Source organism: Camellia sinensis, chromosome 2 (assembly GCF_055761805.1).
Source record: "Camellia sinensis isolate YWXY chromosome 2, ASM5576180v1, whole genome shotgun sequence".
NCBI lineage: Eukaryota > Viridiplantae > Streptophyta > Magnoliopsida > Ericales > Theaceae > Camellia > Camellia sinensis.
In genome coordinates this window covers 152,307,707-152,379,795 of record NC_138962.1, presented here as the reverse complement: position 1 = coordinate 152,379,795, position 72,089 = coordinate 152,307,707, and the positions used below count along the sequence as shown (strand labels likewise).

General features: G+C 35.1%; 1 protein-coding gene and 1 long non-coding RNA gene across 10 annotated transcripts; one reads left to right on the top strand and one right to left on the bottom strand.

Moving 5' to 3' along the window:
* Nucleotides 1-19,388: 19,388 nt before the first annotated feature.
* LOC145820389 (uncharacterized) lies at nt 19,389-26,138 on the top strand. Its single transcript, XR_014361814.1, has 2 exons — nt 19,389-24,392; nt 25,885-26,138. It is a non-coding gene; the product is annotated as an uncharacterized LOC145820389 (long non-coding RNA).
* An 8,283-nt stretch (nt 26,139-34,421) lies between these two features.
* LOC114281294 (E3 ubiquitin protein ligase DRIP2) lies at nt 34,422-41,829 on the bottom strand. Of its 9 annotated transcripts, none has more exons than XR_014361812.1 (6): nt 40,805-41,412; nt 40,659-40,715; nt 40,184-40,453; nt 39,178-39,503; nt 38,548-38,754; nt 34,430-34,692 (listed from the first exon to the last, which is right to left on the bottom strand). XR_014361812.1 is itself a non-coding variant. In XM_082915816.1 (5 exons), exons 3-5 carry the CDS (start codon nt 40,205-40,207, stop codon nt 38,709-38,711), a joined length of 396 nt encoding a protein of 131 aa, XP_082771942.1. In that variant the 5' UTR covers nt 40,208-40,453; nt 40,659-40,715; nt 41,635-41,829; the 3' UTR covers nt 38,558-38,708. The 9 variants fall into 9 exon arrangements, 6 of the variants coding, with proteins under 6 accessions (XP_082771942.1, XP_082771943.1, XP_082771940.1 ...); XR_014361811.1 differs by lacking the exon at nt 34,430-34,692 and adding an exon at nt 35,476-36,641; XM_082915816.1 differs by lacking the exons at nt 34,430-34,692; nt 40,805-41,412 and adding an exon at nt 41,635-41,829 and having other exon boundaries at nt 38,558-38,754.
* Nucleotides 41,830-72,089: the final 30,260 nt, after the last annotated feature.

The following is a 72,089-nucleotide window of genomic DNA, read 5'->3' as shown; positions in this document are numbered from 1 at the left end:
AAATACCTAAATTAACTCTAAGACGCCGATTTATCTCTACAATGCCCATTATGATGCGGAAGAAGTTCACATTGGGCTGGGAAGGAATGAGACCCTAGTACCAAAGAATGGCCCTCAAAAGTGGGTAAAGAGGAAAACGGACACCGCCCTCAGTAATTGATAGGAGAGGAAAGACGATCGTGTTCTCGTCTTCCCTCACCATGTTAGTAGTGCTGTCTGCCAAAAGTGACAGATGGACGTCGTCAGGGATAGAGAAGTGGCGTCGAAAGCCGGAGATTCGATCCGCAGAAAGGAGCTCCTTCAAATGTTTCGCCATTCCTGCTGACTCAAGGATTACGGAAAACTAAAAGCAGATAAAGAGGGGGGATCAAAAGATGTAGGAGAAGAAAACTTACAGGATGCGAAGGAAAGATCGAGAAACAAGGGATTGTAGAAGCCACGGAATGTAGGAGTCCCACTGGAAGAGGAGCCAGATATCTTCGAGTATTCAAAGCATACATTCGAAGAGACAAATTCAAATCGCATTAAATGGAGGCAGCATACGAAGGGGTGGGAAAGCGCTTTAATGACCAAGAAGCATGTACGCATTCTGACACGCATCGGGAAGAGAAATAACCGCCGGATTTCTAACCTCCAGACTAGAAGCCAAACACGCCGACTAACTGGTGCTGGTGGGGTGTTTGGGGGGCAATTGTGGGAGCCAAATAAATTTGGATCAGCAGTAGCGGACCAATCCGGTCCAGAACATAACTTCTATTCGGCATTGACCCTACCCAATTGAGGGGCCAAATAAAAGAGCTAGCATTCCTGCCAGTGAAACAAGGGCCGTGTAGAAGTACATGGCAAGGATTAGGAGTGGGCCAGGCCCCAAGAGAATACTATAAATACAAGATCTTCAGTCCTAAAGAGGTATGTGAGAATTACTGTGCTTAACTTAGAATACAAGCTTCCTCGAGTGTAGATACTAACTTGCCCATCGGAGTGCTAATTCCGGCACCCCCGACCGGAGTGTTTATTCTTTTTCAGGTGACCAGAAGAGGATCACGAGCGTTCCCCAGGATTAGAAGAGTATTTCCAAACCATATCCCCACAGCCAACATAAAAGCCTTTGAATTCGGAGTGCCCTTCGAGAATCACACGTTCGGGTCGAATAAGCCTCCAAATTCGGAGTGCCCATCGTGAATGACACGTTTGGGCCAAATAAGCCTCCGAATTTGGAGCGTCCCTCATGGAAATCATAATTTGGCTGACATAAAAGCCTCCAAATTTGGAGCGCCCATCGTAAATGACACATTTGGGCCAAATAAGCCTCCGAATTCGGAGCGCTCCTCGTGAAAATCATGATTGGCTGACATAAAAGCCTCCGAATTCGGAGCGCCCTTCATGGAAATCACAATTGGCCAACATAAAAGCCTCCAAATTCGGAGCACCCATCATGAATGACATGTTTGGACCGAATATGCCTCTGAATTCGGAGCGCCCATCGTGGAAATCACGATTGGCCAACACAAAAGGCCTCTGAATTTGGAGACCCATCTGCGAATAACATGTTTGGGCCGATTAATCCTCCGAATTCGGAGCTCCTTTTGTGGATATTGTGATTGACGTAAAGTAATAGACATAACCTAATCTATAAGAATTAATTGAAATAACATATAGACATTCAGAATAATAAGTTTTATTCAATAGATCATGAGTACATGCTTTACATAAAAAAAGGAACAATGTACATCAAGATTATTCGGCTCCACCCTTGTTATCAGCCTTCTCGGCATCAAAAGCCTCGAACGGAAAAGTATAATTCTGATATAAGTGTGACGCCAGATCAACACCCGCGGCCTAAAGAGCCTTGATCCATCCATGCTTAAATCTGCGATTTTTGCATCGACAGACTTCCTCGGCTAGTTTTTCCTTCGTCTTCTCTATTGCAATTTTTCAGCCGTCATGGAAGCCTTTTTCATAGGACCTAGCCTTCACAGATTCTATTGCAAACCTACTGGCCGTGTCTCGGTTGGCAATCGCATGATCCAGAATTCGGCGATTTACTCGCTCTGCGACAATTGGATTCACTTGACTTGCCGAATGAGTCTCAGAGGTGCTAGCATTCTTCAACTCATTTTTGGCCTTCTTCGCATGGGCTTGCAAGCTCTGAATGCGAGCATCTCTTTGCTCTATCTCTCTTCACACGGCACGAAGACGCATGCTGATTTCATATGAGGTATACAAGCCCTTTACTGCTCCATGAACACCCTCTCAAAAACCTTCATAATTAGCCCGGCCGACCATGGGCTGCTGAACTTCTGGTGAAAAAATCTGTCGAGCGAACTCGACTAATACATTTGGGTCGCGGATGATGGAATTCGCTTCCGTCATCGGTTTGTTCCCAACAAAAACCAAAAAACTCAACGGCTGCGGTGTTGCACTTGTTTCACCTCTCGAGCGAGAGGAGTTACCTCGTTGCTATTTTTCCTTTCTGGGTGACTTACTTCGGTGACGTGGGGAATGGCGCTTCTCATGCTCCCTCAAAGTCCTACTCCTCGTGCACGTAGGCTCGCCACTTCGATTCATCTCTGCATCCAATTCCGCCAGTGTCCTACGTTCCCCTCTACTATTGAAGAATAGTCTTCTTGCCATTCACTGTCGTCCACACTGTTTTTTTCCTCTCCCAATTTGTTGGATTTGAACTCAATAATGGCACCTCTGCGTGCGCAGCCCCTGCTCCATTTATTGATTACGGAGGCAACGCTCCCCGAGGCTATCTCATTAATGCTCGCATTCAAGGCCTTACACTGATAAGTTCATGTGCCCCAGCCAATCCATGAACCACCGATATTCGACGTTCCAGTTCTTTCATTAACTGGGGCAAGGGCAGATTCATTAATCTTACCGGCTAAAGATTCGCTAATCTAATCGGCCAAATTTCAAGGCCATGCGCCGATAAGTCCATGTGTCCCAACCAAACCATGAATCACCGATATTCGGCGTTCCAGTTCGTTCATTAACTGGGGCAAGGGTAGATTTGTTAATCTTACCGGCTAAAGATTCACTAATCTAATTAGTCAAATTTCAAGGCCTTGCGCCGATAAGTCCATGTGCCCCAGCCATTCCATGAACCACCGATATTCGGCGTTCCAGTTCATTCATTAACCAGGGCAAGGGCAGATTCATTAATCTTACCGGTTAAAGATTCACTAATCTAATCGGCCAAATCTCAAGGCCTTGCGATGATAAGTTCATGTGCCCCAGCCATTCCATGAACCACCGATATTCGGTGTTCCAGTTCATTCATTAACTGGGGCAAGAGCATATTCATTAATTTATTTGGCTAATTTGAAAAGATACGCAGCTATCTAATTGGCAGCTATTTAATCGGATGTTTAATTTACTCATGATCTTACATCCTACTAGATTGTTAACTAGAACATGCAACCGACAGAAAACCAAAGGAAATTTTCATTAATAAATTGAGTACAGATAGTAGTCATTTTACACATGAAAATTACACTACATTCAACTTCTAACCGAAGTAAATAAACAAAAATTCTTCTAACAAAAATCTACAAAAACTATGCATGGAAGATGCCTAACAAAGATCAAAATGTCACCCTAGTCAATCTTCAAGGTCAGACACCAGCGGCGCAACATCCACCTACTTGTATGGAATCGGTTGTGCCAATGTCACATTAGCGGCAGTGAGGGCTTTGAGCCAGCCGCGTTTGAAGCCCCGATTCTCGAACTTGGGTACTTCTTCCACATAGTTCTCCAAGGCTGTGTCCTTCCTAGCTTGGAACGCTTTGGAAATCTCGGAGTCAGCTACTTCCTTTGCCTTTTTCGACTCTTCTAAATCGGTTTCCAGTTTGGCAATCACCTCCTTGGCTAACTTGAGAGTGTCTTCGCTTGCATTTTCCCTCTCTTCAGCGACCAACCTAAGCTGGTCAGAACTCTTCGCCTTTTCTGCCTTAACGTCAGCTCTTGCACACTCCTCCTCCGCTCTCGCCGACTCAGACTCGGCTCTTTAAGATGCCTCCACGGCCTTGCTCTTCTCATTTTCAATTTCGGTCTTCAGAAAGCCGATCTATTCAATTACATCATGTTGACGGCGGCCAATCTCAGCTATCCTGCTCGCCGTCTGCAAAAAAGGGAATTAGAGTTAAACAAAATAATAATAATAATAATATAGTTGGAAGACTGCAGATAAGTCTCAAGTCACGTACAAATATGGCCGATTGGGCAGCTAATGTTATTGACAGCAAATCTGGCTCCGCCCGAAAAGTCTCTCTGTCAACCGGCAGGGAAATTGAGGAAGCCATGCTCAAGGCCACAGCCAGATCTTTCAGAGCCAACGCATCGGATGCAATCGGCACATTTTTTATCCTCGATTGGACGATGAACGGTACGACTGAGTCTGACTCCTCCAAGCACGACCGTTTATCTATAAGTATTTCCTTAGGATCAGCTTCGCACTCAGCGGGACGTTTCTCTCCCCTCTGCTCGGCCTCCTGATCCAACTCAATTATTCGCTCAGTCTCGGCCGTTTCAACCTGCTCCATTTCGGTATCCAGCAGAGAAGACTCAGCCACGGCAACAGGGGGAGGTTCAAATTGGGTGGTCTCAGCCCTCCTCCAGGCGGCCATCCGTTCAACATTTTTCCTCCTTGCCAGTTGCGTGAGCATCTCCCCAACCATGTTCTCAGGGTACGCGCCAGGAAGGTCCCCTAAGTCGGTAAAAATATCTTCAAAGGAGACGTCCTCCCGGCCTGAAATGGATGGAGGGTTGGGTTGATTAAGGCCGACTTCTTCAAAAGCCAAGTTCAGAGCCTCATCAACTTCTTCGGCTTCCAAAGTGGACTGATTCGGTAGTTCGGTGACTTCTTCAGCTACTTGTTCTTCTGCCTGCTCCGAATCAGAAGCTTCCAAACCAATCTGCCTGAGGTTTTTAAAGTTGGGGAAGATAAGAGCCGTGAGCTGCTATTCGTCCCTCGGAATCGGAATGTTGTCTGAGGCTGAAAAGGTTGCGTAAGTCGGCTCGTATCTGAGAAGTATGGGCTACCCTCCCTTGCTTCTGAAAGTTTGGACGGCCAAAGAACTGGAGTGCAGTTTTGATTTCCGCAAGCACAGCGTCGTTGGCCGAAACCAGAGTTTTCATCAAATCGTTGCCTGCATAAATAAAACGGTAAGTGCATGAAAGGAAAGCCAAGTAAATATATAGAAAATACATGTGAGAAACTATACGGCCACCTGGTTTACCTTTTCGTCTAGGCACAGGATCTAGGCGATCTTCGCTCTCACCGAATTCCCAGTTGCCTCAGACAACGACCATGACATCATAAACTAGCTTGCCAGAGCTGGCAAGTATAGTCAGCAAATGATGGTCGGTGTCCTTAGCCCTGAGGAAGTAGCGCCCCTGCCGGCCAAAAGATTTGGCCAAGGCATAGCAATGCTGAATAACAGGGATACCAAGATTGATCCTAAGGCGTCAGTTCAACTCTACAATTCCCATTACGATTCGATAAAAATTTACATTAGGTTGGGAAGAGATTAGACCCCAGTGGCGAATGACGACCCTTAAAAATAGGTGAAGGAGGAAACGGACTCCGCCCTCAGCAATTGATAGGAGAGGAAAGATAATTGTACTCTCATCAGTCCTCTCCATATCAAGTGTGCTCTCTACTACGAGTGACAGGTGGACGTCGTCAGGAATGGCAAAATGGCGTCGAAAACCAAAAACTCGATCCACAGAAAGAAGGGCTTTCAAATGTTTGGCCATCCTAGCTAGTTCAGGGAGTATGCTAAACTAAAAACAAACAAGGAAACAGGATTCGAAATGGGGGAGAAGAGAACTTATAAGAAGCGGAAAAGACAATGAGAAACAGGAGGAAGTTACAGAGGTCGCAAAATAAAGATGTTATACTAAAAGGCAAATTAGAAATCTTGAGTATTCAAAAAACATGCATTCGAAGGGACAAAGTTTTAAATCGCATTAAATAAAGGAAGCGTACGAAGGGGCGGGAAATTGTAATGATGACCAAAAGCGTGTACGTTCTGACACTTACATTGGAATGAGGTTAACTGCCGAATTTTTGTTTTGACTTTTCAAGTTTGAAACCAAACACACCGACTAACTGGTGTTAGTAAGATGTTTAGGGGGCAATTGTGGAAGCCGAATATCGGTAGATGCAGAGAAGCAGAATATCACACTTAGAAAATCAAGATATATATTATATTCAGCTCTGTCCTGTACGATCCCGAAGCCGAATAAACTAATCGGCCATAGAACCAGTTGAACAAAAAGCCGAGTAAGAATTGGCATACGACAGAAGGGGCCGAATGAACAATCACACGATGGATTAAGAGTAGGCCCGACCCTGGGGCCCAAATGCGAATATAAATAGAGGAACATCAACCAAAGAAAGGTATGTGAGAACAGACCTAAGAAACTTAATACTCAAGCAAACGAGAGACCTATACTACCTTGTCCGTCGGAGTGCTAATTCCGGCACCCCCGACCGGAGTTTTAATCCCTTTTTCAGGTGGCGATCAGAGGATCAGAGACGACTTTCAGGATCCAATAGTGTCATGACCCACTCCCCGTACCCAAGGGTTAAGCATCGTGATGGCCAGTAACTGAAGTTACCTACGGCCAATTCTTAAACAAATCAATAAACGCAAGCGGAAGAAATATTTGAGTAAGGGTACCCAAAATAATCACTGGAGCTTCTATTTTTATTACAAAATGTATTGACCAAAAAGGCTGATATTTACATAGAAAAATATCAGAAAAGTGTTGTGTGTGTCGATTCCGCAACCCGACTTTCCAAAAAGCTATTTCTGAAGTGCATTGATTCCTGAAAATTGGTAAACAACTATAAGCACATGGCAGAGTGAGAAATATTATACCAAGAGTATAAGGGACACGAAATAACCATGGATAGTTATGTAGCCAAAACATTTGTATAACTCAATTTGGTACATAAATCATTAGTAACCAAATCATTTAAGTAGCAGAAGCTGGAATACAAATATTATGTAAATATATAACCATAACCACGGCACAGAACAGAACAGAACAGAGCAGAGGTCACAGAAGTGGCAGTCAGAGCAGAGGTACGGATTCAAGAGGTGGCTCGTACGGATTCTAGAGGTGGCTCCCACAATAGTATAGCACTTAGTTCCACACAGCACTTTGGTCCGCACAGAACAGAGGTACGGATTCAAGAGGTGGCTCGTACGGATTGTAGAGGTGGCTTCCATGATAGTGTAGCACTTAGCTTCGTACAGAACAGAGGTCAATGGATCAGAGGGCCACAAAGTAACCAAACAGAGACTAATGGTTATTTAAGTCCCCCAAGACGTGAGACTCCTGTGGTGGTACTTATAAAACATAATTGTTTATAAAGTTATAGTCAAATATTCTTTAAAATATAAACAAACGTATCCATGGGTTTCCTTTTAAACAAATAGGGTTCAGAAATAAAACCACGTAACTAAAATGTTAATATAGTTTATAATAGTTTATAAAACATAACTTGTATAAAATAGATTTTGGTAAGACAAAACATAAGTAAAATATATTTTGGTAACTCAAGGTATAATATAACTCACCTTAACTTTAATACCTCACTCTTCCTTCCCACTATCAAAGACCCTTTCACCTTCCACTATTTCTCCCTTCTTTTCCTCTCTTTCCTTTCTTTTCTTTCTTCTTTCTTTTTCTTTCTTCTTTCCTCTTTCTTTCTTCTTTCCTCTTTCTTTTCCTTTTCTTCTATCCCAGTGAAATGCCTACTCCCTATTTATAGGGAGGTCAGGCCATTGATCAGCCAACGCATGGCTTACGCGTCCCTTTCTCTTAGATATAATTCATAATTATATAGATTTAATCTTATCCTTAATAGATATTTAAGATAATTACCTTTTGACCCAACTTTTTAATATAATTATATAAATAAAATAATTCCTAATTAAATTATACTTTATCGTATACTAACAGATATTAATTATTTATTTTACTGCCACACCCATTATTCTTTTTATTATTTATATTATCTATATTATTATTATTTATATTTTGACCCCTAAACTTTTAATAATTATAATATTTTACAAAGTTACACATAATAATATACAATAAATTATATATTTTCCGAACTGAGATTAAATAATATTAGTATAAATTCTACAGAATAATTAAAAATCTCGGTTGTTACAAATAGTATTTCCAAACCTACTCCTCCACACTTATTATACCACCAAATTCATCACTGGCACCGCACGATCAACTCATAACTAGTATATTATAATAGGAAATTATAAAATACTCTCGAAGCATTACATGGCCATACTCCAAGCCAATCACCAATTACTTAGGGTCCCGTTTGTTTTCCTATTTCACAGTCTGGAATGGATTGTGAATGATGAACAGTGACCATACCTTCTGTTTGTTTGCAGATTTGGGAAATGGATTCAAAAGCTAGAGGGCTTCAGATGAGCCTTGGATGTTGGGATTGTTAGTCTGCCCCAACACTTGGTATTGAATATTAGTCCGTTGGTATTAGAGGAGTAATTTACTTGTTTACCCTCTTCTCTTCTCTCTCTCTCTCTCTCTCTCTCTCTCTCTCTCTCTTATCATATATATATATGTATATTTCATTTGATTTCTCACCAACCAAACAAAAGTGTAGACAGATTACAAATTAGAATAGTGAAATTGAAGAGTGATGCTCCAATCTTCGATTAAATCTGACAAAAGAGATACAAATCAAAAGACATACACGATATACATATATATATATATATATGAGCAAATAGTATATATACCTATGATCTCCTCGATGGAGGGACTGATTACGGGGATACGTTTCTTCTTCACAGGCTCTCTCCATTCACGTTTCTTCTTTTTCGCCATTGACTCTCTCCCTCTCTCTCTCTCTCTCTCTCTCTATGTCAGCGAACTCACAGAGTGAAAGGCAACATTATATAAGCAGATAATGTTTTGAACACTTTTTTCAAAACCATGGGCTGGTTTGGACAAAAGTTGGTTTCTTTAATAATAATAGATTAATAGTTGAATTTTTTATTATTTTTAATTATATGATTTTAATTTTAATTTTTGAATAGCTTAATTGGGTAATGCATTTATTAGTCGATATAAGCTTAAATTTAATACTAATACAACAAGGGTATTTGTGCAATTTTACATGGTTAATCTCATTCCTATCTCTCAAAACAAACATGAAATATTACTAGTCCATGATTATCAAACAAACACATTTTTCTTAATCTCCTCACCAGCAGTCCCCTCACTAACAGTCCACTCACTATTTATCCCCTCATTATCAATCCCCTCACTATTAGTCCCTTCACTATCAATTCTCTTTATTCTACTTCTGAAAACAAATGGGCCTAGCTCCCATGTTGTTCCCCTATCCCCAACATAAATTGTGGACCCCTATTCCTCTCCACCAATCAAAACCTTATGGAGCACCACGTGTCCATAGTTCGAAATACTGAATAATTACCCATACTATAATATAGGGGAGTTGAGGTTCTTTGAACAGTGATTTCACGGCTTATGAGAAGGCTTCTATTTTGTCATGTTATGCCCAAAATGACCTTTGTGTTTAAGTATCTAAAATACATTTACTTGAGGGTATTTTGGTCATTAAATATTTGATGGCCTCACATGACCTTGTACCTCCATAGTGTAGATGAAATTACTTTTCTTCCTTTACAATGTCAATGTGGCACTAAGAGATTTGAAATTTGCAGCCTCTATTTTGGGAATTCACTCCTTGTATAGAGAAGTTATTTGTTGGTCTTGGGCACAATCACGTGGTGTTTTGATTGGTAGAAGAGTTAAAGTTCACGATTTTATATTGAGTAATAAAGAAATATGAAAGGGTATGAAAATTTGTAATTCACCAAGGACGTAGTCACGTGGTATCCTTACATCAATCAATAATTTTTTCATTATATAAGTAAATTATTTTATTTGCATTTAGGGGTGTTTTGGAAGCTTGATAAAAAAGTTGAATTTTTGGTTTTTTAGTTTTTTTACACAAAAAAGCCAAAAGCCAACTTTTTATCAACTTTCCAAAACACCACTTAGAGTTCGTTTGGGAAGTGTATTGGCTTTTTGACATTTTTAACTTTTTGGCTATTTTAGCCTGGGGCTAAAAAGCTTCGTTTGGAATAAATTTTTTGATTTTTTTAACTTTTTGTGAGAGAAATAATGTAATGTTTATGGGTTGGATATGACATTTTATTTTATTGGACTAAAAACTCTATTTTATCTTTTTGTGACTAAAATAGCTCAAACCCAATCCAATCCAACCTAAGTTGTCAAACGTAGGCTTATCACATCAACTTACTCTTGCTTATTTCCCCCAAATCTCATACATGGTCAATTTCATCACTTTTAATCTCATAATATTAAAAGTTAGGAATTAAACCCAATAACACCGCTTTAATTACGAAGGATTTAAAACATTAATTAAACTAATTTAATTCATCAATTTCATAAGTTCATTATATTCACGATCTTCCAAGTTAATAACATCAAACATAACTTCACAGTTCTCATCTCTCAAACACACCCCCACATTTCATGCCTATTCAATTTTTCCTAATCTCTACAATCATCAATTTCACAACCTTTCTAAAATTAATAAATCAACATGATATTTACATAAGAATTATTAAATATGCCCAATAGTAACATTTTTAAGGTTGTAAGTTCAAAAGTCTATATCTCACATTTTCATCTTCGCAAAAATGAACACAACTAAATTATCAACATATCCCTTCCATAAAATATCATGAATATAACACTTTTAGAGTTTTTAATCTCAAAACAACTCTATAATCCCAACTTAGGCATTTACTTAATATTCATCAACATTAATTTATTTTTTTCAAAAATAAATTCCAAATCAAAGATGAAAAAAAGAATTATTTCAACTTTATATTTCTCAAAATAAATCATTTAATCATAATATGATGTAGATACAACCCATACAACTATTAAAATTAAATTTTTGGATTTTTAGCAACAAAATTTCATCACAATGTGATCTTTCAAATCAACATCAAAATACTAATTTTCTTAACATTTCAACATAATTTTTCTTCCAAAAATTACCAAACAAAATATGAAAATAAATAAATAAATATATATGCAATACCTCTTACAATAACACATTTTCTCAAAATAATCCTAACATAGTTTTAATGTAAAAATATGAAGAAAGTCTCTACCTTAAATATGAAGAAAAGCTAATCCAAAAATGCAAACATCACCCGATCATGAATCCGAGAACACCATTGCGAAGATCACGACGAACTCTCCAACTTTTATTTACAACACTTTTACAAAATTTCACTTTAAAAACTCTCATTTGAAACTTAAAGATTAAGCAACAATAGAAGAAAAAGAGAGAGAGAGAGAGAGAGAGAGACACGGTAAGGTGAAAGAGATGAGAGCTCTCTGCTAAAAATAAAAAAAGAAAAGTAAAAGTGGAAGAAAAGAATATCACGCAAGCAAAGGCCAACCTCACGTGGGTTGTCACTCACCATACAATTGTATTATTTAAAATTTATAATAATATCTCAAAATTTTATAATATAAAATATAAAATGATATAATTTTTATCAGCACCAAATATAATATTTTTGTACACTACAAAATATAATATTTTACTCATTACGAAATATACACATTTTCATTCTTTATAAAATATATAATTTTTCACCATATGGTACATACCATAAAATCAACTATCAAATATTTATTATAATCCTTATATAATAAAAAATAACAATTCCTAAGGTGGTTACTACCAATCACATAATTAAAAATGACCAAACAGTTAAACATGAATTACTAAATAAACTCAAATTAAATTAAATCTAAATCATGGATCTCACCCATAAGCCAAAAATGGTCCAATTATATACCAAAATACACCCAACAAATTTATCCAAATCATGAGCTAAACATTCAAAATTAAATAATAAAATTCTGCTATAAATTAAGCTGAATACTAATCAGTCTGTGAATTTTCATAAAATAAATACTTATCATTTAATTCTGAAATTTTTATCCAATGTGCTAGACTCATATGAAAATAACATATAAAAATTTCATAATTTTCTGAGATCATAAACTATTTTTAAAAAATACAAAACTGAACTATTTTCGCATAAAATTTACACTATAATTAAAAATTTATCCAATTAAATTGTGCCTATTTTTTTTTTAAAAAAATTAAGTCATTACACATGTGGTCCAAAATAAGACTTCCGGTTCAATGTGTAAAGAAAAGCCAATGTGGTTGGATTTGAGGAAAACGAGAAACGTATGCCGAAAAAAGCTTCATACCCCCACTGGGGTCGACCCCCAGTGAGATGTCGGCCCCGGATTGCTCAAAAAAAAAAAAACTATTTTTTTTTTTTTTTTTTTAAGTTTTCAGCCAGTGGGGGCGCGCCACGTCACTGGGGGCGCGACCCCCACTGGGTGTATGGATCACGGCTGAACGTATGCCTTCGTTTGGTGTGTCAACTTTTTTTCTTTTTTTTTTTTAATTATTATTTTAGTAAAAAATAAAATAGATTAAAAAATTAATAAGATAAAATATTATATTCAAATCATAATTATTTTTATTTTTTATAAAAATTAAAAAAGTCAAAAAATATATTCTAAACGAGACTTTTTAATCACAAATTAAAATAGTCAAAAAATTAAAAAATTAACCTACATCCCAAACAAATCAACAATGTGTAGAAAAAAGGAAAATGAGATTATAGAAGTCCGTAATATGTGATTTAGCAGTTTCTATGTATTAGGGAAGATCTTGTTATCTGAGATTTTCTATTTTGTCATCAGCTACATTGCTTTTTAACACCATTAGACCCTGTTTGTTTTCCTCTTTCATAGTCCGGAGTGAACTGCCAATGATGAATAGTGAACATAACTCCTGTTTGTTTACAGATTTTGGGAATGGATTCATAAGCCGGAGGCTTTAGATGGGCCTTCCATGTTGGGATTGTTAGTCTGCCCCAACACTTGGTATTGAAAAGTAGTCCATTGGTATTAGAGGAGTAATTTACTTGTTTACCCTCTCCTCTCCTCTCCTCTCTTTTCTCTTATCATATATATATATATATATATATGTATGCATATTTCATTCGGTTTTCTCACCAATCAAACAGAAAGTGTAGATAAATTACAAATTAAACAGAAAGTGTAGACAAAAGAGATACAAATCAAAAGACTTACATGATATGAAATTACACAAAATTGAAATTTGTAAGAAAAACAAAATTGCGTTGACTGTGAAGATCGGCGTCGGCGTCGGCGTTGACGGTAATGACCGGCGTCGTTGCGTCGTTGTCGGTGAAGATCGATGCCATCGTCGTCCTTGTAGTTGTTTTTTTTTTCTTATTAACAGAGAAGGCAATATATGATGATGAATGAACAATGGCTAAAACCGTGGGCAAAGATGATGATGAATGAACAATATTTAAGTGAAAAATATCTTTGAATCCACTGTTTAAAACCATGGAATGGTTAAAACCATGCGCTGGCAGAGTTGTTTTCGTAATTTAGTTTTATAAAAATAATTTTATATAATTATGTTTTATAAAAATATTATTATATTAAATTATTTTTATAAAACAAAATTTTTAAACACAATTTTTCATAATCCACTCAACAATAATTTCCAAATTTCATAATAATGTAACAAGGGTATTTATGGAATTTAACTAGTTAATCTCACTCTTATCTCTCAAAACAAACAGAAATTATTGCTAGTCCATTGGTTATCAAACAAACACAAATTTCTTAGTTCCCTCACTAATAGTCCTCTCACTAACAATCTCCTCACTAATAATCCCTCACTAACAATCCCACCCAATCTACCTCTAAAAACAAACGAACCTTTATAAATTTCAATTTCAATTATCTCATCACTTTGTTTTCCGTAATATGAATAATTATAGAATTCTTTCTACTAGTAACTCTTTATATATATATGTATATATATATATATATATATATATGTTTCTAGTTCCTATCATGCAAGTACACTTTTCAAAATCATGAAGCATTATTTGTTAGTGCCAACAAGATTTTAAAATTATAATTTAAAACAAATATTTGCATAAATACTTGCAGTTGAAAATTTGCCTCTCAAAAGTCCAAGCTTCTGTTAGGTTAGAATTTGCCTTTCCCACCGATTAAAAAAGATTTTTCCTTTCCATAATAAAGGTTCCAGTTTTCTCCATCCCACTAATATCAGAGAATTCTACAACTATCCCATCAACCTATAATAAGTGTTGTGGCAAAAATTTTAATTCTTCTTTCATCTTAAAATATTAATCTTTTATTTTATTTTTTATTATCTTAAAATATTAATTCATTTTCAAAAATTAAGAACTGAAATAATATAAATTTTTTATTTTGTTTTTCTTTTAAATTCATTAACAATACAAAAAATACAATTATGACTAAGGATGTCAATTTGAATCCGACCAGACAGGGACTTGCCCCCCAACCCCGATTAGAACGGATATTTTCCGAAAATACCATTGACGGGTCGGGGATAGTATTTGAAATTGAATCCCTCACCGCCCGTTCTCGTCCCCATCCCCAATTCGCCCCGAACTAAAATTACTATTATATCCCTATATATATGTATGTGTGTGTATGTGTGTTTCTCTAGAGATTTTTTTGACTCATTTTAGGGGTTAGGTTTACTGGTTTTTTTTTTTTTTTTTTTTTTTGGTGGTGTGGATATTATGTTGTATCTTGTTTGTCATGTTGTTGTTTGGATGTTTATGTTTGAACATTGCTGAATTATGCTTTTATATATATTGTCTTTATTTGTCTTAAAAATAAATAAATAAAATGGGACATGCAAAATTTAAAAAAAAAAAAAAAAAAGTCGGGGATTTTTCGAGGTCGTTAAAATCCGATCCCCGTTAGGGGCAGGGGTAGGGGGTGATGGATTTCCCGCCTGGGATCAAGGGCAAGGATAGGGACGATGATACCTTCGGGGATAGAGGATAAAGAGTGTAATTCCCAGCTCCGGCCCAGCCCATTTCCATTCCTAATTATGACAATTGATATTCTCAAAAAAATATATTATCAAAAAGTAATTTTAAAAAATTAATATCTTTTAAATGTAATAATTATACTATCAAAAAAATTAAATTTCTTAAAAGTGACTAGACAGAGAGAGGATCAAAAACTTCACAATCTAGAAACTAATAACCCAATATGATGCCCTGGCGTGCATAGTAATCAAGAGCAATACTTTGAACAAGAACACTGCCAACGCTACGAATTCCATCAATATTCAAGTACTACAACATTATGTAATCTAATCCACCTTGCATCGAAGTGTTTAAAGTTGGCTTCTCTCTCACCTCATATTCTACATTTTCAAACACAAAACAAATTTCATTCCACCGTTGCCAGTTGAAGTGAAAGGGAAAAAATAGGATTCACCCTAATCAACTTGTTGCTAGTTGCTTGATTTAATAGAAATGTGGCAACAAAGGTACTAAGGTCTCGTTTGAGAACATGCTTTTTTAGTAATTTTTTGACTTTTTAGTTAAAATGTGATATAAAAAAAACTAGTATGTGCCATTTTGGGAACTTGCCAAAAATGCCACGTTTTTGGCTTGCAAAGGAAAACGTGAAGCTGCTGAAAATGCCTACAGATGCATTTGGGAACAACCAAAAACGCAGCACCCAATTTACCAAACTACCATTTAGAATATTTTAATTAATTAATTTAAAAATCAAAAAGTAAGGATATTTTGGTCATTTTAGAGTGATGTGACACTTTTAAAAAATATTAAATCAAAAATCAAAAAAGCCAGCTTTTTACTAACTTCTCAAATCACTTCTAAAAAAGCTAAGAAATTTGGTAAAAAGTCAAAAGCTAGCTTTTTACCAACTTCCCAAAACAACCCATGTTTGGGATGACTTTTTAACTTTTTACGAAAAGATGTGCAAAAAATAGAGAGAAAAGGGAATCTTTGACTTTTTGGTATGGGTTGTTGGCTTTTTGATTTTTTTAGTGACTTTTTAGCTAAAAAAGCCACTTGCCAAACGAGACCTTAGTCTCAAACCACTAAAATTAGATTTTCCATAGATTCATCATATATATCAAAATTTTTAATATGTATATATATTTTGTAAATATTGTACAACTTTTTAAAATATTTATATATATTTTCAGTTTGATTGAAATTACTATTAATCTTACCCTTTAATTCTGTGGTGTTTTGAAAAGTTAGTAAAAAGTTGACTTTTAACTTTTTGGTGACTTTTTTGACTAAAAAACTAGCTTTTTGGTATTTTTTGTGTAAAAAAATTAAAAAGCCAAAAAGCTGACATTTTTAGCATGTTTCCAAATTGCCCCTCTATTTCTTTTTCATCTATCTTTATTACAATATAATTTTAATAACTTTTTTCGCATTCAATATTTACTAGAATAGATGCAAGAGGAGAAGGAAAGAAAAAAAAATATATATATATATATATATAGAAGAAGAAGAAGAAAGCCATATGCCAATCGATCATATTAAGCCCCACATTGATCATGAAATACAAAACAGTCCAAAATGAAAATGCAAAGCAGAGTTAACTGTGAAGGAAGATGAAGGGTAACCATTTATTTTGTCCTGAAATAAGTTCACAGAATAATATGTCCACCCGGAAGTCCGGCCGGTCAACCGGTGAATGACAATTTTTTTTATTTTTTATTTCTGTTTTTGTATTTTTTAAGAATTATTTGGCTAATAACTTATCAATTTAATAAAAAAAGAAAGACTAACAAACACAATAAGAAAATAATATTTTAATAAGAATAAGTTAAAATAAAGAGTTTGATACAGTAGGTGTTAAGAGGTAACTAGCTAAAATAGTAAAATAATTTTAATTTGACTAAAAATTTGAAAAAATTGATGTGGATGCTTATAATCTCATTTTTGTTTTTTCCACACATTGCTTATATACGTCTCTCGTTTTCCAAACCCACATTGGCTTTTCTTTCCACATTGAACCAGACATTTGATTTTGGACCACTTGACTCCATATCAAAATGTAAATTTTTAATTTTTTCTTTAAAAAAAAGTTTAATGATATTAACATTCATTCTCTTCACACATAACACAATCAATCAATTACATAAAAAAAAAAAACTAAATTAAATTAAATAATACTAGTTTGGTCTATATCTTATATAGGATTTCCAATTATATATTCTTAGTCTCATGCCACTAAAATTAGATTTTCTATAGATTCATCATATATCATTTTTTTTAATAATTTTTTTTTTTTATAGATTCATCATATATCATTTTTTTTTAATATGTATATATATTTTGTAAATATGGTATAGCTTTTTGAAATATTTATATATATTTTTAGTTTGATTTAAATTACTGTTAATCTTACCCTTTATTTCTATTTCTCTTTCATATATATTTTTTACAATATAGTGGTGTTTAAGAAGATTGTAAAAAAATTGACTTTTTGATTTTTTTTTTATAATTTTTTATTTTTTTTTTTTACGTAATTTTTTTTTTTTGGTATTTGTCAAAATGTCCCATAATTTTAATAACTTTTTTCGCGTTCAGGATATACTAGAATAGATGCAAAATGAGAAGAAAAAAAAAATACAAGAAGAAGAAGAAAGCCATACGGCAATCGATCATATTAACCCCCACATTGATCGAGAAATACAAAAGAGTCCAAAACGAAAATGCAAAGCAGACTTATCTGTGATGGAAGATGAAGGGTAACTGTTTATGTGACGGAATATGAAGGGTAACTATTTATTTTATGTCCTGAAACCAGTTCACAGAATAATTTAAGGGTGAGATGTGGAGTTTAGGCAGTTACAGCAATTTCAGAACAATTCGTTGATGATGAAGTCCTCGGCTAGAGCGATATTGCTATAACTACTTGTTGGCACTATAAATCTGTAATTTTTATTATTATTTATTATTTATATAATTGCAGGACATATGACATCTTCTTACTCATTTGGAGGTTATGAGAAGTTACGAAAAGTGAAAAAATGATGGAGAATAAAATGAAGAACATGGAGCATGAAGTAGAGGTTGAAAGAAATTATGGAAGATCATGCAGTATGAAATGGAGGAGGTGGAAGAGTGGGTAGTTTTAGGTAGTTTTAGGTAGTTTTTTCGTACAAATATTTGCGTATAAATAGTCATTCCTGGCTACATTGTAAAAGATCCAAAATTCAAATCAAAAACAATTTATTTCAATATTTCTTGTCATTTTCCTTATCTTAGGAGTAGTTTAACATAGATTTATATTTCGAAGCTGTAGAGACCCTAATTTTTGGTAATTACACTTGATACCCTAAGCCTTAGGTTAATTACATTTTAATCCCAAATTTTATAAAATTTTACAAAATGGTCCAAGAAAGAATTATTTTTATGTATTTTATTTTGTATTATAATTAAATCATAGAATGCCATTTTTATATTTGGAAATACCCTAACACTTGGCTTTTATTTATGTACCTCCTAGTTTCTAAATTAATTCATCAAATTTATTTTTAGCCTAATTGAATATTTATTAGTTCTTTGAATTTTTATTATTTTCTTTGAACCTTTATTATTTAATTGAGCAAATAAATATCTTTAAATAAATATCTTTAAATAAATATCTACACATATCTTTAAATAAATAGTTTTATTATTTATTTTAATACTTATTTGAGCAATGGAAAAATATCTAGATTTTTATGCTTTTTCTTAGTCATTAAGCTAGCCCTATTTCATGGCTTATATATTGAGAACTTTGTCTCAATTTTCACCACACATTTTCAACAGCCTAGGGAGAGGGTGAGAGGGTGAAAGTGTGATCAAAGGAAGTAGAGAAGAAGAAGAAGAAATAAAATAATAATAAGGGTGACTCTCAAAAAGGTAAGAACATACCACCCATTTGTCTTCTCCAATTCTTTCACCATCTCCTTCTATTGTCTAATATGCCTCTTGTGTTGCAAATTAATGGTAAATAGGGTTTTTGGTGTATGTTGAAGTGTGGATATGATCAATTGCCATTGTCTTACAAATTTGTGAAATTAGGCACTGCTGCAACTTCCCTAATTTAAAATAAATATCAAATCTATTTAATTCTCAAATCTGAATTTATGGTAGGATATTTGGTGTGTTTAGAGTTTGTGAAAATTTTATTAGCTCCAAATTGTTTGTTTTTAGGGCTTGGATAAATTGTTGAAAAATCTGGTCCTGAATCTCTGAAAAACAGTCCACTTTTAGCAATTTTATAAAATTCTAGAAAAATCACCTCATGTTGGTTCTTCTATCAAAATTTAGAGATCTGAGTCCTCTTTCCAACAGATTTTATTTGAGTGAAAACCATCGGGTAGATTAAGAGAAAAGTTAGTTTCCCCAAAGGGTGACAAATCTGGACAGGTTTTCGAATATAGTTTGTAGATGAATTTGTGGAGGTGCTGTGCAACTTCTGAAAATTGGAACTGAAACTAGACAGATTGAATATTGTTTCTGTGCAATTTCAGCCCCTAATTTGACCTATAAGTATTTTTACCAAAGCGTTCTTGTTAGCCCTGCAGAACCGAACAGTGCTGGAAATGGTGTTTTGTTGTGTTGTTTGTCTCTAAGTATTTTAAAGCATGCCTAATGTTATTTTCTTGCCTTACCATACCTATGTATGATTATCATGGGCTACATTTCATTTCTTATGTTTGTCTCATGCTCTTTTATATTACTGAATTACTGAATGTGACTAGCTTGCTTGGCAAAAGATCTAATAAATGGGAAATGGAAAGGGATTGGTAGTGGGTGACGTTCACCCTTGTGCTTCAGAATGATTTATGTATTGAACATGTGAATGGAATTAAAACCAAATGAGTTAAGTCTTGCGCAAGCGGTCTAAACGAGCACCTAGGTTGACACGGATGTATTCAGACTCTATGCGATGGTCTATGCGATGGTTTCAGGGTGTAAGCGAGCCCTTTGGTATGATATGTGCAGGGTGTAAGCGAGCCCTAGGCACGATTTGGTATGGTATGTGCAGGGTGTAAGCGAGCCCTAGGCACGATTTGGGTGTAAGCGAGCCCACTTGTTTGGCCGTCCCTTTTGAGGTCCATCAATGTCACTAACCGGTAAATAACCAGGAGGTGGGCATAGGTGGTAAGGTCTGCAAAGCAGCAAAAGGGGGAGTCTGAGTAATCCGGTGTTCAGCCTTGTGGTTGGGTAGAAGGATCTCTTTGGGGGATCCCAGATGTCTAGGCAAACTCCTAATTCATAGAACCTTGTTGTAATTTTGCATGTTATGTTACCCAATTTGTCCTATGTATGGTTGATTGGTTGATAGAAGATATGGGGATGTGTGTGTTTTTACTGGGCATTCCAAGCTCATGGCGTGTCATGCCAGGTGGTGAAGCAGTTATAATGATGAAAGTTATTGCAAAGGCAAATACGATGAAGTGTTGGAGCGGTGGTTCATTTGAAGACTTAGACTAGTTGTTTTTATTTTCAATGTTTTGTAATCCTGCAATGGAAAATAAACGAATGATCCGTGATACTAACTCTGGTTATATATGTATATTAAGATGTTTTGGTTATCTATCCTATTTGTGTGGTAATATTGTACTTAATTAACGGCCTGGAAGTTGGGGCGTTACAGAATGGTATCAGAGCTTAGGTTCAACCCTTACCCACGTGTTCTGAATTCAAACGATTTGCCGATCACCTACGAAGGGAAGTGGTTTTAACGTTGAACAGGGCAACGTGTTGAGCATTAGATACAATATAGGAGTAGGAGATACTATTAGTTCTACGAGTCTTCTATCGATCGTCATACCCTCATCTCATATTTGTAACCTTGTTTGATGTCGTTCACTTTCAAGATCAAGTCATTACCATCTGGTCTTACTTTATATTTTTCAATTCTACCGTTCGCTAGATTGATAACCTTGAGCCTTGATTATGCAATCTTGTACGAGAATCTTTCTGAAAGTTGCAATTTCTTTGTTCAGTGACGAATCTTAGATATTCAGTTTAAAACGCGGATGGCCGACGCAGTTTCAAGTTAAATATCTAACTGAGTCACTACCTCTATACCCTTGACCACATAAAAGTCTTAAACCATAATCCATCCGTATTTCTGATGATCCTTGTAGTAATTGATGCAATTACTATAACCACTTCATATTTTCCATCTCCACTTTGTATTCCTTTTATTAATCCAGTTTTAAAAGTCTTGTGGTTATTATTTTGCCTATAAACGTATATATATGGATGAGAAGTTGTGTTGTGTGCTTCCCTATATTCGTTATTTATTACTTGATCTTATTGCTTTAAACACCGTAGGATAATTAAACCATAACTTTAAGATTAGCTGATTACCCTAGGGAATTGCCTCCATTAATAGACTCCAACTTATACTTTACCCGTTCTATGCAAAAAAAATAAAAAATAAATAAATAAATAATGAACCACACTCGAGCCAACGGCTACATCGAGACAAGCGATAACATATGAGCTCGCGAGCAGTAGCGCAACAAGAATGAAGTATCATGTAATTGAAACCCTAAGAATGGACCAATAACCGCGGCTAAAATCTTTAGCCACATTGGAAACCAAATTCTGGAACAATTGGGTCAATTGAGAAAAAAAAAAAAGTTCGAATGGGGGCTGGACCCTACTATTAGAGGAAGAGGACAAAGACCCGTTAGTAATTAGAGGCAACATTGTACTCTATAATTCTTGGGTTCACGCTCTATTTGATTATGGTGCACCATTTTCTTTAAAAAAAAAAAAAACACCATGTGATAAATCGTTAGGTCTTGAATGTGAACATTTAAAAACTACTTCAAGTATCACATCACCTTTGAGAGAAAGTGTCAGTGCGAATTAGAAGTGTCAGGTTTACACTTGATTTGCGACCTTGTGGTCATGGACATGTTCGATTTTGACATAATCTTAGGTATGAAGTGGCTATCTGCCCACTGAACGGTGATTGATTGCTACCAGAAAATGGTGATGACTTACACACTTGACGGGAGGTGTTTCCAATTTAAGGGGGATAGAGAGGAGTCTCTGAGCATGACAAATCATAAGATGCGATGGCATAATCAACTTGCTGGGTGTTCTGGTTAAAGGAAGTCAAATTTTCGGGACATGTAGTGTCTGAGCATGGGATTGCAGTGGACCCGGCCAAGGTAGAAGTAGTATTATATTGGAAACAACCAACCTTAGTAATTGAAGTTCGTAGTTTCTTAGGACTGGCCGGTTATTATCGACAGTTTATTCAAGACTTTTCCGAACTAGCCAAGCCGATGACTCGTCCAATGCAAAAAAGGGTAAAATATGATTGGAATGAAGCATCGCATGTGGACGATCCTTTCAAGAACTCAAGAGGAGATTGACTAATGTCCCAATACTCATCATTCCGAAGTGAGACGTCAGTGTTCGCAGTACACCCAGGAGGGACGAAAATGTACCAAAGACTTACAACGCCACTACTGGTGGAACGGAATACAAAAAGATGTGGCTCAATCCGTAGCCAGATGCCTTACGTGTCAGCAAGTAAAGGCGGAACACCAGTGACCTGGAGGGATGCTTTAGCCCTTGCCAATATCAGAAAGGAAATGGGAGCATGTAACAACGGACTAACCAGGTCACCTAGATGACATGATGCTATATGGGTTATAGTTGATCGTGTAACGAAAACGACACACTTTTTTCCGTATAAAATTTCAAACACTTTGACATCACTGTGTCATCTCTAATAAAAAACAAAAAAATTTCCGACTACACGGAATTCCTGTATCAATTGTGTCAGACCGAGACCCACATTTCACCTCTCGATTCTAAGAAAGCCTACAAGAAGCATTAGGAACCGAATTATGCTTTAGGACCACCTTCCATCCTCAAACTGACAGACAATCGGAACGCACCATTCAAACTTTGGAGGACATATTGAGAGCTTGTGTGATGGATTTCAAAGGAAGTTGGCAGTGACACCTACTGTTGGTGGAGTTCATATACAACGACAGTTTCCAGGCTAGCATTGGCATGGCTCCATTCGAAGCACTGTATGGTCGGCCTTGCAGATCACTAGTTTGTTGGACTGAAGTTGGAGAAGTGAGTCTATTAGGCCTAGAGATCGTGCAATAAACTACAGAAAAGGTAAAACTTATTCGACAAAGATTAGTGGCAGCTCAAGATCGTCAAAAGAGTTATGCAGATAAAAGGAGAAGACCTCTAACTTTCGCTGTCGGTGATGATGATTATGTTTTCTAAAAAAAAAATTCAGCCCTGCTGAGGTATAATTTGTTTTGGAAAGAAAGGAAAATTATCGCCTCGATATATCGGACCCTTCGAGATACTTTAGAAAATTGGAAAGGTTGCGTACAAATTGGCTCTACCCCCGCAATTGGCTGGAGTACATGATGTTTCTCACATATCTATGCTGCGAAAGTACATAATGCACCTTTCTCACATCATCAACTGGGAAGAAATCCAACTTAACAAGAACGCCAGCTTTGAGGAGGGACCAGTAGCAATTACGGACAAACAAGAAAAGAACTTGCGAGGAAAACTAATTCAACTTCTTAAGATACTCTAGCGTCACTATGATATTGAAGAGTCCACTTAGAAATGTGAAGACGTGGTGTGGGCAAATTATTCACAACTATTTGAGACGTGACGTACGATTTAATTTCGAGGACGAAATTTATTTAAGGGGGGTAGGTTGTAGAGACCCTAATTTTTGGTAATTACACTTGATACCCTAAGCCTTAGGTTAATTACATTTTAATCCCAAATTTTATAAAATTTTACAAAATGGTCCAAGAAAGAATTATTTTTATGTATTTTATTTTGTATTATAATTAAATCATAGAATGCCATTTTTATATTTGGAAATACCCTAACACTTGGCTTTTATTTATGTACCTCCTAGTTTCTAAATTAATTCATCAAATTTATTTTTAGCCTAATTGAATATTTATTAGTTCTTTGAATTTTTATTATTTTCTTTGAACCTTTATTATTTAATTGAGCAAATAAATATCTTTAAATAAATATCTTTAAATAAATATCTACACATATCTTTAAATAAATAGTTTTATTATTTATTTTAATACTTATTTGAGCAACGGAAAAATATCTAGATTTTTATGCTTTTTCTTAGTCATTAAGCTAGCCCTATTTCATGGCTTATATATTGAGAACTTTGTCTCAATTTTCACCACACATTTTCAACAGCCTAGGGAGAGGGTGAGAGGGTGAAAGTGTGATCAAAGGAAGTAGAGAAGAAGAAGAAGAAATAAAATAATAATAAGGGTGACTCTCAAAAAGGTAAGAACATACCACCCATTTGTCTTCTCCAATTCTTTCACCATCTCCTTCTATTGTCTAATATGCCTCTTGTGTTGCAAATTAATGGTAAATAGGGTTTTTGGTGTATGTTGAAGTGTGGATATGATCAATTGCCATTGTCTTACAAATTTGTGAAATTAGGCACTGCTGCAACTTCCCTAATTTAAAATAAATATCAAATCTATTTAATTCTCAAATCTGAATTTATGGTAGGATATTTGGTGTGTTTAGAGTTTGTGAAAATTTTATTAGCTCCAAATTGTTTGTTTTTAGGGCTTGGATAAATTGTTGAAAAATCTGGTCCTGAATCTCTGAAAAACAGTCCACTTTTAGCAATTTTATAAAATTCTAGAAAAATCACCTCATGTTGGTTCTTCTATCAAAATTTAGAGATCTGAGTCCTCTTTCCAACAGATTTTATTTGAGTGAAAACCATCGGGTAGATTAAGAGAAAAGTTAGTTTCCCCAAAGGGTGACAAATCTGGACAGGTTTTCGAATATAGTTTGTAGATGAATTTGTGGAGGTGCTGTGCAACTTCTGAAAATTGGAACTGAAACTAGACAGATTGAATATTGTTTCTGTGCAATTTCAGCCCCTAATTTGACCTATAAGTATTTTTACCAAAGCGTTCTTGTTAGCCCTGCAGAATCGAACAGTGCTGGAAATGGTGTTTTGTTGTGTTGTTTGTCTCTAAGTATTTTAAAGCATGCCTAATGTTATTTTCTTGCCTTACCATACCTATGTATGATTATCATGGGCTACATTTCATTTCTTATGTTTGTCTCATGCTCTTTTATATTACTGAATTACTGAATGTGACTAGCTTGCTTGGCAAAAGATCTAATAAATGGGAAATGGAAAGGGATTGGTAGTGGGTGACGTTCACCCTTGTGCTTCAGAATGATTTATGTATTGAACATGTGAATGGAATTAAAACCAAATGAGTTAAGTCTTGCGCAAGCGGTCTAAACGAGCACCTAGGTTGACACGGATGTATTCAGACTCTATGCGATGGTCTATGCGATGGTTTCAGGGTGTAAGCGAGCCCTTTGGTATGATATGTGCAGGGTGTAAGCGAGCCCTAGGCACGATTTGGTATGGTATGTGCAGGGTGTAAGCGAGCCCTAGGCACGATTTGGGTGTAAGCGAGCCCACTTGTTTGGCCGTCCCTTTTGAGGTCCATCAATGTCACTAACCGGTAAATAACCAGGAGGTGGGCATAGGTGGTAAGGTCTGCAAAGCAGCAAAAGGGGGAGTCTGAGTAATCCGGTGTTCAGCCTTGTGGTTGGGTAGAAGGATCTCTTTGGGGGATCCCAGATGTCTAGGCAAACTCCTAATTCATAGAACCTTGTTGTAATTTTGCATGTTATGTTACCCAATTTGTCCTATGTATGGTTGATTGGTTGATAGAAGATATGGGGATGTGTGTGTTTTTACTGGGCATTCCAAGCTCATGGCGTGTCATGCCAGGTGGTGAAGCAGTTATAATGATGAAAGTTATTGCAAAGGCAAATACGATGAAGTGTTGGAGCGGTGGTTCATTTGAAGACTTAGACTAGTTGTTTTTATTTTCAATGTTTTGTAATCCTGCAATGGAAAATAAACGAATGATCCGTGATACTAACTCTGGTTATATATGTATATTAAGATGTTTTGGTTATCTATCCTATTTGTGTGATAATATTGTACTTAATTAACGGCCTGGAAGTTGGGGCGTTACAGAAGCATTTATGTTCAGCATTTCCTTTTCAAAGCATTTTATGCACTTCCTTTTCAAAGCATAGGAGTAGAGGTAAGTAATTATTACTTTGATTGTTCACTCAATCATCTTTCTCCGTCTCCCTTATTCTTCTTTTAATTTTTCTTTTCTCTACACTTGGCAATTTTGAAGTCCTCTTTGTTGAGACAAAAGAACCGTCAACGCAATAACTTGATAATTGGTTTGAATTTAATCTGTAAGGATTTTTCAATCCTTGCTGGCACGCTCTTTATGATATTTTCCTTCGTAGGAAAAATAAGCCAACACTATTACTAATAGTCTTGCTACCTTTGTCGAGAAGAATTGCTATCATGGTATAGCGACTGAGTGTAGTAAAGTCTTTTACTATGAGGGGCTTGTAATTGTCATCTTGAAGCTGAACGCTATTAATGAAATGTTCTCCATCTTTCGAAAGCTGAACCTGCTTGGACATAGCCCATCATTTGTTATTCATGCTCACTATCAAGCCTTTTGGTGTAAAAGTGTTTCGACCGGTTATGCTTTTGCGGACTTGTTCTTCAATGCGTTTGAACCTTGCTGCCTCTGAGACCATCTGAATGACCACAAGGAGCGGTTCGGCTACGCTCTCACTGTTCCACAACCTTGTGATGGCGTCAGCTAAGGGAGTTGGTCCCAGAGGGAGTTGGTCCCTCTGCTTAAGGGTCCGTTTGTTTTGGGTTAAGTAAATGGGAGGGGATTAGGATGGTGGAGGTGTTATTTAATGTTGTGTTTGTTTGTAGAGTTGGGGAGAGGATTAGGATAGTGGAGGTGATATAGATGGAGCTTGGGGAGGGGATTGAGATGGAGGTTGAGGAGATGGTATTAGAAAAATAGTGAGGGGATTAGAAATATTTTTTTTTTATTTGTTATATATTGGAAATTTTTTTATAAATATTAATGTTTAATTTTTTGTATTTTTTTATTTGTTTTATTATTTTATATAAAAATAATTTAACAATTCCTACACTAACAACTATCATCAAAACAAACATAATTTTACTTAATTCCCTCACTATCAATTCCCTAATTATAAATCCCTTTCATTCTACCTCTAAAAACAAACGGGGACTATAGTCCTTTTTGTTGCTCAACGCTATCATAGTTACTACTTCCGTAGCCTAACTTGGTTTTGTTTGGTGCCGACGAGTAAATTTTTGAGTTGAAGTGTGGTTGCATCTTTGAAAAAAAAAGATTGGCTTTTTGCACTACAATGTGTCATTTTGGGAACACGGTAAAAAACTACGTTTTTGGATAAAATGTCTAAAAACGTGGCTGCCAAAAAAGTCAGAAAAGTCATTTGGCAAGTGCCAAATACGCAGTTGTAAAATTACAAATTAGGGCCTATGAAAAAAAAAATAAAAAAATAAATCTCTTATATTGGGTAAAGGTATTTTGGTCATTTTAATTTGATTTGACACCATAAATAAATATTAAACTAAAAAGAAAAAAGTCAACTTTTTACCAACTTCCCAAATCACTTCTAAAAAAGCCAAAAAAAATTGATAAAAAGTTAAAAACTAACTTTTTACCAACTTTCCAAAACAACCCTAAAAGCCACCGCATAAAGTTCACCACATCTATTCCCAAGGTGACGGTGTTGATATTGATGAGATTGACCAGAACGAACCGGTCCTAATTCGACACTTTACCTTCGGTCTCGCAGTGCCCCTAGGAAGTCTCTGTATGAGGACTCGGTGGCACCCACCACATTGAAGGAGATGGAAGGATAGGCCTGGACGCCGCCTTGGATTCCAAGGCTGAAAATTGATAGAACAATGTATACACTATATATAATTTATTCATGTAATTTGATGGCCAACACGAGCGAGTCCGGATCCTCTCCAGCCCCTCTCTCCAGTAGTTCCTCCGGCCAAGGGTTGAGATAAAGCCACGTCGCCTACAAGAGAATAAATGGTTTAGATTTATTTCTTTAAACAAAAACTTTCAAAACACACCCACACTAAACCATTTCCTTTTCTCTGACACTCCTCTCTCTCCCTCACGTCACTGCAGCACACGGTCACATCCCATCCTCTCTCTCTCTCATTTTTAATAAAAAATTAAAAAATTATTTTAATCTTTTTCATAATATATATATAATTTTTAATATAAAATTTTAATTTTATAACATTAATTGAATTTATGTTTAGAAGAAAATAAAAAATTTACATTTATACACAGATTGAATTATTTTTATATTTTTTTTTGGAATGAAGATTATTTTTGAAAATTTTAAAAATATATAATTTTTATGTATTTATTTTCATCAAAATAATTTTATATTTTAAAAATAATACTTTAAAAGCATAACTAAACATAGTAATTACTTTTTATTTATTTTAAATTTTTATTAAATATATTTAAATTAGTCTTATTTTAAAAGTATATTTTCAACAATATTACTTTATAAAAATTAAAATTTTATATTAAAAATTATATATATAAATATTATGAAAATAAATTGAAAAAGATTAAAATATATATTTTTATTTTTTATTAGAAATGTGATAGAGAGAGTTTGTGATTTTAATTTTTTTTGGGTTAGAAATGTGATATATATATATATATATAGAGAGAGAGAGAGAGGGAGAGGGAAGAGTAGAGTGAGTGTGTGCTGAGTGTGCGTGTGTCAGTGAGAAATCTGAGGCGTATGTGCTGTCAGTGTGTGTAAGTGAGTGTGTATTTTTTTTTTTTAAAGAAAGAAATCTAAGTCGTATATTTTCTTGTAGGCAACGTGATTTTATCTGAACCCTTGGCCGCCGAAGGAACGGATGGAGAGAGGGGCCGGAGAGGATCCGGTTGAGCAACTCGAGGCCGAGTCTTCATGTCAGATTGCCATGTGACTGCCATTCTTCATTCACGGCTACTTCTTTTTTCTTTATACTGGCACGAGCATTAACATTGTACGAACATGATTTACCATATCTGTGATAAAAAAATAAAAATAATAAAAAATGTTATCAATTTCAAATAACTTATTATATTTTTTTATCAAATTCTTCACATGTGTGAGTTTTATATAAATTTATATGTGTAGGTTTTATATCTATATAAAAAATTTGATAAAAAATTTAATAAATTATTTAAAATCCTTAACCTAACTCAAAATTTATATTAAGATGATAACAATGGAAAATTATTTCAAAATATAGTTATTAAATCCATGTGCTAATAAAAGCAAAAGTACAGCAATCATGCCTTTATTTGGCAAAGACTTTTTTTTTTTTTTCTTTTCTTTTCTTTAAGATTAAAATAGTTAATAAGATAAAATATCATATCAAATTTATAATCATTTTATATTTTTTTGTTACAAATATCACATCTAACTATAAAAAAATTTAACTATCTTTTTAAACATAAATATTTTAGTATACTAAAATAACTAAAAATTAAAACAGCATATTAAAATAGGAAAAATTGGTCTAGGGTCCCTCTCCCACTTTCATAATGGAAGAGATCCACAAAATTATTTTTTGATGTCTAAAGTCCCTCCCATCTATCACAGAGAAATTCAGCCCACTTCATTTTGTCTACTCTCACGCACACACACAGACATGTACATATATACATATAGAGGCGGTAAGTAAGCTTGATTTGAGTAGAGAGAAAGTCGAAGGTGATCGATTGTGTCGGAATAGTCGTCGTTGTCACAGTCCGACACCGGAGGCTAGGGCTTGGAACGGGGCGTCTCTACGGCCTCGCAACCGGATCGACCATGCTTGGTTCCGCCACGGACCGTCTTGTCCTCCGTCGTCTTCCTCAGCCTCTGTGGCCCGATGTTAAGGCAGACAATGTCAAGGTCGTTCCTGTTCGAAACACCTTCAGCAGAATCCAATCTTAGACCATTGGAGTCTGGCAGTGAGGTTGCTGATTTGTCACGGTCACATAAGCAACAACATAGTCATTATACTGCATCACCAGAACCTGAAACAAAACAATTACTTTTTTTATAACTAGCCTCTCTCTTCTCTTTTTTTTTCTTGTCTTTTGTTCATCAATATCAGTTCCAGAGAAATTTGAATTTCTCTGGAGATAAATTCAGAGCAGAATTTCTCTGTTGATTGGTGTGAAATAGCAAGAGTAAATGGAAATTTGAAACATCAGTACAGCCACTTACAACAGTAGCAACAATGGTGGAGGATCAAACCCACGGCAGAGAAATTTGAATTTTCTCTGGAGTCCATGAAATTGTGATTGAATTGTGATTGAAGAACTATTAATTTGTTTGTGCAGGAAATTGTGATTGAATCAGCAGCAGTAGAACCAAAGATAAATTGATCAAATCAGAGTTTTATAGTTCCAGAGAAAATTCAAATTTCTTTGTTTAGTAGCTTCTCACCTTGCAAATTTGCAATGATTATGTGGGTAATAAAGTTCCTAATAGACAAAGCAGTTCCTCTGAGTTGGGACTTGGTGGACATTCTCGTAATCTCCTAACTATGCAAAACTGTGTGTGCGCGTGTGTACATGATACATAGAGGGAAGTCGGTACCGTGCCTATTTTCAATGAGGTACAGCCCAATCTTGAAGAACTTTGCGACCTTATCAAGGTAAGAGTGGCCATGTGGATGAAGTCAAATCTGGTGGGAAGAGATTATTTAATTAACCAGTTTGTATCAAATTTGGAGAATGGAAAGTCTAGAGAAATTTGGAAAAAATTTCTCTGGAGAGCGGGATGTCCAGAGAAATTTCGAGAGAATTTCTCTGGACATCCCGCTGTAATGGTGAATTTCTCTGGTTTGAACCAAAATATCTAGCATTGTATACACCTTAGAACCATACAAAGCCTACAAAACATAATGACTCTTGTACTTAGCTTATAGAAATCATATATTGTAATAAGCAGGGCACATTTGGCTGCTATAGATTCTTCTTACCAAAACATGTATGGGAACTCACTGAAAAAGGTAATTTGTTCTTAATGTCGTCATCGTCTCTTTTTATCGGAAATTCTTGTTATGATTTTTAACAAATTGAGATAATTATAAGCAATAACGAATGAAACTTCAAGAGAATTTGAGCTTGCCCTTTTGACAATCGTACAATGTGCACATAATCTTGCAAAGAAACTTGCTACTTTGTAATTATGGAAGTGGTAACTAATGATTAGGAGATTTGATATGAATCTGTCAGTTATTTCTTTTTTATTATTATTTTTCTTTGTTAACTTGTAAACTACATTGAATGATCTTATATATCGAATGAATATGCCATTTGTTGTATATTGAAAACTGGTAGGTTATGAGTATTTTGTTTCAGTTAAGTAATTGGGATCAATTAAGTATTTTGTTTCATTTGAAGTTGAAACCAGAGAAATTCTCTGGTTTTTAATTGAATTTTCTCTGGGTTAAAACCAGAGAAATTCTCTGGTTTTTGAACTAAATTTTCTCTGGGTTGGTCCAGAGAAATTCTTCCCAGAATTTCTCTGGACCAATTTTCTCTGGGACTGAAATTTCTCTGGATTGATGTTGAGGGACCTTAGACATCATGAAAATATTTGATGTCCTTTATACTATAAAATCATAATATCGGGGACCTTAAAAAAAATACCCCATTAAAATACCCAATTTTCAAACTAGGCCCATATTCAATGATAGAATGAAAGGATTTTAAATATTGTGGATAAATTCGTAGATATTGAAAATTACTATATAAAAAAAAATTAAAAAAAATTGAATGATAGTTGAATCTTTCTATATTTTTTCCCTAAGCTAAATCAAAGTTTAAAATCTTCAGGTAATTAATTTTATTGGCTAATTTTATAGGCTTCATTCGAGAAGCAATGATTTTAACCAAAATTCAAATGAGTTCAGATTTGTTAAAGTTGAAAATCTCAATTTTACGGTGAAATTTACTCATAATGAGACTAATTTGGACTCACTTCACTAATTTAAACCGTTCATCTCATACAATCAACTAAGAAAATTATTAAGATCAAATATCGATTTTCATACCATCAGATCATTTTTATCTATACGGCAATACGTGTTTTTAAAAATAGACTATTCATTTATTATGAGATATATGTGATTTGATTATGTTATTATTTATGCTTAATCAATTCAATTTTTTGTATACATATTTTTCTCAACTTGTCATATAAGATGAGAGGTTCAAATCTTTGAGATGAGTATAAATTGATCTTATAATACACCAACTTCATTTGTAAAGTTGAGATTTTCTATTTTAGCAAATCCAAACTTTTATTTCCTATATGTTTTTTAAGTAAAAAACCAAAAAATATTTTCCAAATATATTGATTTTTCTACCTCAAATTTTAACCAAAAAACACGAAACAAAAAAATTTATTAAAATAGCCACTTCTCAAATGAATTATAGGGAGGGAAAATCATAAAATTAAAAGGCAGATGAATATGTAAAGTAACATGCAAACTAAATCTAGGTTTAAAACACCTGTTTTTTTTTTTTTTTTTTTGAACAATGGTTTAAAACCTTCAAATACGCTTATGTATTGGACAAGGAGCACTCACATTGAGTAATTATATATTATACTTAAGACGAATTTTAACCACACATAATATATATTTTTTATATTTTAATTTTATGCACTGAACATTATTAATAATACAAAGAGTAATGATATTACAAATAAAAAAATATACAAAATTTATATGATAAATAATGAATATGGCTCAATATGAACTTCACATATTAGAACAAAATACATGGCAATGTTTTTTATTTAAATAATAAATTACCACATTAATGTTGCAGTGTTTTTATTTTTATTTATTTATTTATTTTTTGTGTATAAAATTTTTCAATGGATGGATTTCCTTAATACAAAGGAAATGAAGTATAATAATGGCCTATAGTCACGTTTGTTTGACGAATTAGGTTAGATAGCATTGTTAGTAAGAGAACTGTGTTTGTTTTGATGATAATGTGAGAGATAGTTAGTGATGGAATTGTTAAATTATTATTATTATATGAAATAAAAAAAATTATTTCTATATTAAAAAAAAACTAAAACAACTATTAAAAAATACAGTTGTACTTGGTAAAAAAAATATTTTTTTTAAATATAAAATAGACTCAATCCCCTCACTATTTTCCTAATCTCACCATCTACACAGCCAAGTTAATCCCCCTACTGAGGGGGATTATTAAGTCCCTTAGACTATCAATCTGCCCTTCCATTTCACCACCAAACATGCTATGAGTGTGACCCACAATCATGATAGTTCAATCCAACCAGTCAAACCTCGAAACAAATATGACCATAGCATCTTGGCAAAGAGTTGGTTTAGACAATATAAGTGTTTTAAAATCTCAAAAAAAGACCTAGAAAATAGTAAATGAAGCAGAACTTCAATTTCAATGTCAACAAAATAAAAGAGCAAAAAGGTAATTGCAATTAACATTTCACATCACATATTATGTTTGAGGGTTTAGATAGGTTAATTGTTCAAAACATTCCCACCTTAAATGTATTCAAAGCTCAAACACTGGGGGCATTATTGGCAAAAATGACAAAATAGAAGCCACTAATGAACAGTGATTTCATTGTTCAAAGGCTTCGATTGCCTTATATTCACTCCGTCCTAAAATATTAGTCTCTTATTATATTTTTTATTATTTCAAAATATTAGTCAACTAGCGTATGCCCGTCCCTGAAGGCACGGCGTAAATAATGTTCGATGTAAATAATGTTGGGATTAAAATATAATTATAATTTCTACATATAATGTTAATTAATTAATTAATTTAATGCATCCTCAACATTTAATTAATCATGAGGAACATGAATATATTAGAAACAGTATGCTGCCACCACACATAAGCCAATTTTGTTTGAATAATTGTAGGTATCATTAAAATTTAAGAAAAATTAACCACAAAAAAAAAAACTAAAAATTTAATACTTGTAACAAAATAAACTATTGAGTTTTTAATTTTATAAATTTAAATATTAAATTTCTGATTTATTTTCAATCTAAACTATTTGCATGTTTTCAATCTAAACAATCTGAGATCTTTTACGTATTTTACTAAATAATAAATAAAAAATAAATACCATTAACAATCCAAGCAATTTGTTACTAGGAAGAAGTAGCCATCAGTCCTTTGCGGAGTCTGTCTTTCACATATTTTTTTGCATTCTTATTGAAAAAAATAATAATATATCAACACATTTTGCATTCCTATTGAAAAAATAAATAAATAATATATCAACACAATTTGAATAGCACATAAAATAAATAAAGATGTAATAGTGGCCAAGCATTTGAATGCGCAACACAATTAAGAAAACCGACCACTATCTCTTTTCTTACTCTGTTTCTTTTCAATTTATTCACCATGTCTTCAACAGGGATAAAGAAATAGTCCATGAATCATGAGTGAAAATTTAAATTGGGTTATAGAAATAAAATAAAATGAAACAAAAATAATGACCCATGAGAGACATGCGGGTTGAAGAAAAAAAAATAAAAAAGAAAATGTTAAGATCCAAACCAATGTCAACAGCCCCCACAAACCAATGTCAAGACCCTCGCCTGACAACACAAAAAAGAAAAACAAATATATATCAGTTTAAGGTTTAGAAACACTAACCCAAATACATAACATAACTTAACACCAACCCATATAAATTGAAAGATGCATAAATAAAAAAATGAAAAAAGAAACAGAACACAAAAAAAGAAAGAGAAATCCAAATACATATCAGTTTAAGGTTTAAAAACACAAATCCAACACAAACACATCAGTTTAAGGTTTAGAAAAAAAAATACAAATCCAAATCTTAGAAACACAAACCCAAATTGATGGGTCTCTTTTGCTTTGATTGAAAAGAAACATAATGATTGAAAAGATTAAATTTATTTATTCATTTATTTTGATATTTTCAAACTTTCCATTATTTTTGTTTTTGAAAACAACAAAAACATCGAAATTGAAAATGATATCACACTCCTTAAATCACAATCTGTTAGAGTTCTAACTTATTTTGTTAATCGCCTTTCTCCCCAACAGTTATTTTGTTGATGAATATCCCATTCGAGTTTTCAAGAACAACAAACGCGATGAAGTTGGCTTCCCAACACAACCAATGCAACTAATGGCAACTATATGGGACGGAGATAGTTGGGCCACGAATGGTGGAAAAACTAAAATCATTTGGGCTCATGCACCGTTTATAAGTCACTTCCGGGGCTTTGCCATTGACGGATGCCCCTATGACAGCTCTCATAGAAAATCATGCAATTCTTCCAAGTTCTGGTGGAATGGAAAGAATTACTGGCAACTGTCTCCTGACCAAGAAATAAGACATCAAGTCATAAAGCACAATTATATGTACTATGATTACTGCAATGACAGAACTAAACACCCAACTTATCCCCCAGAATGCCCACAGTGATAACAGCCCTTTATTTTCCTATTACATAATCATCTGACGATAAGTGCAGTTTAAAACTATTGAATTCACAATATAATATCATGCTTAATCACTTTCTACTTCTACTAATTCTCAACCTTCTCTCGAACCTAATACATTTTTCAGGACAACTATTCGGGCCTGTCTTTCTAGTTCTAAATACACGAAATATTGTAGAATTGAGCTGCACCATGTACAAAAATATGCATACAAACATTGATGAGCAATCATCAGAATCAATGCTTCATTCGTATATTCTTCTCATTCATAGCATAAGAATCAACTGTGTCAGAACTTCATACAGTATTTCTTGAACACAACCATTTGCCACTATCTCACCATCACAACCCTTCCATCAAATTAAGCAAAGCAGAACACTACACAATAGACTTCAGAGCAAAACAAAATGTTCCCAGACAAAATTCAAAATAAGCATTATTTGCATTGGCTCTACAATAAAAAATCATCAAAATGTATGGAAAGTTACTTCATTCAAAATAGGTCCATTAAAAAATTGCACCTCTGCAATAAATACCAATAATAAAATCATGGGCCCAAAAAGAAAGAAAAAAAAAAAAGATAAGGTCATTCAAGAAAAAACTTATGCAAATGTATTGCAACTTAGGCAATGAAAACTTTAACAAAAACTTATTTTTTGACCCAAAAGAAAGAAAATTCAACAAAAACAGTAAAAAAATAAATAAAAAAAAAAACGTGTTTAACATATTGTCAAGTAAGTGAAGAGGGTTTTTGAATTTATATAATAAGGGAAAATATAAAATGTAAAATTCAAATATAAAATGACTTAAACAGGAAAATTCAAATGAAATGTAAAATTAAAAATAAATTTTTTTTAAAAAACCGTCGTCCCGTATTAAAAAAATATAAAATAAAAAATAAAAAAATCTCAGCCATTCAAACAAAATGTAAAATAAAAAATAAAAAAAGAACCATTCTCCCTTATTCAAAAATAAATAAATAAAATCAGAGATGGGTATAGATGATTTACGGTTTTTGGGTCCATGAAAATCCACAGAGAACTTCTCCACCTTATGGTCACTCATCATCCTATTTCACAACAATCAAAACCCAACTATTAAAATAATAATAATAATAATAATAATAATAATAATAATAATAATAATAATAATAATAATAATAATGAGTCTATATTTATTCCATTAAAAAAAGTGGAGTTTGATCATGAGTCTATATTTATTCGATTAACTTGATTTTTTATGCAAATGATGTACTCAACGAATCCTATAATATAAATCATTCAATTCATGAAAATATGATCCGAACAAATCTTTAGAGTATGACACTAACACCCATCCCAAATCCACACCTAGAAACCAATATATATCTATATATAACACATTTAATTATCTAATACACACAAATTAAAGTCAGTACACCTTGTTAAAAAAAAAAAAAAGTCAGTACACAAATTACGACAAACTGTTTTAAACTAAAATCAGAAGAAAAAAATTGTCTTAAAATGGCTTATTCACACAAATTATCTTAATAAATTATCAAAAAAAATAATAACAAATGCGAGCCAGAACCAATATTGTCTAAAACAAAATATAAATACAGACGAAGCCCATTACTTCTGTTATTTCAAAGGATCTGAATTTATAAACTCCAAACCATCAAAACTAAGTTAAAAAACTGACACCATGAAAATCATATTCTTAATTCAATCCAAATCTCCATACCAACTGTCAGAAATATATGAATTGATGATGATACATGTTTTCTTCTAACTGGGCTTAACAGAACTAACAAAATCATGTAAATTAATGATACAGAAAGATGGAAGGAAAAAAAAAAAGTTCACGATTTATAGACATGAAACCATAATCAACAATATGACATGGTAATCTATATAACAAAAGAAACAAAATCTGATTCAAACATAAATTCAAATAAAGAGGTAATTTGTCCTCTTAATTTTTGAAAGTACACAACTGATACACTAATATGGAACCAATTAAGGCCATAAATAAGTTGCCCACAGCAAAAGTTATTAAATGGGAAGACTTGCAACTTATTATGATTATACCACATGTAAACATATACATATAATTGTTTTACATATTTGATAATACATCCCGATATGTATTAAAACTTCATAAAATGGGAGCTTAAATCTGTTCATTAACATGCTCAGATTTAGTGCACATTCATACACATTTATCAAAAGAAACACCACAAAAAAAATGTCAATTCTGTCCATTTTCTCAAATAACCTATACCCCACAATAAAAAAAAATGCTTAGGAATGTGGCAAAGCAATTTTAAAGATTCAAATGACATGGAAATTGCATGTTAAAGGAACTCTAATTGTGTGCTTCCCCTTCATGCGAAAGCCAAAATTTGGCAACAACATTTCCAATTCATGTGCTATTTTTTGGTGCCAAATTATAACAATGCCAAAATTTGGCAAGAGCTCATCTCTCTATTCTCTAATGACAAAACCCTATTTGTCAACAAAGCCATTGTGATATAAGCTAATTGTTATTGTTGTTGTAGTTCTTTTTCAAAGCTAATTGTTGAAGTGTAAGGAAAATTCACCTAAATACAGCTGAACAAACATTAATTAACATGAATTTCTACAAATTCAATTTAAACAACATGAAAATGACACCACATTTTCAACTCAAATTAGACAGTAAAATAATAAAGAAATGAGAGAAAACAGTGTACATGGCAATTTATCTGTTGAAGAATTTTGATGGGTGTTTCCATCTTTGGGTTTGAAGAATCCTCCCAAATCCATCTTCCTCAACAATTTTTAGAAAGAGAGAGAGAGGAGAGAGAAGAAAATACCTAAATTTAAAGGGTGACCAACGCCGATACATAATCATACATATATATACATCAATCTCTGAAATTACATACAAACATCCATATATGTCATTTCAAGGATAGGAACATGTAAATATAAGGGAGGGATGAAACTTCAAACCTGATTCAACTTTGGAATGGTCAAGAATGTCATTTATAAGTTGAAGAACTAAATCTCCTGAAGATAACATGACACTCAATAATTGTCTTTGCTCCTTGTCAAGGTTTGTGGTGGAAAGAATCTCAGCCATGCTTACAACTCCTGATAGTGGAGATCTTATCTCATGAGACATGGTTGCCAGCATTTGTTTTGCTCGCATTGTTTCCTCTGCAAGAAGAATCCATTGGTAAAAAATGAATACCCTTTTCCTTCTAATGCTTATTCAAACCCACCAAGAATAAATCAAAGAGATAAACCTGTTATATGAATTGTTTTGTTTAGCTCTGTCTCCTTGGCACATATTGTATTTTTTGTTGTCATATAGTTTAAAGACCTATAAAACTTCTAAATTTTTTCTTTTTTTTAGGGGAAAAAAAAAGGGGGCATCGTGACATTGAAAGAATCATATAAAATCATTGAATATAGATGTCTCAGCATTAGAAGAATTCTGTACCATTTAAATGATTAAAATCATTAAAAAGAAGTCCATGTGTAATCATATGCACCCTGCTTTAAGGCCAGATGCTAACAAAAAGTACTGATAACCTAAATAAAGAGTGCTCAGACAACTTGTCATCTTCCTTTACTTGCCTTATATTCTGAGTTAATTTGGTTAAAGTCTCGGGTGAGCTTAAGCCCTCTGGATGATCTTCCACAGAATCTTCCTCTTTCTTAACAGGCTTTTCAGTGGGAAAACTGGAACTTCGTACAGAAGATGCCTTTCTTGCAATAGCTTTTGACCTTCTTCCTGTCATGGCAGTCTGTGTTGATACTCTGGGAGTGCAGACCACCAATGATGAGAGTGATCTCTCCTTCTCATAGGTAATGTAACAGAAGCTGCAACTTCTGGTGCCTTCACCTTTCTTCTTTTGAAAGGGAAGATATTGATTCTTACATCTTGCAAGTTGTGGTCTGGCCTGATAACCAAAAATCAATGGACATGCTTTACAACAGAGTTCCATGTATTTCTAGATGTATGGTATACGTGCAATAATTTATGTGCATTTATGCAAAAGGAGCAAAAGTCCCAATGTGGTGTATAAACAAATTTGAGAGATAAACTAAGGAATATATGTACCACATGCCATGGGTAGATTTTCAAATCAACATACTACAGAGGGAGATAGATTGCGGAGTGTAGCAATGACTGAAGGCCGCAAACATGCATGCACATGAGCAAGCGTATAAGGGCAGGCTGCATGAGCATGGGACAATTTTCTTGAAGTTTTACACAGAGCGCTAGATTGATGTCGCATGGTAGAGTAAATTGGAAAAAGGTAATAAAAGAAATTATGAAATAGCAAAAACTGAAATCAATATTATTCTCAACATCAAAGGTGTTTCTTAATAACAATAAGCCTAATATTTATAAACCAACCTGAGACATTGATGTTCAACGAATCGTGACATTGAAAGAATCATAACATAGGTCAAACCAAAACATTGAACATAAAAATTCAATACGAAGAAAAGCTAATAAGATTTTCTTTTCGAAATGGTAATCACAAATCAATTTATAATATTAGGTAGTGTTCAATTTAATGTTGAAGACCACCATGGCACTATACAGACTATTGAATCTTGTAAATGAACTCACCTGATCAGTTACATCCATACCCATGTAATTCACACCAATAGTATCCCCTGCGTTGCTAAATACAGGTTCAACATATATCAAAAATGTCTTTGACCCAAATAGTTTTGTCTCAAAAGTAATTTCCCTTTTTGCAGGTACTCCCCGTTCCAAAACTTCTGTTTTGAAGTCTTGAGATTCCTTTACACCAGCACCAACACCAGCACCAGCACCAGTGAATAATCAGTGAATAATCTGTTTTGAAGTCTCCACATCCGTTTTTCCTATAATGTCCTGAAAAATCAATGAATTTGAGGAATGCATGTGCCAAATTCTGCAAACATTGCTTTACAGAAATTACATGAATTACAAAAGTGAACAAATCAAAAAGAAAAGAAAAATGCATATTGTCAGGTTTCACACCAGCACTGAAATAAAGGATGCAAATTGTAGCAGAAAATAAAACCTCAAATAAGAAAATCACTGGCAGTCAAATTACCTCCTCGTGCAAACTCGGAAAATGATTATAGATGAAACGATACCGCAACTCTTTATCCTGAAAGAAATGAAAATGAACGCTAAGATATAGATGATGACTTTTCAAGAAACTTACTGTAGATGATAAGAAATGAAGAGATGATTTACGGTTTCTCTGCGATGGAGGACGGAGGTGCCGTAGTGGGTTGAGATCTAATAGGGAAAAGAGATGAAGAGTTGCTGTCGGTGGAGATCGGAGGCGACGCGACGGTGGAGACGACGCGATGGTGGAAGCAGAGCGGCAGTGGAGAGGAGGGAGAGGAAGAGAGAGATCTCTGAGGACAGAGTTTGAGACCTGAGAAGTTGGAGAGAGAGAGAGAGAAGTGTGCAAATAATGTTTGGAGTGGGTGGAACACAGGAGAGAGAGGGGATTGTTTTGGGCAGGAATTGAAAACAACACATCAAGGGGCCGTTGAAAACAACACATCTCAACCCTCAATGGTTAAAAACAACACATCTCAGCCGTTGAATTGAATTGTATCTCTGATACATTTTCACACAAATTCAAAATCCCTTCTCCCTTATTCAAAATCCCTTCTCACACATAAGAGATTCCCAAAACTACTGTAATTGTTTTGTAAGATACATCCCTTTTCTAATCATTGATAAAAGTGAAAGTATACAGAAAAATATTTCAACTGTTGAAGCAATAATGGATTTAACAATTATAATAGACCTCATCAGTCAAACAATAAGGTATAATAGACCCTAAAAATATATTTATATATATGTATATAGATCAAATAAAATCAAATAATAATAAAATCCCTTCCATAATATAAGGAGTTAATTCCCAAAACTAACCAACAATACAAAGTAAATGAAATAAAGAACATTGGTAGGTGTCCTAGTGGTGTGAAATCAATAATCTTCTGAACTTTTCAATGTTTAAATAAACATCTAAAATTTTTTCATATACAAAATTGTAGAAAGCCTACTGTTTTGAGCATTCTCTTTAAGTGAATAAATCTTCCCTCTGCAGAGATGAACCTTGAGAGCAGTCTCAAAATGCAAAGCTCAAAAAGTACTGTTTTTCCACATCCAGTTAGTGCTGAAATGACCATATTTACATCGGATTCGAAACAGGCAGAAAAGCATTCACTCTACAGCGAGTTAAAGCACCCGTACAACAAATACAAATGCAGAAACAATACCAATTACACCATGTATAACAACAAAACAATATTTTAGGCATTGTGGTACAAATGCAGAAACAATACCAATTACACAATGTATAGCAACAGAACAATATTATTGTAGAAAGCCTACTATTTTGAGAATCCCCTTTAAGTGAATAAATCTTCCCTCTACAGAGATGAACCTTAACAACAGTCTCAAAATGCAAAGCTCAAAATGTATTGTTTTTCCACTTCCAGTTGGTGCTAAAATGACCATATTTACATCATTCTATTTAATCAAAAACAGAACCAGCCTACTACTACCCCGATCTATCAGACATCTAGATTTTTAAATTTTGCCTTTAAAATCCCTGTTTCTATACCAAGAAAATGGCTTAGGCAAACAACCATTGTTGAGCTTTGGTGACCCACCTTGAAACAAACTCCAAAATATAATTAGGCTCCTTATTAGAACATCATCATACCAAAAGGTTAAGGAAGAAACTGCAATGCCTTTAACCCACCCTAATTCAACCCAATAATCACCAATTGACCAAAAATTCAAGGCGTAAAAACAAAACCCAGAAAAATCTAACAAATAGAACCAAAGAACTGAAGAACTAAAGTACCTCTGTTTTGGGGTTTGAATTGCAGCAAGGGAAACGCAAAAACACACACAACCACAAAAAACAAAAACAAAAAAACAGAGAGAGGAAGAAACTGCGATTTTAATTCCAAATTCAGAAAATAGAATAGGTCATTTAAGATAATAAAGAACATTACCAACAAATTTACACTATTAGTTTAATAGTGAAAAAAACTATAAAACTATAAAACAAAAAAAAGAAGAAGAAGCATTCTAGGGTAAACTGTGTTCACATGGTTTTGCTTATAAACTGTGTTCTTGAATTTCCTCACTTCTTCCCATATATGCCCTTTTAAAAGAGAAAACAGATTATTATAAAACAAAAGAAGAAGATGAAGCATTCCAGAGAAGTTATGGATGACATGTAAACTGTGCTCACATGGTTTTGCTTATAAACTATGTTCTTGAATTCCCTCACTTCTTCCCATATATGCCCTTTTAAAAGAGAAAATTGATTACTACTTACTTTAGGAATTCAAAATTTAAACAGAAGCAAAGAAACAAATTAATTGGCAATAACCCTCAATTAATGGGCCCTTGAACCCCACTCAAAAACTTCATAGTAAAACAATCCAATTCCAAAAACTATACAGAAAGTAATCAGTAATAGATATATTGTAAATTCTTAAATGAGATCAATAATCTTAACACTTATGCATCTGTTGTTAAAGTAGTTCACCCTACGTTTATTTGCACGGATTGGAAGGACATAGACTGTGCAGACTGGGACAGCCTTCAATAATCCGATGAAACCTCGTACAGGGCAGGAAGCCAGCTTGATTCGGGATGATGTCACAGTTTCTGTACATGGGTTTTTACCGAGGAAGCATAAGAAAGAGTGTAGACTTTCATTAGCCCAGAGTAGTTGTCTGAAACTTAAATAGACATTAATGTACATTGTATTTTCTAAAGAAATCATGTATTTTGCAAGGTTCTTTTTTAATTTAAATATATAAGAACCTCAGCAGTGGATGGTCAAATGTAGTATGTAGATCCGTGTTGTAGGTTATATACATACATGCTTTACCTTACTTTACTTTCTATGATTTATTTGCTTTGCTTTGCTCTAAAATTTAACTCGTGTGGTTAAGATTTATTTGCATAGGCACTTTCAAGTTGTGTTTGGGATCTTGCATTTGTGCAGTGGAAAGAGAAGGGAAAGAATTTGTGTGTGTGTGTGTGTGTATTTTTCTTTTTTTATAAATTTTAAAACCACCCTCTATTTCATTTGCAAGTTCTTTATTGTTTTTTCTTCACAAATCAAATTTCCCAAGTTCTCTGTAAATGTGTAGATCAAATACAATCCCCTTAGGTTTTTGATGGCTGGTTCTTATTCTAAAATATACAAATTTTATAGAAGGAACTTCCTATTAAATTTTGGTTTGTAAGGAAGGAGGTCAAGAGCTTTATGAAACCACCTGAAATGGAAAGAAGTCATCGAACTACCTGAAATTGCAACCACCAAACAATGCTGAAAAACCATGAAAGGGTCTGTCAAATTAGAAACCTGTGACAGAACCAAAAAAAATAACCAAAACAGAACCCTAAAATAACAAAACATCTATCAAAAACATCTAAATTTTTAACAAAATAGAACCAGCAAAAACACAAATTAATTGACAATAACCCTCAATTAATTGGCACTTGAACCCCATTCAAAAACTTCATAGTAAAAGAATCAAATTCCAGAAAATGTAAACCAATTATATTTTTTGGAGAGCCAAAAACAAATAGAGATAGAGAGAAAGGGGGGGAAAAAAATAAAAATCATGAAACCACCTGAAATAGAAAGAAGTCAGCGAACTACCTGAAATTGCAACCACCAAACAATGCTGAAAAACCATGAAAGGGTCTGTAAAATTAGAAACCTGTGACAGAAAAAAAAAAAAAAAAACTAAAACAGAACCCTAAAATAACAAAACATCTATCAAAAACATCTAGATTTTAACAAAACAAAACCAACAAAGAAACAAATTAATTGACAAAAACCCTCAATTAATTGGCACTTGAACCCCCACTCAAAAACTTCATAGTAAAACAATCCAATTCCAGAAATGTAAACAAATTACATTTTCTGGAGAGCCAAAAACAAATAGGGATAGAGAGAAAGGGGGGGAGCAAAAATCATGAAACCGCCTGAAATTGAAAGAAGTCAGGAACTACCTGAAATTGCAACCACCAAACAATGCTGAAAAACCATGAAAAGAACTGTCAAATTAGAAACCTGTGACAGAACAAAAAAAAAAAACCAAAATATAACCCTAAAAACATCTAGATTTTTAACAAAACAGATCCAGCAAAGAAACAAATTAATTGGGAATAACCCTCAATTAATTGGCACTTGAACCCCACTCAAATTACATACTCTCCAGAAAATGTAATTTGTTTCTAAGAGTATCCAGTATTGTTTCTAACCCTCCAATTACATACTCTCCAAAAAATTAGGACTAATTAGGATTTTTAACAAAACAGATCCAGCAAAGAAACAAATTAATTGGGAATAACCCTCAATTAATTGGCACTTGAACCCCACTCAAAAGAATTTCAACCATTTGAAGCACCTATATTGACAATTGTGTTTAAGGGACTGAACCTGTGGAATTTACCAGTGGAAGTTCTTCCAACAATAATCTAGATCTGTATGTGTTTGAAAGGTGATGCCAGGAGATGAAATTGATTCAAGTAGTAGTCTAGTAGACATTTGAAAACTTTTGCCCAAAACAATGCCTAGAACTTCTCAGAAGATTTGAAAGCAAATTAAGATTATGATGGTGGTCCTGTAAGTTGCAAGGGACATTGGCAGAGTAAGGATGGGCCAACCGACAACTTGAATCTGGGGTATCCAGTTGTTTTCAGTTTCCTGCATGCTTATGCCATGGCAGGTTTGAATTCACAGTAATAGTGACTTGTGAGGATAAGAATTTGTAGGTAATAGTGATTTTGCTTGATGTTTTGAGTTGTGTTCTAGAGCTAAAACACCAGAGATAAATGGAAATGGTGAAACGTTCTATACTGTACCAAGTGGTACTTTTGGAAAAGTTGTCATTTAGCATTAATTACTGGATTTACCCCACTACATAAATTTCTTAATTATATTGCATTGGTGTTCCAGGAATCAAGTGCCCAGTTAGCAATGGGAGCAGCCTTTGGAATTGAGCCACCAAAGGAGAAGGTCCTTCCCCTCCGAAAAATATAAAATTATGTCTAATACCATTTAGATGTAAGATAGAACATTACTGTTGCCAACACAATAAGGAAATTAAAATGACAATGACAATGTTTAACCAAAAGCTCATAACTAAAGAGAAGCAGAATTCAAAAGCTCATAACTAAACCAATAATTTCTGCCATAGTTCTAAACAATAAACCATGAACCACAAAATAGGCAACCACCAACAAACATCGATTTACTTGAAGCATAGAGAAGCATAGAGAGAGAGAGAGAGGGAGAGAGGTACCAGAGAGCTCCGATGGGGGTTCGAAGCAGAGAGAGAAAGAGAAGACGGCGGCGTCAATGTAGAATTCGAGGAAGTTGATGATGATGACGGTGGCTATGGTGGTGGAAACCCTAGCCTTCGGTGACCCAAACAGAGAGGGAGAGAGAGATAAAGAGGGAATGAGGAGACGTGTGTAGATGGGAAGTTTAAGGAAGAGAAGGGTTTGGGCGGGAAGTAAATAGATCAGAATCGTTGATATATATTGAAGATTGATCTGAACCATTCAAACGAAATGTATCTCACATACATTTTATACATTTTCAAAAACCATCTTCCCTTATTATATAGATTTTCAAAAATTAAGGACTAGTACTAATTTGCTATTTTGCCTTTCTTTAAATTCATTAACAATACAAAAAGTACAATTATGACAATTGATATTTTTTAAAAAATGTACTATCAAAGGATAATTTTTATAGCGATCCCGGGTTTACCCTTGTTGAACAGTGATCCGGACATGTGTCCGTGGATGTTGGTAGTTGTTTATTATCTTGTTTGCATCCTTGTGTACTTCATATTTGAGTTATAGGATGTGTTGAGCAGGTTTGTTGCAGGTTGGTTGTGTTTGGGAGCCAAGTGTTGCTGCCCAGAATTTTGGGCCTTCGCTCGAGCGAGGAGTTGGTCGCTCGAGCGAGTGTCGAGTGTGTGTCTGGACCTGAGAGCTGTGTTTCTGGGCTCGAGCGAGCTTTTCTTGGCTCGAGCGGTCTGGTTTGTTCTTCGCTCGAGCGAGAGGTCTGTCGCTCGAGCGAGATTCTGTTGGTTGCAGACCTGAGGGTTCGTGTTTTTGGCTCGAGCGAGAGCTGCTTGGCTCGAGCGAGAGTTTTTGTGTTTGGTCGCTCGAGCGACCAAGTCTTCGCTCGAGCGAGAGTGTTTTATATCAGCGGACAGTAGCGTTTTTGAACATCACTTTTTCACTTCTCTTTTTGATCTAAGTTCAGATCCGTGACCCTCTCTCTCTAAACTTACACTCTCTCTATAAATTGATCTCCCTAGGGTGTGAATCTAGCCTAGAGCCTTTATTAAAAAGATAGAGGGCAGTGAGGGCTTTGTTTTAATCTGAAAAAGTTTGGATTTGGAGCACGTTGATCTTCGAGCCTTCATCTCCTTTTTGGCTCAAACTTCGAGGTAGGGATATCCTACTCCTCTCTATGGATTTTGTCTTTAAATTTTGGTATTTTGAGATGTTGGGGTTGGTTTGGTAATTTTGTGAAAGTTTGGGGACTTTTGGGTAATTTTACAAAAGTTGGGGTTTTATTCATAATAAACCTGTATGCACGTTTGGCATAGAAAATTGGATTAAATGTTAAATCATTGATGAAAATGGGACCTAAGGGTTGAAATGTTAATTATGGGAATTGACCTAATTACATTGTTTAATTAATTGAGATAATTAATGGTGAGAAATGAGGGAATGAAATGTTGATTGAATATCCATTGTGCATTTATTTTCTGTTTAGAAATAACTACTTTGGGCTATCGGTGGAGGATAGTCGTGATTGTTGTAGACAATGCATGATGATTAGGCAAACTGAAACTAATCAATGGAATGTGTCATGGAACTTGACGGTTGATAGAATACATTAATTATATGTATTGTGTGATTGTATATAGAACCAATGTGTTTGTATACGTTATGTGTAGAGGAGGAGATGGGGGATGTACTCCGCGGTTTAGGGGAAGATAGGGGATGTACCTCTAAACCGGTTAGTGTTGGGAGAAGATAGGGGATGGACTCCGTAGATACAGCTCATATGCTTGTCTAGAAATGTGAAGATAGAGCTTATATGCTTATCTTTGTGAAGTGTGGATATAGCTCATATGCTTATCTGTGGATATTGTTGTTATACATATCTGTTGTAGAATGTGGATATAGCTTGTATGCTTATCTGTGGATATTGTTGTTATACATATCTGGTGAGAATGTGGGTAGTGCTTATATGCCTATCTGTTGAAAAAGGGAAAATGAAAGGTAACTTGGACTCATAAGTCGTATGGCATAAATATGTGATTTATGTGATTGTATCAGTGTTGACCATCTATCAATTGCTAATATTTTAGTCAATGTTCATGGTTGGTTTAGTATATTTCTACTGGGCTGTGGCTCACCCTATATGGGGATATTATTTTCAGGTTCAGGAAGCATGCCACCTCCAAGGACATAGCTTGGGAGGCTAGAGGCGGACTACCTTTTTGGTATACTACTTTTGATGTATTACATGTAATTCAAGCCAAGGGCTTAATGTGTATGAGTTAGGACTCTTTTGTTGTAACCAAGTGTTAACTTGGAAAGCTGTAAGCCCGTAGGGCAATTGCTTTTGTTGTTAACATGTAATACATATGTAATAGAATTCTGATGTAATGGAAGAATGTGGAACTTTTGAATCTCAATGCTTGTCTTATTTAATGGGTTTAATGCTATTAATTTGAGGGCGTTACAACTTGGTATTAGAGCTTACCGGGTTCGAATACTTTGGGTACGTGGGAAGTGATTAGGATCACAATGGGTTTGTCTCGCTTGATAGAGACTTTGATGTAGTATCACATGTAATGTGTTTAATTGATAACATGCTTATGTGACTATTTGGGTATGGGATTGAATTTCTAGGATGTTGATTGGATCCTTGGATTTCTGTGAGTCTTGTTGGAAAAGCACTTGATCAATGCTGTTTCTAACTGGAACTCTAGTAATGCCTCGGGACTATCATTATCCGGAAATGAAATTCGTAAGTGCTTATGTGTTTATGTGCTTACGTGGAGTGAATTACAGTTGTCCATGCATTAGGACGTGAGTGTTTAGTTTTGGCACATTTGTGAATGTGCTAATGTTCTGTGTTACCTTTATTAGGATGTCAGGACGAGGAAGAGGAGCTAGGCGTGGTAGACCTGCGAGGCAGGAAGTACCGTTACCGGAGGAGGTTCCGGCTGTGCAGGAGGGAGTTGGTCAGGCCAATGTGGCCGAGCCAGTAGGTCAGCAGGCCATGGGTGCTTTGGCCAGAGAGATAGCAGGGGCTTTGGGTATTCTCAGAGCGGGGAATCAGGCAGCTGAGGCTGGGCCTTCTTTCTTGAAGAGGGAGTTCTTCCGGTCTAATCCGGATGAGTTTGTCGGGGATCCGAAGGAGCCATTGAAGGCTGATGAGTGGTTAGAGCAAATGAGTAAGACGTTTGAGATGCTTGCCATCGAGGATGGAGCATTGAAGGTGACCTTGGCATCCTTCCAGCTGAAGGGAGATGCGGGTCAGTGGTGGAAATACGAGAAGACTCGTGTTGGTGGTACTTGGGAGGCATTTGTGAATGCTTTTCAGGAGAGGTTTTTGTCTGCTGCAGCTAGGGAGAAGCTGAGGGATCAGTTCAGCCGGCTTAATCAGCAGGGCTTGTCTGTGGCCGAGTTTGAGGCTACCTTTACCAGTTTGTCCAGGTTTGCGCCGGAACTGGTGGCGTCTGAGGAACGCCGTTGTTTTGAGTTTGAGCGGAAGTTGAGGCGGGGCCTCAAGTTGAGAATTGGTGGGTCATACATTCGAGAGTATAGACACCTAGTAGATGCAGCTGCTCATATGGAGATTATGATGCAGGAGGAGGATGAGGGGCAGAGAGGCTTCAAGAGGAGCCAAGATGGCCAGGCTGATGGCAGGAGGCAGAGGGGTTCTAACCCTCAGCAGTCGCAGGGTGGTGTTGCTAGATCGACCTTCCCAGTGCCGAGTGCAGGCTCCGGGAGAGGTGGTCAGGGAGAGTTCACTTGTTACAAATGTGGCCAGCCGGGTCACAAGGTTTCAGTTTGCCCGTTGAAGGGTGGGGGTCAAAGAGCTGCTTCTTCTTCAGCTAGACCGCAGAGTCAGAGTTCGGGCAGGGGGCAGTCCTTGTCTTGTTATCAGTGTGGACAGCCTGGGCACCTGAAGAGGTTTTGCCCGCAGTTGAGTGCCACTTCTGGAGCGTCTGGTTCTAGGCAGACGCAGGGTTTTCAGCCAGCTCAGTCTGTGCAGGCCTCGAGGGCCAATCCGGGAGCTTCGTCATCCCAGTCTGTGCAGCAGTCTTTTGCTCCGAGAGGTGAGCAGGTAGACCAGGGGCCTACGGGGCGCGTGTATGCTGTTACCACGCCGGATTTAGTACCGGCTCCATCAGTAGTGAGAAGTACTTTTCTGTTTTGCAACTCGGTTGCTAATGTGTTGATAGACACGGGGGCATCTCATTCTTTTGTATCTGCTGCATTTGCATCTGTTTTGGAATTGGAGTTAGCATTGTTGGCATCTCCTATTTGTGTGGTATCACCTTTGGGTGGTGAGTTGATCCTGAAACAGGGTGTTAGAGGATGTGATATAGAAGTTGATGACTATAGGATAACTTTTCCGTTTGTTGTCATGCCCATGAAGGGTTTTGATGTTATTTTGGGTATGGACTGGTTATCGTCATACCGTGCTGTTATCGATTGCTACCGCCAGAGGGTTACGTTATGTACCTTGAGCGGGGAGTGGTTCCATTTCTTGGGAGACCGGGTTGGTAGTGTTTTGCCACCGGGGTATGATTCGCGAAAGTATAGTGAGCTTAGTAGTCTACTTGCCAGCTTTGAGAGTGGTGAGAGTGGTGAGAGTGGGGAGACCCAGCTTGTGTTGCCAAGGGTGGTTTGTGAGTATTCGGATGTCTTTCCCGAAGATCTTGTTAGTTTGCCACCTCATCGAGAGATAGAATTTTCTATTGATTTAGTGCCCGGCACGGCGCCGATTTCTATGGCACCTTACCGTTTTGCTCCAGCAGAGTTGGTTGAGTTGAAAGTTCAGCTCCAGGAATTGCTAGATAAGGGCTTTGTTCGCCCTAGTGTTTCGCCGTGGGGAGCACCGGCCCTCTTTGTTAAAAAGAAAGATGGGGCCTTGAGATTGTGTATCGACTACCGGAAGTTGAATAGGGCTACGGTTAAGAATAAGTACCCTATGCCCCGTATAGATGATTTGTTTGACCAGTTGAAGGGTTCCCGTTGTTTCTCTAAGATAGACTTGAGATCGGGTTACCACCAGTTGAGGGTCAGGGAAGAGGATATTCCGAAAACGGCATTCCGTACGCGGTATGGCCATTATGAGTTTCTGGTGATGCCATTTGGGCTTACCAATGCACCGGCAGTCTTTATGGACTTGATGAACCGGATTTTCTGGGAGTTCTTAGACCGATTTGTGGTCGTCTTTGTGGACGACATTCTTATCTATTCGCCTTCTGAGGAGGAGCACGAGGAACACTTGAGAGTGGTGCTTGAGTTGCTTAGAGCCCATAGGCTGTATGCCAAGTTTGGGAAGTGTGAGTTCTGGCTGAGTGAAGTCAAATTCTTAGGCCACGTAGTATCCGGGGAAGGTGTGTCTGTTGATACATCCAAGGTTGAGGCAGTGCAAGATTGGGCACAGCCTAAGAGTGTGTTTGAGATCCGCAGTTTTCTGGGATTGGCTGGGTATTACCGTCGGTTTGTGAAAGATTTCTCCAGGTTAGCGTCACCGTTGACTAGACTGACTCGAAAGGGAGTCAAGTTTGTGTGGAGTGAGACTTGTGAAAAGTCGTTCCAAGAGCTGAAAGTTAGATTGACCACCGCTCCGGTGTTGATTATTCCGGAGAGAGGGTTGGGTTATGCCGTTTATTGTGATGCCTCACGAGAGGGTTTGGGTTGTGTGTTGATGCAAGAGGGGAAAGTGGTAGCTTATGGTTCACGTCAGCTGAAAATACACGAGAAGAATTACCCCACACACGACCTAGAGTTAGCAGCAGTGATCTTTGCCTTGAAAATCTGGAGGCACTATCTTTATGGTGAGAGGTTCGAGGTGTTCTCGGACCACAAGAGTTTGAAGTATCTGTTTACACAGAGAGACTTGAATCTGAGGCAGAGGAGGTGGATGGAGTTCATCGAGGATTATGATTTTGAGTTGCATTATCATCCGGGAAAGACCAATGTTGTGGCCGATGCCCTTAGTAGGAAGACCATTAGTGATGTTGCTTGTATAGCCATCCGGGAATGGGAGATGTTGGGAGCACTTGGTGAGTTTGATTTGCTACTGGGCTAATCTGTTGAGGCTGCAGCCTTGTTTTCTGTAGTTGCGCAGCCTACACTGGTGACTAGAGTATTAGAGGCACAGAGAGGTGACCTTGAGGTAGAATCCCTCCGAGAGAAGATTTCCAGTGGGAAAGGTGAGAAGGGTTTGACGGTGTATCCCGACCTGAGTGTGAGATACCGAGACCGTTTGTTTGTACCGGAGTCTTGTCGAGAGGAGGTACTCCGAGAGTTTCATCATTCGCGCCTTGCGGTGCATCCGGGAGGTACTAAGATGTATCAGGATTTGGGTCGCCAGTTTTGGTGGCGGGGTTTGAAGAAAGATGTGGCGGTTTTCGTGTCGAAGTGCCTTACTTGCCAGCAAGTGAAGGCCGAGCATCAGAGGCCAGCGGGTTTGTTGCAACCCTTGCCTATTGCCGAGTGGAAGTGGGAGCATGTCACTATGGACTTCGTTGTGGGTCTTCCGAGGACTCAGCGGGGTAGTGATGCCATTTGGGTGGTTGTAGACCGGTTGACTAAGTCGGCGCACTTTATTCCTATGCGCGTGAGAGATTCGGTGGATCATCTTGCCGACTTGTATGTTCGGGACGTAGTGAGATTGCACGGGGTCCCAGTGACGATCGTCTCAGATAGAGATCCTCGTTTTACTGCTAGGTTGTGGCAGAGTTTGCAGAGTGCCTTGGGCACTAAGTTGACCTTTAGTACGGCCTATCATCCTCAGACTGATGGGCAGTCCGAGCGTACTATCCAGATCCTCGAGGATATGCTTCGGGGTTGTGTCCTGGACTTCAGTGGGACGTGGGAGAGGTACTTGCCATTGGTAGAGTTTGCCTACAACAACAGTTTTCAGTCTAGCATCGGTATGGCACCGTTTGAGGCCTTGTATGGCCGACCGTGTAGGTCTCCAGTTTGTTGGGCCGAGGTGGGTGATGCACCTTTGTTGGGTCCGGAGTTGGTTAGGGAGACGACGGAGAAAGTTGCGCTTATCCGTAGGAGGCTTGTTACAGCCCAGAGTCGGCAGAAATCTTATGCTGACCGTAGGAGGAGGCCTTTAGCGTTTGAGGTCGGTGATCATGTCTTTCTGAAGATATCACCTAGGCGAGGCCTGATGAGGTTTGGGAAGAGTGGGAAGTTATCCCCTCGGTTTATTGGACCTTTTGAGATCCTTGAGAGGATTGGTGAGGTTGCTTATCGGTTAGCCTTACCGCCGCAGTTGTCCGGAGTGCATGACGTGTTTCATGTGAGTATGCTTCGGAAGTATGAGCCAGATCCATCACATGTGTTGGATTGGACTGATTTAGAGGTAGATGAGGACGCCTTGTATGAGGAGAGACCGGTTCGGGTCTTGGATAGGCGGGATCAGGTCCTGCGTGGCAGGACCATTTCTTTGGTAAAAGTCTTGTGGAAACATCACAGAGTGGAGGAGGCCACTTGGGAACGTGAGTTGGGAGTCCGCGAGAAATATCCGGACTTGTTTGTTGATTTGTAATTTTGTATTTACATTTTGAACTGTTGTTGAACTTAAGAGCTTTTATATATGTCTTAAGTTGTGAAACATTGAAAATGTTTTGGTTATTGGAAGTATTGGAAGTATGGTTTGGGACTTGCCTCATATGGAAGTTGAATGTGACACTATATCTGTTAACTATATTGTTGAAAATGGAAAGTTAATGCGTAATGTTAATGCATGTTGAAAGTACATATGTTGTTTACATATTGTGAATGCCTCTTGTTAAAGGGAGGGGATGACCGGTAATGGGTCGGATTGTTGAATGTTCCAATGTAACATTGTTTAAAATGGAGAAAAACTTGTTTTGCCAACTTGTGCTTAATTTCGGGGACGAAATTCTTTAAGGGGGGGAGGTTATAGCGATCCCGGGTTTACCCTTGTTGAACAGTGATCCGGACATGTGTCCGTGGATGTTGGTAGTTGTTTATTATCTTGTTTGCATCCTTGTTACTTCATATTTGAGTTATAGGATGTGTTGAGCAGGTTTGTTGCAGGTTGGTTGTGTTTGGGAGCCAAGTGTTGCTGCCCAGAATTTTGGGCCTTCGCTCGAGCGAGGAGTTGGTCGCTCGAGCGAGTGTCGAGTGTGTGTCTGGACCTGAGAGCTGTGTTTCTGGGCTCGATCGAGCTTTTCTTGGCTCGAGCGGTCTGGTTTGTTCTTCGCTCGAGCGAGAGGTCTGTCGCTCGAGCGAGATTCTGTTGGTTGCAGACCTGAGGGTTCGTGTTTTTGGCTCGAGCGAGAGCTGCTTGGCTCAAGCGAGAGTTTTTGTGTCTGGTCGCTCGAGCGACCAAGTCTTCGCTCGAGCGAGAGTGTTTTATATCAGCGGACAGTAGCGTTTTTGAACATCACTTTTTCATTTCTCTTTTTGATCTAAGTTCAGATCCGTGACCCTCTCTCTCTAAACTTACACTCTCTCTATAAATTGATCTCCCTAGGGTGTGAATCTAGCCTAGAGCCTTTATTAAAAAGATAGAGGGCAGTGAGGGCTTTGTTTTAATCTGAAAAAGTTTGGATTTGGAGCACGTTGATCTTCGAGCCTTCATCTCCTTTTTGGCTCAAACTTCGAGGTAGGGATATCCTACTCCTCTCTATGGATTTTGTCTTTAAATTTTGGTATTTTGAGATGTTGGGGTTGGTTTGGTAATTTTGTGAAAGTTTGGGGACTTTTGGGTAATTTTACAAAAGTTGGGGTTTTATTCATAATAAACCTGTATGCACGTTTGGCATAGAAAATTGGATTAAATGTTAAATCATTGATGAAAATGGGACCTAAGGGTTGAAATGTTAATTATGGGAATTGACCTAATTACATTGTTTAATTAATTGAGATAATTAATGGTGAGAAATGAGGGAATGAAATGTTGATTGAATATCCATTGTGCATTTATTTTCTGTTTAGAAATAACTACTTTGGGCTATCGGTGGAGGATAGTCGTGATTGTTGTAGACAATGCATGATGATTAGGCAAACTGAAACTAATCAATGGAATGTGTCATGGAACTTGACGGTTGATAGAATACATTAATTATATGTATTGTGTGATTGTATATAGAACCAATGTGTTTGTATACGTTATGTGTAGAGGAGGAGATGGGGGATGTACTCCGCGGTTTAGGGGAAGATAGGGGATGTACCTCTAAACCGGTTAGTGTTGGGAGAAGATAGGGGATGGACTCCGTAGATACAGCTCATATGCTTGTCTAGAAATGTGAAGATAGAGCTTATATGCTTATCTTTGTGAAGTGTGGATATAGCTCATATGCTTATCTGTGGATATTGTTGTTATACATATCTGTTGTAGAATGTGGATATAGCTTGTATGCTTATCTGTGGATATTGTTGTTATACATATCTGGTGAGAATGTGGGTAGTGCTTATATGCCTATCTGTTGAAAAAGGGAAAATGAAAGGTAACTTGGACTCATAAGTCGTATGGCATAAATATGTGATGTATGTGATTGTATCAGTGTTGACCATCTATCAATTGCTAATATTTTAGTCAATGTTCATGGTTGGTTTAGTATATTTCTACTGGGCTGTGGCTCACCCTATATGGGGATATTATTTTCAGGTTCAGGAAGCATGCCACCTCCAAGGACATAGCTTGGGAGGCTAGAGGCGGACTACCTTTTTGGTATACTACTTTTGATGTATTACATGTAATTCAAGCCAAGGGCTTAATGTGTATGAGTTAGGACTCTTTTGTTGTAACCAAGTGTTAACTTGGAAAGCTGTAAGCCCGTAGGGCAATTGCTTTTGTTGTTAACATGTAATACATATGTAATAGAATTCTGATGTAATGGAAGAATGTGGAACTTTTGAATCTCAATGCTTGTCTTATTTAATGGGTTTAATGCTATTAATTTGAGGGCGTTACAATTTTGGAACGAAGGAAGAATTATATTATACATTATTATTATTAGCAAGTGGCACACGCGATACACGTACAATTCAAATAAGTAAGAATAAAAATAATTAATAAAAAAATTAATACCATAATATGTATGTTGTCTCAGTAGTAAGAGTGTTTTTAATAAAACCCAAATTCTTAGGTTCAAATTTTACTTACGCCTTTGAATAATAATTTTTTATTTTTAAGCTAGATAAAGCTGTCACGTGGCATGACGTGAAGGCTTGACACCAAGTCCAACCTTCACTTAACAATAGTACCAGCGGGAGGCACACATGATTCATTTGCAATTCAAATAAGTAAAACTAATACAAAATAATCATGAAATTAATATTATGATATGTGCTTAGCTTGAGAGGTATGAGTTTTTCTACTTTAAATCAATGGTCATGGGTTTAAGCCTTACGTACTTCTTTTTGTAATTTTATTTCAAAAATAAAAAAGACTAGAATGTAGCCTGAGGAGAGCAAAGGCTTAACCATACTAATTAAGCCCTGACCTTAATAATATGGAGTATAAGGTTTTGGATTCAAATTTCATTTATGCTTTTGAATAATAACTTTTTATTTTAGGCTAAATAAAACTGATGCATGGCATGACGTGAATACTTAGACACCAAGTCTAATTTTTATTAATAATAGTAATAGATAATAGATGGATAAATTACACTCACCTCCTCTAACGTTTCTGAAAAATACAGAGATCTCTCCCGTAGTTTCAATAATTACTGTAGCTTCTCCTACTTTACTTGACATTCACCAGATTCTCCCATTCTGTCAAATTGGAACAAACGGTGTTACTTGCATAGAATAAATGACCTTATTACCCTTCCTTTGAGCACAAAAAGACGATACTACCCTTGTCCTTATTCATCTATTTCACCTTATTCCTCTATTGACGTACAAAATGACCTATTTTGAATTTATTTTTTTTAAATATTAAAAAATGTTTAAGAAAGTTTTGTTTTTTTATTTTATATATATAATTTTTATTTTAAATATTTTATTTTATTTTGTAAATATTTTGATTTTTTTAATTTTAATATTTTAAACTCAAAACACAACTCCACACTCAAATCGTAACCAAACACATAACTTAAAACTCAATTCAAAAATTAATTTTCAAACCTCATAACCAAACACATCACTCGAAACTCCATAATACTTTTAAAACTCTGCACTCAAATCATAACCAAACAAATAACAAAAAAGTTAAAATATTTAAAAATATATTAAAAAATAAAAAAAATATTTAAAATAAAAACTATATAATTAAAATAGAAAAATAAATTTTTAATTTTTTTTAATATTTAAAAATATTTTAAAAAATACAGCACATAAATATGTGAAACATAGTGCACATTAAAATACATAAATAAATATTTAAAATATAAAATATTTACTCTAAAAAAATAAATCAAAAAATTTCAAAATACAACTCAAAACTTTTTTCAAAACTTATAACCAAACAAATTTTCTTTTTTCAAAACTCATAACTCAAAAGACGACTTATAGCGATCCCGGGTTTACCCTTGTTGTACAAGTGATCCGGACATGTGTCCGTGGATGTTAGTAGTTGTGTATTATCTTGTTTACATCCTTTTTACTTCGTGTTTGAGTTATAGGATGTGTTGGGCGGATTTGTTACAGGTTGGTTGAGTTTAGAAACCAAAACTAGTTGCCCAGATTTTTGGCCTGTCCGCTCGAGCGGAGATGTTAGCGCTCGAGCGGGGAATACACCCATCCAGTATTTGTTGTCCAGTGTTGTACGCTCGAGCGTAGGGTTGGGAGCTCGAGCGGAGGTCTGGTTCTGCAAAAGTGCTGAGCGAGTGCATTCTGCGCTCGAGCGGGAGGTTATCCGCTCGAGCGGAAGTCTGTGAGTGGCCGCTCGAGCGGGGTGTTTTACGCTCGAGCGGAGACCTGGGTTAAAGTCCCGAATTTGTGACTCTTCAAATCACTTTTTCACTTTCTCTTCTCTCTCTTACTTTTCCAAAAACACCATTGTTGAGTCTCTCACTCTAGATACTACCTTCTCTCTAGGTTTTGATCTAGTAGGAGTGGTTTGCTCATCTTTGGCCTTTACAAAAAAGTTGTTGATCGTCGAGGGCTACATTCTAATCTGAAAATTTCGGGATTTGGAGCACGTTGGGTTTTGTCTTCTTCTTCTTTGGGGCTCCGGGTTTGAGGTAGGGATATCCTACTCCTCTCTATGGATTTTTGTCTTTAAATTTTGGTATTTTGAGATGTTGGGGTTGGTGTGGTAATTTTGTGAAAGTTAGGGGCTTTTGTGTAATTTTACAAAAGTTGGGGTTTTATTCATAATAAACCTGAATGCATGTTTGGCATAGAGAAATGGAATAGATGATGAATCATTGATGAAAATGGGACCTAAGGGTTGAAATGTTAATTATGGGAATCGACCTAATTGCATTGTTTAATTAATTGAGATAATTAATGGTGGGAAATGAGGGAATGAAATGTTGATTGAATATCCATTGTGCATTTATTTTCTGTTTAGAAATAACTGCTTTGGGCTATCGGTGGAGGATAGTCGTGATTGTTGTAGACAATGCATGATGATTAGGCAAACTGAAACTAATCAATGGAATGTGTCATGGAATTTGACGGTTGATAGAATACAATAATTATTTGTATTGTGTGATTGTATATAGAACCAATGTGTTTGTATACGTTATGTGTAGAGGAGGAGATGGAGGATGTACTCCGCGGTTTAGGGGAAGATAGGGGATGTACCTCTAAACCGGATAGTGTTGGGAGAAGATAGGGGATGAACTCCGTAGATACAGCTCATATGCTTATCTAGAAAAGTGAAGATAGAGCTTATATGCTTATCTTTGTGAAGTGTGGATAGAGCTTCTATGCTTATCTGTGAATGTAGATATTGTTGTTATACATATCTGTTGTAGATTGTGGATATAGCTTTTATGCTTGTCTGTGGATAATGTTGTTATACATATCTGGTGAGAATGTGGGTAGTGCTTATGTGCCTATCTGTTGAAAAAGGGAAATGAAAGGTAACTTGGACTCGTAAGTCGTATGGCATAAATATGTGATTTATGTGATTGTATCGGTGTTGACCATCTATCAATTGCTAATATTTTAGTCAATGTTCATGGTTGGTTTAGTATATTTCTACTGGGCTGTGGCTCACCCTATATGGGGATATCATTTTCAGGTTCAGGAAGCATGCCACCTCCAAGGACATAGCTTGGGAGGCTAGAGGCGGACTACCTTTTTGGTGTACTACTTTTGATGTATTACATGTAATTCAAGCCAAGGGCTTAATGTGTATGAGTTAGTACTCTTTTGTTGTAACCAAGTGTTAACTCGGAAAGCTGTAAGCCCGTAGGGCAATTGCTTTTGTTGTTAACATGTAATACTTATGTAATCAAACGCTTATGAATGGAAGAATGTGGAACTTTTGAATCTCAATGCATGTCCTATTTAATGGGTTTAATGCTTTTATTTTGAGGGCGTTACATGACTCCACACTTAAATCATGATTCTAAAAATAATTTTAAAAAATAAAATAAAAAAATATTTTTAAATTTTTTTTTCTTTTAAAATAGAGTTTTGAAAAAAGTTTGGTTTTGAGTTTTGAAAATAGTTTTGAATTGAGTTTTGAGTAGTTTTGATTTGTGTATTTAGTTATGAGTTTTGAGTTGTTATGAGTTGTTTATTTAAAATATTTTATTTTATTTTATAAATATATTTTTAAATATTTTAATTTTGCATTATGTGTTTGGTTACAATTTGAGTGTAGAGTTTTGAAAGTAGTATGAAATTTCAAGTTATGGGTTTGGTTATGAGATTTGAAAATAATTTTTGAATTGATTTTTAAGTTATGTGTTTGGTTATGATTTAAGTGTGGAATTGTGTTTTGAGTTTAAAATATTAAAATTAAAAAAATTAAAATATTTACAAAATAAAATAAAATATTTAAAATAAAAAAATAAAAAATATTTAAATAAAAATTATATATTTAAAACAAAAAACAAAAAATTCTTAATTTTTTTTAATATTTTAAAAAAATAAATCCAAAAACACTGTTTGTTTTAAACACTATTCCTTCACTTTTCCTCTAATCCAAAAATATTTTTTAATATTTTAACAAGAAGAGTAATAAGATCATTTAATATAGGAAAGTAATATCGTTTGTTCCAATTTGATAGAATGGGGCAATTTGGAGAATATTAGGTAAAGTAGAGGAGGTTATTGTAATTATTAAAATTACATGGAAGATCTCTGTATTTATCAGAAACCTCAAGGGAGGTCAGTATAATTTACCTATAATAGATAGATATAATAAGTATAGTATAGACACAATGTTTTCAAAATCGGACCGGTGAGCGAACCGGAAAAGGGACCGGGTGGACGGGTCACCGGTTGAACCGTCGGGTCAAAGCGGTCGAACCGTGACGTCATAATTAATATTATATAATTAAAAAATATAATTATAAATTATAAATAAATAAAAATATATATAAATAATCAAATAAAAATAAAAATTGTTGCATAATATTTATTAATAATATTTAATAAAGTCATAATTGATAAAAAAAAAGTCACTTATTTTAAAGAAATTAAATTTTTTAAACATTCCCTCCAAATAAATTGATTGAATGCTAGATTTAATTTTGGAGGGAAATAAAATTTTCAACTCTCCCTCCAATTAATATGTTTCAAATAATTTGATTGAATCTCACATAGAATTTTGTAGGTTCTCTTTGAAAAATCTTTTCCTATAAATAGGAATAGACTTTCATAATCTTCTCAAGATTTCAATGAGACTCATCCTTATGAGAGGAGACTCTTGAAATAAGAATTTTTAGTCAAAATTTTGAAATATATTTATATATATATATATAAAAATATATATAAGAAAGAAAAAAAAAAAAGGAAAACCGAAAAAAAAAATAAAAAAAAAATACCGGTCTGACCCTCCTGACTCAGTCTAGGTCATCGGTTTTACCGGTTCGACCACTGGGTCACTGGGTTTTCCCGATTTTGGCCCCACTCTGGGTTTAGGGGGTTGACCGGACCGGAACAAGGCCCGATTCCCAGTCCAACCAGTCCGACCGGTCCGGTCCGGGTTTGAAAAGAATGTATAGACAGACAGTTAGATAGAATAGATATTATTATTACCATGTGAAGGCGAGCTCCCTCATTATGTTCACATGACTACTTATTTTTCAGTGCACACACTTATTAATTTAATTATTGATTATTTTTCTTATTTCACACACTTTATGTTCCAATTATACCTTAACTCATATACTTGTACACACATCACCTAAACCCTCATTCCACACAACTTTACCCATTCAATTGAAAGCCCTCTTCTACACACCTAATGTATGAAAATAACCCATTAAAGAAATAATGAAGGCCCATTGACCTCTATTGAAGACCTATTGACATCTCCAAGACCCTAAATTTGACAACTTCATTGAAAACTTTCCGTTGCATTCTTGAAGGTGAGGATCTCCCATCTATTTTGAAATCTTTTTATGTCTTATCATAACCCAACTACATGGGTCTACAGAGTCTTCATCCCAATTGTTTAGAACACCCTTCATAGAATTTCTGACAGCAATCAAAGAAGAACAAGATTACTAATTGTAAATATGTATTCATCCCATTGCATTGTTCAGATAGTCTTCATCCCATTGTTCAAACAAGAACAAGATTATTAGTTGTGACAACTCCATTTTGATAGTCTTCGTCCTGCATTATTCAGAATATATGTATGTATATATATGTATGTAATGAGATATATCTTTGTTTATCTCTCTATAATCAAAGATTACTAGTTAAGATTTGAAACACTTTCACAAAGCATCACAAAATCAATACAAACATTGTAACACCCCCAAAATAAAATACAAATAATCCATTACATAAGATCTATAAACATAATAAAATGATATACTTCATTCATCAGAGTTTCTATTACAAAAAGTTATTACATGCATTATACATTCATAAACATTCATTTTGAATCTACAGCACGAGTTAATAACAACAAAATAAATGCCCTACGTGCTTATATCTTTCCAAGATATCACTTGGTTACAACAAAAGAAAGAGTCCTAAGCTCTATACATGCGAAGCCCTCGGCTTGTATGAACACTTAAGCACAAATAAAATCAAAATAGAGCCTTCAGCCCTCAGTCCTCCCAAGCTATGTCCTTAGAGGTGGCATGTCACCAGTACCTGAAAATGGTTTCCCAAGTAGGGTAAGCCAAAGCCCAGCAGAGATAAATTAATACAGTATATGAGGTTTAACTAAGATATAAGTGTCAGATAAATGTTTAATATTCAAAACCAACTTATATTCTTTCCATGACCATTCAATATAGATAACCATATCTCAATCCATTTCCATTCATTCGTTTCAGGTTAATCTATTAACCAAATTCATTGTTATCTAATCAACCAAAATGAGACTACGACTCAATGGTTCACAATTAAATACATATCACTCTAACACTTCTATTTTGCCATTTTATAGAATTCTCATCCGAGGGAATCGGTACCCATATATACACAAGATTTTTGGACTTTCACCCTGGACACTCCGGCCAGCTTAATTTTAAATGGAGTCCATCCCCTATCTCCTCCCAAACAATGGAGTACATCATCTTTCTCCTCCCAAACAATTATACATATACAATGTATTAAAACAACGTCATATACAATGACTATCCACAACACATATTCAATGTTTCAATCTTACTGTTATATTCAATGACATAATTTAAATGACAAGTTTCAATTCACCTAGTCCTTATACAATTTCTACAACAATCATAGTTATCCTCCACCAATAGCCCAAAACAGATATTTCTAGACAGATAGAAAATCTTTATAACAGATAATTAATCAAATTTCCATATGTGAGTGACTTAACAAATCCAACTACACCTTTCATTCATACATCCACCCAATTTTACATTTTCCATATTAATTTCATTATTTATACAAAATAATTATTTAACTCATTTTAGGGCAAATTTCTTCTTTTCAAATACCATTCCAAAGGCTAAATGTTCACCATTCTAACACTAGAGAATCTCATATACAAGCCCCATAGTTATTTTGTAAAACCAACATGGAAAACCCCTCTTTCAATTTTTGAATCCAAACCCTAACTTTTTCCAAATCTTCCAAATCCCACCATTTATACAAAACAACAAATACCTAGGTTAAAAACCATATTAAGGTGTAGAATATCCCTACCTTAAGTGTAGAAGCCCAAAGGAGATGAAAAAGAACCTCAAAAGTGCCCCAAATTCGACTTTGCTCGGATCAAGAGGAAGCCCACAACGTGCTCTAACTCTTTATCAAAGGGAGTAGGGTAGTGATATGCTTAGATCAAGGAGTATTTGTAGAGAGACAGAGTTCTAGAGAGAGGGTGCCAGATTAGGGTTTTTAGCAAAAAGGAAATCAAAAAGTGATATAAAATTGCTCAGCTGCGAACTGATATACGTGACCCTCGCTCGAGCGAAGGAGTTGTCGCTCGAGCGACCAGACACAACAAGTGACCTCACTCGAGTGCAAGAAGCGTCGCTAGAGTGCAGAATGCAAAGGTTCAGAAGTTTTACAAACACACACGTTCACTCGAGCGCGAGAAGCCTCGCTCGAGCTCGAAAAGTCTTGCTCGAGCGAAGATCTCAACCTTTCTAGAAATTCTACGTCTGGGAAAGAAACCTGAGGACTCTCAAATCTCGCTCGAGCGCAAGAAACCTCGCTCGAGCGAAGAAGCCAAAATTTGGGCAACAACAATCTAGACCAACCAAAATTTGGGCAATAACAATCGAGACCAACCAACAATCAACCTGTTCCAAACACACCCAACATGTTCCAAACTCAAATTCAAAGAGTTAAAGGAGGAATACAAGACATGGATATAATATTAAATCACGAAACCCGAATCCGGAATGTAACAAAGGTCAGGTCAAAATCGGGATCGCTATAAACACAAAGGGACTCAATTACACTAATCACCTCAACAGACCATTCTGCTAACAAATCATCACTAACAATTGAATTGCAATAAAAATAAACCCCTGGAAACGTATACAACTCTTTCAATTAACAATTTTTCCTTTTTTTTTTTTTTTTTTTTTGTGTGAATAAGAACAAAACTTTCATTAACATTTGAAACACTTTCACAGAGTAGGTGAAGAATAACAAAAAAAAAAAAAAAAAAGGATTTGAAAGAAATTTTTGATGTGATAGAAAGAAAACAACAATTTGGGTTTTAGCTTTATAATTTCTGATTCTTGACACAACAACAAAATTAGTTGTCTTTTACATTTTAAATTAGATTTTTTTTTATTAAAAATATGGGCATTGAGATTTTTTTTCTTTCTTTTAAAAAGATGTATATAGAGAAAATTAGAATATAATATTAAATATTTATTTTGATATCTATTATAGTCATTTTATTTTAGGGTATAATTATCATTGAAATAAAATTTCATAAGTGTATGCACTGAGATAAGTAGGTATGTAGAAACTGAATTTCCTTGATTTTACTATTCATACCATGACTTTTACTTTCCCTTTTCCTATTTTGCCCTCTTGTGTGTCTCTCTCTTTTATTTTATTTTTTGTTTTTTATTTTTATGTTTTGAAGGGTATTGTGGAAAGGAAATTAATATACTCACTTTTTAAACCTGTTTTCTAGACTTAATAATGTGTAAGTAATATGATTAATTAATAATTAAAAAAATAAGAAAAAAAATATTATCTTAAATATCTTAATTAATTACCATGTTATTGAATTTAAAAATTAAATTATTTATGCTTTTGTCTTTTTTGTCTTTCTTCTTTATTTTATTATTTTATTTTTCCATTTCTTCATTTTGATTATTTTATTTTGATTTAACTCCTTCATCTTGTTTAATTTATTATTTATTAAAATATTTATCTTTAGAAAGACTATGTAAACACCTCTCTACTAAAAAAAAATTATCAATTTGTTATGGTAATTATATTTGTAGAGATAATTATAAATAAGGGTAAATTACACCTTACACTCTTGCACTTTACACCAAATTTCACTCTGATCCCTACACATGAAATCATGATAGTCAACTCCCTGCACTTTTGGTCAAATCTCGATTTGGTCCCTCCACATAAAATTGTGACAATCAACACCTTATACTTTTAGTTAAATCTCATTTTGGTCCCTACAGAAGTACCCGTGTCCCATTTTTATTACTCAATTGTTTAAATTTTTAACAGAATCTAATTATGTGATAAGAATGTGATTGCGACACGAGGGTAAAAAAAGAAAATCATCTACAATTTTCACCAATATACACTTTATCCTAAAATTTAGATCAAAATATGACTGTATTAGGCTAAAAATAAAACGTAGATTGTGAACAATTAAAAAGATAAAATAGGGTTTTGCATAAATTAAAATCATGAAATTCTATTTTTTTTTAAGTAACACAATCTTCTGTCTATTCACCTTTCTTTTTCTTTGATTTCTTGGTCGCATTTTTTTATTTTAAAATTTTTATTTTCTTGCCTTTTTATCCAAATTTTTATCATACGAACATATATATGTATATATATATATATATATTATATAACTCTTATGCGCTTATCATGTATGATAAAGTGTATTGGTGGAAAACGTGGATGATTTTCCTCTTTTACCCTCATTTTGTAGTCACATTTTTGTCACATGAGTAGATTTTGTTAAAGATTTAAAAATGAAGTAACAAAATAGGGACATTGACCTTGTGTAGGGATTAAAGTGAGATTTGAGTTAAAGTGCAGGTGGTTGACTGTCACGATTTCATATCTAGGGACCAAAGTGGGATTTGACCATAAGTGCAGGGGGTTAACTATCATGATTTCATGTGTAGGGGCCAAAGTAAGATTTGGTACAAAGTGCAGGGGTGCAAAGTGTAATTTGCCCTATAAATAATTTTGGTTATATTACAAGGTCTTACTTGTGAACAAATCATTGCGGTTGTGTTATAAATATTTAAAAATTATGAATCATTGTGTAACAATCTATTTTGGGTGAATGCTCGAGCGATCACTTGGTCGCTCGAGTGGATAAACAGAGCTCTCAGTATCTTGCTCATTTGTTTGCGAGATCGTTCGAGCGGTAGAGTGGTCGCTCGAGCGAAGACATCAAGCTTCCAGTAGTTTCACTATAGAGTGGTGGGTAGTTTGCTCGAGCAGTCTGCTGTTTTGTGTGCATTGCTCGAGCAATGAAAAGTTTGCTCGAGCAGTCTATTTGGGACAACAGTTTTAAATTTTGATCTAAACACATTTTGGATTCACTTTTTCATTCTCATTCTCTCTCTAAACCCAATTTTTCAAAACCCTAACTTTTAAACACAAGATTTCATCTATTTTAGCTAGAATCTATCATTGCTACTTCATTAAAGTTGTTCATCTCATCAAGAGTAACATTTTGGACCAATTGGATCTCATTATCGTGGAGATTCATCTTTGGGTCTTCATCTCTCCTTTCACAACTTTTGAGGTAGGAATATTTTTACCCTTATATATTTATACATTGGTTTAAATATGTGTTAATTTTAGGATATGAATGTATGATTTGGAATGGATGATATATATATATATATACACATATGGACATTACTGGTGATAGTGAGTTTTGACTAAAATTGGTGACAGATTGGAATATCTACTAATGAAAGATAGTGTTGAAAGCCTAAATCAAAGAAAATGAAGACATGAAAGGAAAAGCCCTAAAATTATTAGGAAACCTTAAATGTTGATCATGGATCATGATTGATAACGGAAGAGAAATTGATGGGCAAATTGGAAGGGTATTGGGATTCTTTGTGTTAAGATAACCAAAAAAAAAAAAAAAAAGTTTTGAAATGTTGCTTATCATGTGCTATGTCTTTACCCTAGCGAGGAAATTGAGGTGCCCATGTCACGATCCATCTCGGTGCCTAGAGCTGGATTCACAACAAGTTAACTTCGAAAATTTTTAAGATTAATTTTACGTAATTAAATTAAATAATGTAGCAAAATAAAATAAAAGATATAGATAAATATCTGAAGTGTACATGAGAATTATTATACCATAAGTTAGATAATAATTACAAGTAAATAAAAAAAAGGAAAAAAAAAAGAGAAAAGAAACATCGTGTTCATCTCAATTTGGGTCTTGATTAGTGGGATAAAACCATTCTTCTTTAAGTTTCTTCGCCTGAAAGGGGTTCTAACAGCTATAAGTACATAGCAGAGTAAGGAATATTATACTAAGAGTATAAGAGTATATAAATCACCATGGATAATTATTTAGGCTAAACAATGAATGGTTTGGTTCAAATAAATTATTTTAAATAATAGACATATAATACAAAAATCGTATATGCAAAATAATCATAACCACGATATAGAACATAACAGAGGGTCAATGGATCTATGGCAGAAAGAGGGTCAGAGGGCCAATAATTATTTAAGTCCCCCAAGACATGAGATCGTAAGAGGGTCACTAAAGTGACAATTCAGAGGGCCAATGGTTATTTAAGTCTCCCAAGGCATGAGACCTCCGTGGTGGTATTTATAAAAATAAATGTTTATATACTCATTGTCAAATAAATTCCAAAATTTAAACAAACATATTCATGGGTTTAATTTTAAACAAATAGGGCTCACAAAATTAATAACTTAGTTATTAATAAAAAAAAAAAAACATGATTTGCATAAGATAATTCATAAAAATAATAAAACAATTTATAACTACTCAAAGCATAATATAACTCACCTTAATATAAATTTCTTCTACTCTTATAACCCTTTTCACCTCTGCCTATTTTAATTTACCACTCTGCTTACTATCACTATTATTATTATTTTTTTCACCCTTACTCTTAGGTTGTGAGCTCAGGTCCCTATTTATACCGAGTTTCCAACCGTAGCTACTTCAATTACCCTATTGATAGACCTCCCACGTTGTTTGGGTAGATACTACTATGTTGTTTGCTTATAGCAATGCCACCTTTCTTTTCCCTAAGCAGATTTACAGATTCATGGACAACTCAAAATGGACAACTCATGCAACACTTTAGGCCCTATTACCTTATGGCCCATAAATTGACATAATTACATATTTCATCTTTTTTTTTTCTTTTTTTTCTTCAAAACATAAGTATTCCTAGTTTAAAATTAATTACATTTTAGCACATACAATTGAATAGATTATTATGTATATATTTATTTATTTATTTATTTATTTATTATTATTATTATTATTATTATTATTTACGTGGTGTTAAATTAAACATTTAGGGTGTCACAACCCACTTGCCCGGCTGTGTGAGGATGACAAATCCGAGGATGTTTTGAGATGTCTACATGCCCAATCATGTGAGGATGACAAATGTGGAGGAATTGAGGTGCCTACTGGCCATCCGTATAAGGACGGATAAATGTGAAATTAAATGTAAGGTTGTGCTTTGTTCTATAAAATTGAAAAATTAATATCCATAGGAATTAGTCATGTTCAAGTATATTTTAAATTGAGTGTTTATATACTTGGTTAAATATATTCTCTACTGGACAATTACTCATTCCTATCTTACAACTTTCAGGACTTGGAGAGCAGCAGTGATCCCAATGAATTAGAAATGACCCAATTTTTTGTTTTTTCTAAAGATGTGATGTAAATGAAACATAGTGGTTCCAATGTATTTATTTTCTTTTGGGACTGAGAGTCCTTTTGTTTTTTTTTTTGTTTTTTTTTTTTTGGGGGGAAATCTTGATCTAGAATCTTGTAAGCTGTGAGGCAATTGTTATAATTTCCTCTAACTTGTTGAATTGTAAGGATTCATATTTAAAATTTGTAATTGTTAATCTATAGTTCAACAAGAAAGAGTGCTTTTAGAATTGATATTGTAATTATCTTGGTATGTTGTACATGTTTGATGTCTAGTTGGAATTACTTTTGGAGGTGTTACAAATTGGTATCAGAGCTAACTGGGTTTGAATACCTCGAGCTTGTGGGTAGTGGCTTGTGTCATAATGGGTTTGTTATGTTAGGAAGAAATAGTAATTGTTATATGATTAGGTGTTTATTTGGTTATGTGGGCATAGAATCAAACTTCTAGGATACGAGTGATGACCCCGACATACGTATTATTTTTATATATTATTTTAGTGAGCATAATTGCATGATTATGTGTTTAATTTGTGCTTATCTGTTTGTGTATAAAATATCTGTTAGAATGCCGACTTAAAATTTGAAATTAGTAGCCCAAATGGATTTAGAAACCGAAATTGACAAGTTCAAAGGCTAATTAGAATATTTAGAATCATATGACAAGTTTGATTAAAATTTGATTCGGATCAAAATAATTAGAATTGATTAGGATTAATTAGAATTAAGTTGGATCAATTAGCCTTAATCATACTTAATTAGCTTAAACTAATCTAGCTTATAAATATATGATATAAGCCTAATCAACTCATATTACTACAACACTTGAGCTGAAAATTGAGATAGGAGGAGAGTTTCAACATTATAGGGAGATGAAGAGAAGAATTGAAGAGATTGAAGGTGAATTGAAAGGATTAAGCAAGCTTACATCTAAATTCAAGCTCTAGGTAAGGATCTTACCCATAATTCTTGTAGATTAGACCATGTAGAAGCTAAATTCATGAAGTTGTAGGATCAATTATATGAATTTGAGAGGAAAGAGCTACAATCAACTTGATTATGGAAGTTATGAACTAATTGTGTACACGCATGCATAATTCTCCATCTTTGAATTAGATTTTCTACAAATTTCTACATGCATGAAGCTTATACATATGAACTTGTAAGATTTTCCATGATTTCACACTTCTCATTTCATATGAACATGTTTTGAAAGGAAAAAAAATTGAATTCAACACATACATGGAAAGAATAAAGATTTTTGAGTTCTGTTTTCGAAATTTGCAAAAGATTTTGAACTATGGGTTGATATACATCAAAGATTCATGTTTACAAAGTGTTTCCCCATAACTCCTCTAGCCATGCAAGATTATGGGTTGAAAATTATGTTTTTGAACTTAGAATTCAATTATGAAAAACCCAAAATTCGTCCATTTCGCTTGAGCAATGAATCTGTTGCTCGAGTGCATTTTGCATGCTCCCAGTATTTTTGCAACCATTTGTAGTTGGCTCGAGCGACCAAGTGTCCACTTGAGCAAACTCAGCTTTGCATTGCACTTGGCTCGAGCGAACAAGTGATGGCTTGAGCCTAGTTTGACACCATCCAGTTCTTTTGCAGTTAGGTCACACCACTCGAGTGACCAAAGGTGCGCTCAAGCAAAGACACTATTTTTATCAATTTTGGCGAACTCTCATATGTGCATCTTTGCATTCTCATGCCTTCTTAGGCATTCCTATGTATCATTTAGACATCCTTAATCATAAAATAAGTTAGAAACACAAGTAAGAGGATTGAATTGAGATATGCTATTTGCTATGAATGTGCACTTTAACGTGTATTTGTTATGTGTTTTGTGTAGGTGGTCATCCAAGGTTCGATATTTGTGCCAGCCCACTGTGAGTAGTATCTTTGTAAAGATATGTTCAAACGTTTATTTTGAATTACAGCAAAAATATTATTTTGAAATGCTATTTTGATAAGAATGAATGATTGTCTCTTTTGAAAAGTAACTGTGGAATGCTTTAGTAAGACCCTTACTGGGGGAAAACTATACCATGGCTTCTTATTTGATAAGGCCCTTGCCTGCTGGGAAACAATACCAAGGCCCTTTGTTATATGAGTATAGAGATCTCTGATGTTGACCCGAGTGGTCCATTTGCTTGACCTATATGGTCCATTTGCTTAGACCTATGTGGTCCCTTTGATATGCCTTCGGGCCCTTTGCTTTATGCTAATTGGATGTACCACATATGAGATATGATTTATGAACTTTTGATATGATAATTCTTTACTATGATTTGTTTCTCATGAGATATGACTTGAGTTATGCTACACATCATTCATTTCATCTATTTATACTGATATTACTCACTGGGCTTTAGCTCACCCCCTTTCTTTATATGTATGTAGGTGAGTAAATGGAGTGTCAAGTTTAGAGCAACCTCAAGAGTCCACCCTTTTGTGAAGCCGCTATGGGAGTGCCTCTGTGATAGGGCGTACTTGGACTCAAGTGGAGCCAAGTTGTGTCAACCTTTTTTATTTTACTTTCTTTGTTTTGTTATTTGAGGAGTCTTGTTGAATGGGTAATGTGTAAGAAGTTTAACTGGATGTGTTGTACCTTTGTATATAAGATAGTACATATGAAGTTGTAATTTTTAATTAGTTATGAAATTTGCTTGTATGCGCCGCTCGATGGACACAGTTATGTTTTATTATTGCTTCCGCAAGGCCATGAATACTATTATTAATTATCTATTGTGTATTTGAGGTCGGGTAATCTGCGATTACTGGAAGGTCATGGCCTAAACCTCTAGGGGCGGGTTTGGATCGTGACAATACAACTTGCGTTCATCACACTCATCGAAGTCCTTTTGTGTGACAACCCTTACCACTGATTACTGCTAAACTGTGACTGAACATGATAAGTAACTGATTAGGATAAAATCCTAAACTGATTGCATGAATGTGTTATGTTAAATGCATTTCTATTTGTTTGTCATTGATTTATCTGTTCATGTTTTAAGTTGCGAACTGTAAATTGAAGGCCTTATCGGCGGCCGAATCCGGAATTGATTAGTGTTTTGTGTTAATTAGAATTAATGTGATTTTATGGTAAATTTAGTTGAAATTTGATTTGATATGATTAAATAATGTTAAATTACATTAGTTGACTTATTTACCAAAATGCCATTAAGTGGACTTTGCTAGACCAATTGTTTAGTCTTGATTTACATGTGTTGGCATCACTTTTCATCATCCTTCTTGAGACCCAAACCGTAGGAATGAGTGAGAGAGGAGAAAACTTGGCTTCAATTGAGATTTTACTTGGAGAATTGGAATATTTGAGGGAACTTGCAAAATTTGAGCTTCTATACCTTGAATTGGAGACTTGAGGTAGGAGACTCACCCTTTTAATTGTGAGTTTGAGTTGTTCTTGCATGATTCATGGTAAGGTTAGTGATTTAAGGCATGAATTAGCTTAATATGTTGAATTGAGTAGGAAT

What these genes read in the sequence shown, in the direction of transcription:
- LOC114281294 (XM_082915816.1), bottom strand. Translation starts at nt 40,207, where the DNA reads ATGGGTATGGATGTAACTGATCAG. An exon ending in GTATGGATGTAACTGATCAG is followed by an intron (nt 39,504 to 40,183) that starts GTGAGTTCATTT and finishes TTTGGTTATCAG; the next exon opens with GCCAGACCACAACTTGCAAG. An exon ending in AAATTAACTCAGAATATAAG is followed by an intron (nt 38,755 to 39,177) that starts GCAAGTAAAGGA and finishes TTCTTCTTGCAG; the next exon opens with AGGAAACAATGCGAGCAAAA.